This window comes from Apium graveolens, chromosome 7 (assembly GCF_009905375.1).
Source record: "Apium graveolens cultivar Ventura chromosome 7, ASM990537v1, whole genome shotgun sequence".
NCBI lineage: Eukaryota > Viridiplantae > Streptophyta > Magnoliopsida > Apiales > Apiaceae > Apium > Apium graveolens.
Window position 1 is genome coordinate 72,939,938 of NC_133653.1, and position 72,089 is coordinate 73,012,026.

General features: G+C 37.3%; 4 protein-coding genes and 1 long non-coding RNA gene across 9 annotated transcripts; 2 read left to right on the forward strand and 3 right to left on the reverse strand.

Moving 5' to 3' along the window:
- Positions 1 to 8,686: 8,686 nt before the first annotated feature.
- LOC141671228 (glycolate oxidase-like) lies at positions 8,687 to 27,755 on the forward strand. Of its 3 annotated transcripts, none has more exons than XM_074477385.1 (12): positions 8,687 to 9,049; positions 9,535 to 9,695; positions 9,924 to 10,048; positions 10,526 to 10,572; positions 10,750 to 10,827; positions 11,239 to 11,363; positions 11,505 to 11,571; positions 11,664 to 11,726; positions 11,803 to 11,872; positions 11,965 to 12,065; positions 12,345 to 12,449; positions 27,355 to 27,755. In XM_074477385.1, the coding sequence occupies exons 2-12, from the start codon at positions 9,550 to 9,552 to the stop codon at positions 27,538 to 27,540; spliced, it is 1,113 nt and encodes a 370-aa protein (XP_074333486.1). In that variant the 5' UTR covers positions 8,687 to 9,049; positions 9,535 to 9,549; the 3' UTR covers positions 27,541 to 27,755. The 3 variants fall into 3 exon arrangements, with proteins under 3 accessions (XP_074333486.1, XP_074333485.1, XP_074333484.1); XM_074477384.1 differs by lacking the exon at positions 27,355 to 27,755 and adding an exon at positions 12,830 to 13,194 and having other exon boundaries at positions 8,714 to 9,049; positions 9,538 to 9,695; XM_074477383.1 differs by lacking the exon at positions 27,355 to 27,755 and adding an exon at positions 12,830 to 13,194 and having other exon boundaries at positions 8,715 to 9,049.
- On the reverse strand, positions 14,991 to 17,707 carry LOC141673011 (uncharacterized). Of its 2 annotated transcripts, none has more exons than XR_012555781.1 (3): positions 17,564 to 17,707; positions 15,928 to 16,460; positions 14,991 to 15,815 (listed from the first exon to the last, which is right to left on the reverse strand). It is a non-coding gene; the product is annotated as an uncharacterized LOC141673011 (long non-coding RNA). The 2 variants fall into 2 exon arrangements; XR_012555782.1 differs by lacking the exon at positions 17,564 to 17,707 and adding an exon at positions 16,572 to 17,524.
- LOC141671229 (uncharacterized) lies at positions 22,100 to 26,561 on the forward strand. Of its 2 annotated transcripts, XM_074477388.1 has the most exons (5): positions 22,100 to 22,358; positions 22,443 to 22,524; positions 23,094 to 23,786; positions 24,706 to 24,867; positions 26,461 to 26,561. In XM_074477388.1, coding segments are annotated over exons 1-4 (819 nt in total). In that variant the 5' UTR covers positions 22,100 to 22,316; the 3' UTR covers positions 24,708 to 24,867; positions 26,461 to 26,561. The 2 variants fall into 2 exon arrangements, with proteins under 2 accessions (XP_074333489.1, XP_074333487.1); XM_074477386.1 differs by having other exon boundaries at positions 23,094 to 24,867.
- Positions 27,756 to 42,983: 15,228 nt separating the features above from the next.
- Positions 42,984 to 43,412, reverse strand: LOC141673746 (uncharacterized). Its single transcript, XM_074480488.1, has one exon. The coding sequence runs from the start codon at positions 43,410 to 43,412 to the stop codon at positions 42,984 to 42,986; it is 429 nt and encodes a 142-aa protein (XP_074336589.1).
- A 33-nt stretch (positions 43,413 to 43,445) lies between these two features.
- Positions 43,446 to 44,264, reverse strand: LOC141673747 (uncharacterized). Its single transcript, XM_074480489.1, has one exon. The coding sequence runs from the start codon at positions 44,262 to 44,264 to the stop codon at positions 43,446 to 43,448; it is 819 nt and encodes a 272-aa protein (XP_074336590.1).
- Positions 44,265 to 72,089: the final 27,825 nt, after the last annotated feature.

The window sequence follows — 72,089 nt, forward strand, 5'->3', positions numbered from 1 at the left end:
CAATCTAGCGGATCAAAATCCCTAGAACTTAATCTCAAATTGCTTTTAGCATTTGAATCTTTTTATTACAAAAATAGAAAAAGTTCATGTCGAATTTATTCTAAATTTGTGATAATTAATTTGAGATTAATTCCTTGTAATCGATACAGTTGTTGTAACACCTTTCAAGTTTAATAATATTCTTATTTAACTTGAATTTTGTTTCACTTTTTTTATTCCGCATTTATCGATTATTTGGTGCTGTTTGTATTCAACCCCCCTTCTACAAATACATTGGGACCTAACAATTGGTATCAGAGCCTTCTGATTAACGAACAAATCAAGATCCTAGACTTTTGTGATTTTTCAACTCTTTGAATTTTTATTCATTCAAAAATTCATAATGACTTCACAAAAAGTTGGAACCGTTAAAATTCCACAATTTGATAAAGAGAATTATATTATGTGGAAGAAGAAGATGCTCTTGTTTTTATAAGTGGCAAATCCCAAATATTCAAACTTGTTAAAGAAGGGTATAAAAACTCCGATGGTTATTGAACCGGAGGTGATAGTAGATGATGTGGTGATTACCAAAGCTAGAACCTATCCAAAAGAGCCCGAAGATTTTACTCTTGATGAGAAGGAAGAAGCCTCCTTGGATGCCAGCCATCAATTAATATTAATTGATTCCCTTGATCCTTTGATGAACAGACATGTGATGAACTGTAAAAATTCTAAACACATATGGGAAACTATTGAGGTAATTAATGAAGGCACAGAGGAAGTTAGGGAGAACAAGTTGGAGATCCTAACCTCTGAATATGAACATTTCAAATCCAATCCAGGAGAAGGAATTACTGAAGTGTTTGAGAGGTACAATGCGTTGATCAACAACCTGAACATAAATGGTAAGTATTATTCAATCAGGGAGGTCAACAAAAAGTTCCTTTTAACACTACCAACTCATCTTGAACATAGAATCACTGCCATTAGAGAAGCTAGAGATCTGAGTGAGATTTATTTGGACAGGCTCTATGGAGTGTTAAAAACCTATGAGTTGGAGCAGATTCAACAGAAGAAAGTCTACGGGAAGGATAGAATGGTCAGCACATCTACTGCACTTGTAGCTGAAGGTCAACAACAACAGCAATCTCAACAATTGGAGAGAATGGTACAGTGTTCCAAGGCTGAGGAAAATATGTTAGTAGCAGAATATGATCCTCCTACTACAAATCAATCAAGTGATGATTTTTATTCCTTGGAAGAGCTGGAGCAATTGGAAGACGAGTCAATGGCCCAAATTGTCAAGAGATTCTCCCATGTCAGATTCAAGAGGAATCCCAAGCTTAAGTACAAGTCCAACTACAATAAATTCCAGAAAGGTGGATCTTCATCCTCTAACACCAGCAGTGGTGGATACAAAACAGGGATGGTTGATCGGAGCACCATTAGATGCTATAACTGCAATGAGTTGGGACACTTTGCCACAGAATGTAGGAAGCCAAAGCAAGTAAGAAAGAACTCTGAAAGGGCTTATCTGGCAAAGGGAAGAAGCTGGGATGATACTGACAGTGAAGATGAAGAAGAAGGAAATCTTGCTCTTATGGCTATTGATGGAAAAGCTTCATCGTCAAGAATAGAGGTAAAACTTTCTGATGCTGAAATGGTTTATCATCTAAGAGGTAACTTAGATTGTGCACGTCGTGATAATGAACTGTTAAGTTACAGATCACAGACCTTGAGAAAGAGGTCAATGAATTAAGACTTGTGCATATTAATCAAGACAAATTAAAAGAACAAGTATCTTTTCTAGAGAATAGAGTTGACTGTTATAGAAAACTCGAAACTATTCTCAAAGACAAGATCACCGGTCTTGAGACTAAGGTTAGAGCCTACTTCAACTCTTGTTCGAAGGCTAAAGAGTTCTACAGTAAGCAAGCTGTTAATCAAACATCTGGAATAGGTTATGATTACAATGCTGCTATTGGAGAATTAGGCATAAACTCCCCTCCTCATATTTGTGCTAAAGGGAGGGAAGTACCACATGTGCTTAAGGGTGTTGATGAACCCCTCTATAAACCATCAATTGCTGAACCATTTGATGCGACCTCTTCTGTTATTCAGGAAGAAATATGTGCTGAAGATCATGCTAATGAGAAGGTTGTTTCCAAGTCAAGTGTGTCGAAAGTTCCAGTCAAAGTTGTGAAAGCAACTGAGACTAACTCAGAAACACATGAGTTGGATAACAAAAATGCCATGTCTGCCATGTCTGCCATGCATAAATTGCCTGCTATTAATCACTCTCATAAAGCATGTGGTGTTTCTAATTATATGTCTTGTGCTTTTAATATGATGTATGCTTATTTTAATGGTAAGCATGTTTCTAATGATAAGACTACTCCTCGTCAGCATGTGAATAACAAGAAGCATGATAGGTCTAAGACTGCTAGTCCTTCTAAGACATTTATGCCTAAGCTTAAACAGAATTTTGTTAAGGCTGTTTACAAGGTCAAATGTTCAGTCATTGAGAAAGTTGAGACAATTAAAATTAAAAATGTTGTTTTGCCTGACAAAGGACAGTTCTACAAGTATGCCGGGCCCAACCAAGTTTGGGTTCCGAAGAAGGTCTAATCCATTTGTAGTGCAGGGCATTAAAACAGGTGAAATCGGGAGTGTGGATTCTTGACAGTGGATCATCAAGACATATGACCGGAGATAGAGCCCTGCTATCAAATGTGGTTGAGAAAGCTGGCCCCCTGGTTACCTTTGGAGATAACAGCAAAGGCTTATCCGAGGGATATGGCTGTTTGCAAGCTGGTAATGTTATCTTGAACTTGTAAATAGTTTCTATATTTTTGCTATATTTATATAAGTTTTTATTTGTATTTTCTGTAATTGTAAATATTGTATGATATATGAAATTGAATGCTGATATCTTGTTGGTAGATATTTGGTATTTAATTCATTGATATTTGTTTTTATTATTATTATTTGTATTGTATTATTATTTGTATTTTATTTTATTTTAAATTTTATGCAACATAACAATTAGTATCTAAAGTACTTGACAAGTATCGGTCAATGATATGTTGTTAACATTATGTTGCAGATATTTGGAAGCTTTTGACATGAATGAGAATTACTTAGACTTTACCCTAAGTGATCAATGTTTTATCAAAAACTCATTCATATTGAAATACAAAATCAAACTTCTTTCTACATTAGTGATTTCTTATTTCATGTAAAATCTTTTGAAATCACTAGTGTAAATCATTTTCTCTCTATTACCATATGTTCTGTGTTACAGGTTCAGTCTCCAATGACTTTCTTTCATTGACAGTCATGAGGTTGAAAACCCACAACATCTATCCCAGACTATAAAGACAAACACAAAAACAGAACCAACCAACACTCTCTTACCACTAAATGTAGTATGAATGAGCGTGAGGGAGATAGTGCCTTAGTGCACCACATAAGGAAGGTTCTGTAGTCAACCCAGTAGCTCTGTCTCCTACATAGATGAGTAGTATTTAAACCGAGACAACTGCTAGCCCCCATACATCTTCTCAAAAAGATGTAATGGCTGAAAAGGCACAAAAACAGTTGCTAGATTCATTCTCTCAACAGGGTGAGTCTATTGAATTTTGCCTGTCGGCCAAGGCATCCGATGTAGTGTCACCACTTCAAATATAAACAATTCTTGATGCACAAGGAAAGGTTACACACATAAAGGATGAGTTGACGGAAACAAGAGTTTCGACCATTTTAAGGTCAGATTCGATTGTTCAAGGTTCGTTAATGGACCAATTGCCTTTACAGGTGTTAGGAGAGGATACTGATCCAAAAGCCATATGTCAGTGGTCAGTGTCTACCTCCCCAGGCTTAAATCCCCTGGATGCATCTGCGGATAGTGGATCTGACATAGGCGCAGATCGGCAACTTGTTGACAATGATTCAGATATTACCTGATGAGTCACAAGGAAATGTCTTCACAGGCATTAGAAGGGAACTTTGATCTTTATGCTAAATTCTTTGGATCATTGTTTACCTTCCCAGAATTCAAATCTGGAACACTAAAAGGGAAACTAGCAACTAGTAGATTATGACTCAGATTCATCTGACGAGTTTAACAAGGATGGGGATTTGCGAACTCCCATTGCACCACCTGTGACCTCCTTAAGGATGGCTAAGGTGATTTTCCTTGCAGGTACAGCTGGATTATGGAGCTATGAGAGAAGAGTGATACACTTGTGAGAATGAGTGTAAACACGAGTGGAGAGAAGAGTGAAACACATGTGAGGAACACTAAACAGAATCACACACTCACAGTGAGGAAGAAAGAAAAACTTCTTGTTATTTCTTTTCCAACCAAGTGAAATATGAAAACTCCTTCAGACGACGGCATACATTCCTTCTTTAAGGGGGAGATAAAAGCTTAAGTAATAGTTTGGAGGATTCCTCAACTAAGGGGGAGAAATAGCAGGGAGTAAGAAAAAGATCCTACTTGTACACTACACCACACCATTGTTGTTTGTAACTACGGATCCTATTGTACGGGAGAGGTGGTAAACACAAGGTGATTTTCTAGTAAGGGAAGAAGCTGTTTTCAAAAGGGGAGTACCATTGGTTTTTATCTGCGGATCCTATTGTACGGGAGAGGTGGTAAACGAAGGTGATCTTCTTTAATCAGTTAATTCTCATAGGGGGAGAAGCAAGAGAGATATGGGCTTCTCAACAGGAAATGTGGTTGTACAAATGAAGATGGAACTACTTGAAGATATGTTCAGTCTAGAGGAATAAGAAAAAGATCCTACTTGTACACTACACCACACCATTGTTGTTTGTAACTACGGATCCTATTGTACGGGAGAGGTGGTAAACACAAGGTGATTTTCTAGTAAGGGAAGAAGCTGTTTTCAAAAGGGGAGTACCATTGATTTTTATCTGCGGATCCTATTGTACGGGAGAGGTGGTAAATGAAGGTGATCTTCTTTAATCAGTTGATTCTCATAGGGGGAGAAGCAAGAGAGATATGGGCTTCTCAACAGGAAATGTGGTTGTACAAATAAAGATGGAACTACTTGAAGATATGTTCAGTCTAGAGGAACATCTACTTGGAATCTGGAAAATGTTAAATCTAGTCCAGAACTTTTCTGCTATTTACTTTGCATTTCTTTTTATATCTTTTTCTTATTTGTTAGTTGAGTTATCCTCTAGGTATTTGTGTGTTATTGTCTAACAAACAAATAGGGGGAGATTGTAAGTCATATGTCATAGCCTATTTGTATATTCGAGGATTCAACTCAACTCAACTCAAATAAGAATGTAATAAGTAAATAGTGGATCTACCGTCAAAAGAGATCTCACAGAGTAATATCTGTCAAAGGATTCAGAAACAAGGTTCATCCACAGACTTGAGGAATTAATTCACTAGAAGAAGTTCAAGAAATTGATCATGCCTCAGTGATATAAATCAAGAGTGTGGATTTAATCAAGTGACAGAGATCTCGTCAGAGTATCATTAATTACAAGGATTTAATCTGAAGAAAATCAAAGTATCAAAGTCAAGACATGAAGAAACGTCACGGAAGTTAGTCACTCATGAACCAGACAGTACATCGAGTGTCAACATTGAAGTGGTGGAATTGATTCATAATTTTCAGTGATTTTCAGAAGATTGGTTGATGCTCAGGATTAGTATTAATTCTCTATTAATTAATTATGTCATATAATTTAATTAAGAAAATAAATTATATCTGTAAAGATTAATTTATTCATTAATTGAATTAATTGATTAATTAATTCAGAATTAATATTAAGGATTTTTCAGAATTTAAATTGGATTAAAAACAGTCTTAAATCAGCAAGATAATTGAAAATGAACTAGCATGACAATCAGGATTGTCATACCGATTGTCATGCCAAGTCATTTCAATTGTCCTACCGAAAGTTCTACTGGGAAGGAGATAGTCTTGCTAGTTCAACTGATTGTCATACCGAAAGTCATTGTAGTTCAATCAGATTGTCTTGCTAGTTCAATCCATTGTCCTACCGAAAGTCTTGCCAGCTATAGGATTGTCATTCCAGTTCAATTCAATTCTGTTGAATGAATTAAAAAGACAAAGAAGCAGCAGAAAGAAATAATCAAAAAATACACAAGTCAACAAACAAGAACAGAGCAGCCGCAGCAAACATTTTATTCTTCTCTGCAAAACTTCAAGATCAATTTCTAGATTGTAAAGTTAAATCCAATCAACTAGAAATCTTTATCTTGTTCTTGTGTAACAATCTAGCGGATCAAAATCCCTAGAACTTAATCTCAAATTGCGTTTAGCATTTGAATCTTTTTATTACAAAAATAGAAAAAGTTCATGTCGGATTTATTCTAAATTTATGATAATTAATTTGAGATTAATTCCTTGTAATCGATACAGTTGTTGTAACACCTTTCAAGTTTAATAATATTCTTATTTAACTTGAATTTTGTTTCACTTTTTTTATTCCGCATTTATCGATTATTTGGTGCTGTTTGTATTCAACCCCCCTTCTACAAACACATTGGGACCTAACACTGAGAAAATCTATATATGGTCTGAGACAATCTTCAAGAATGTGGTTTAATAGATTGACAAATGAATTGGTATCTCAGGGATTTGTTCAGTCCAAGAATGATTGCAGTCTCTTTATTCATAAAGAAGGTACTAATATAACTATTCTTGCAGTTTATGTTGATGATATTATAATCACAGGAATTAATGAGGTACATATAACTTCTGTTAAACAATTTATGGATGACACCTTTAGTATTAAATATTTAGGGTTGCTTCACTATTTTCTAGGAATAAAGATTACTTATTTGGAAGATGGTATTAAAAGACCTGCTACAGGTACCTGGTTTGGATTTAAACAAGAAAGCAATAACCCCTTTAACTGTTAACTTGAAGCTATATGATGATACTGGAGATTTATACTCAGATCCAGAACTTTACAGATCCTTGGTTGGAGAACTTAATTTCTTGACTCACACTAGACCTGATCTATGTTACACAGTACAACTTCTAAGTCAGTATATGCAACAACCAAGAATACCACATTATGAAGCATGGGTTCATACACTTAGATATGTGTCACAAACTTCTAGGCAAGGCATTCTGTTAAAAGCTACAGACAAGCTAACATTGTAAGCTTTTTCAGATTCTGACTGGGCATCTTGTCCTGATTCAAGGAGATCAGTCACATGTTACATTTTGTTACTAGGGAAGTCACCAATTTCTTGGAAATCTAAGAAGCAGCCAACAGTTTCAAGGTCGAGTTCTGAAGCTGAATATAGAGACATGGCCTCTGCAGCCTCAGAAGTTACTTGGACAGTTAGGTTATTGGAAGAATTGGGAGTAGTTAACTTGGCACTAGTTACACTATACTGTGATAAACAGTCAGCTATTCATATAGCCAAGAATCCTATATTTTATGAACGAACAAAGCATATCGAGGTTGATTGTCATTTTACTCGAGATAAAATACTAGAAGGGTTGATACAACTTTCATTTCTTCCTACTTATAATCAGTTGGCTGATGTATTGACCAAGAGCATTCCTTCTTCTCAGTTCAAGTTGCTTACTGGCAAGTTGGGTCTCCATGATTTGTCACCTCATGTAGCTCCCAACTTGAGGGGGACTATTGAAGATATAGATAAAGACACAATGCCAACCCAATATAGAAGCCCACATAAAGTTAGCTGATGGTCCAATATAGTATAGGTCCAATAGTTAGTCCATTAGTTAGAATATTAAATTTCCCCCCTCTTTGCTATTTTTGTATATAGTTCACTTCTTTCATTCCCTGGTTGTAACTTTCACTTAACAGATTCAATACAATTTTGTTCTTCTTCTTCAAGAAATCAACAAGTTCAAGTTCAAAAAGTTTGTTCGGAAACCTTTTCTTTTTTATTATTAGAAGAAAGTAAAGGATTTGTTCAAAAATTTATCAAGCTACATCTTCTGTTCGATAACTTATCAAACCAACCAAATTTTAAGGTGAGCATGGTCGAGTTTGGTTATTTATTAAAATAGAGTTCGGTCCCAAGAAAACAGTATACTCATGTATATATAATATATGCTATACATAATTTATATTTTAGTCACATTTTTGTAATCATTTAAATTAAATATTAAATTGGGAACAGATATTTATTAATAGTCGGTATAATTTTTCACATTAGATAGAGTTTATTTTCCTAACAATTTTTTTCGGTGAAGGTGTATAATGCTAATAAATTGTTTTTGTTCGTTTAATTCTTGATGTGCACGCGAATAGTTAACGTTCAATCCAAATATTACCGAATTCGAGTTCAAACAAGAAAATTTGTCCGAAATAATTAGCAAACATTGTTTATTTGTTAAGATCTTACTCGAGTTTGCTAAAATTTTATCCAAGTTTGCATGAGTTCGTTTCTTTTACAACTCAACTAGTTTATAATTTGTCACTCTTTTAATATACGTAATTTAGGACTCTTTTTCTAAAAAAATATTTAATTTAACACAACAGGACATCACACAAATCATTTACCTTAAAAAGTAGAATTAAAAAGAATAACTCAATTCGTTGTAAAAATGCATAAAAATTTGGAACTAAAACTGGGGGTTGAAGATACACAATTGGTTCCGAACCAATTGCATATGTGGCCTCGTACCTGCAGTTATATCAACAGTGCCACTCTAATTTACTGCAAAAATTCATTGATTTCTAGGGTCTGCTCTAGTCAAATACTGGGGAGATTGAAAACCCAGTTAGGTGAAACGTACCAAAATTGTTACCTAATCGATCATAACTTGTTAATTATTAACCAAATCCCAGCCCCCACCAGTAAACCATTCCTCTTTACAACTTGTTAATTATTTTTGGCTATTTGTAATTTATTTTTGTGTCACTATTTTTGTTTTATTAGCTCTGAAATTTCCTAGTTGAAATGATGGAGTCTATATAAGAATAGCCTCCCCTGTTATCAGTTCTTGCAAGCAACTTATCAAGTTTGGTGCATTTCTTTCACTCCTCATATATAGCTATAGGCCAGGTAACTTTTCAGCTCAAATTTACTGTTTTGCATTTTGTTTCTTTATGATATCAGTCATGCATGTTTATGAAAGATCATGTATTGAAATATGTTTATGAGAAGATCACTGATTAACACGTGTTTTGCGTTTTGTTATAATGCTTCTGGTTTGATCTGATTTGGTTACTTTAAGGTTTTGTACTATGTACAAGTGTTTGTGTTTAATATTTTGACAATCAGTAATATGAATTCAGTTTGTTAATGAAAAGACTGTTATAGAAACCATCAAGAATATATATTTTGTGTTTGCAATGCAATGATTTATTGTAAATACGTACATCTTCGAGTGACATACTTAGACTGTGATATGAAGGGTTATTCTGAGATTACAAATTCATTGTTGTTGCAGCTATCAGGGATTGATTGTAGTCTGTGTATTAATATTGACGAAACTATAATGTCGGTATAATATGTAACTCTGATTTTATTTTACTTTTATATTGAAGAAGTAGTGCAGCAGGATGGAAGTGGATCAAGTAACCAATGTCATGGAGTTTGAGGCAATTGCAAAGAAGAAATTGCCCAAGATGATTTACGAGTATTATGCATCAGGTGCTGAGGATGAATGGACTCTCAAGGAGAACCGCAGTGCATTCTCCCGGATATTGTATGCATTTTTATAGCTTGTTCTTTTCCTCTTTGTCTATTTATTTAAATTCAAATGATTGATTTGAAGCTACTACTACTGGCCATATCTGAAGTACCATTGGTGGAGGGTTAGAATTTTGTTTTCCATCAGGGATTGAACTTCTGCTTTGAAATTAACTCTGCATATATTTTCTACTTAACATAACCTTTTAATGATTATCGTGCAATTTTTTATTTATTTAATCAGGTTCCGACCTCGTATCCTGATTGATGTAACCAATATAGACATGAGCACAACTATCTTGGGCTTAAAGGTTTCAATGCCTATTATGATTGCTCCTACTGCTATGCAAAAAATGGCTCATCCTGAAGGTATATACACCTGTTCTATTGGCATTGACCTTTTTCTCCAAGGGGATGCTCAGTAAAGTACATTGGCATTGTGCAAACATAAAACAATATGATGCCTATGCATATTCTTGCACGTTTATCTAAAACTTAAATGCGAAGTATATGTACATACTTAGAATGTGAAATACCTGCTGTAATTGAGCTGAAACTCTTCTTATCTCTAGCGGCTAAGTCCTGTATAATATGCAGCTTCATTGGAGATTGTAAATTTTAATATTTACTCGATTATGTCATATTTCCGTCATCACACTTACCTCCCTCCTACTGGATGCAGTTTTAGCTGACAATATATTCTCAGGCTTATGTTCAAGCGAACAACTTATAACCTAATATATTTTTTTTGTTTGGTTCTAATAAGATAGTTGCATATTAATGCAGGAATATAATCTAATATATTCTTTTTGTTTGATCTAATAAGAAAGTTGCATATTCATGCAGGAGAGTTTGCAATTGCAAGAGCAGCATCTTCTGCTAGCACAATCATGGTTAGTTGTCACTTTTGTTTATCTAATATATCATGCTAACAATTTAGTCTTTACATCAACATAACATCATATTCGAGGTGCACCTCTGTGCTCATATGACATAGTCCAGTATCCTGCTTGCGAATGCTCTTCCATTTCAAATTGGTTTATACTTAAATTTATGATTCTTGATTGCAGACTCTATCCTCATGGGGTAATTCCAGCATTGAAGAGGTAGCATCAACTGGACCTGGCCTACGGTTTTTCCAGCTCTATGTAAGATAAATAATTCATTCTTGGTTTCTGAACCTATTCGAACAATTTCATAGATTAACTTGGGTGAAGTCTAGTTAAAGAAATTAGATTGCAAGAACTTACAACACACACAGTTGCCAAATAAGTGATGAAATTAAGTTATTCTTGATAATTATGTTGTCACTGTGCATTGCCCCCAGAAGGGCTTTACCCTTTCCTTTTAACTGTACCAATAACTTATAGGTGTCTTTCATTTTACCCTCAATCTTCAAGTTTTAAAGTTCTTATTATATTTTTAAATACATTCCCCCTTGTTTGACAATATATACTTCATCCTCATATAGAACATACTTGCAATTTAATTATTGCACAAAATGAGCATATCTCCTTATCACATGAGCTCTATCCGATCATACATCTATTCTTATATAGGTCTACAAAGACAGAAACGTGGTAATAAACCTAGTGAAGAGAGCTGAAAAGGCTGGGTACAAGGCAATTGCCCTTACGGTAGATACTCCAAGGCTTGGGAGGAGGGAAGCAGATTTCAAAAACAGGTGCACTATGACAAACAAAGACAATTGAATGGCTTTGCTGAACTGCTGCACCATTTATTTTGTATAATTGGATTCGATAACTAGCTAAAGTTTATTGCTTTTTCTGCTTTGCTATAACCATTTATGCACTGTCTTTATCAGATTCAATATGCCTCCACACCTCACACTAAAAAACTTTGAGGGTATGGACATTGGCAAATTTGACAAGGTAATTGTAATGAATTGTTGGTAATGCCAACACAAAGGTAATTCTCGTAATTAGTTCATTGATGGAAAAAAATTATTTGTTTATTTACACAGAATGCAGATTCTGGACTTACCAAATATGTTGCTGGTCTAGTTGACCGATCACTTAGCTGGAAGGTAAACTTGTTTTTTGAGTCATGTATTGTATGCATTTTGTCCCTCAAATTACCAACGTCTGGAAGTTTTTGAACAGGATATAGCATGGCTTAAAACGATTACTCACTTGCCAATTCTAGTAAAGGGTGTAGTAACTGCTGAGGATGGTGAGAGTTATTTAATTTGTTACTCATTTGCTCTCCCTACATTATATACTCCTCCGATCCTGTTATGACCCCTTTAATTAAATTCTATGCAGCTAAGATAGCAGTACAAACCGGAGCATCAGGAATAATTGTATCAAATCATGGGGCACGACAACTTGATTATGTACCTGCAACTATTATGGCTTTAGAAGAGGTCATTCTGCTTGCTTCAATTTGGTCAAGTTATTATCAGTTTTTTACTCTTAAGAAAGAGGGTTTAAAACAAAGCTTTTAAAGATTAAAACAAAAACATTTCCGTTTAAGTTTTTCCTTATGAGGGAAGATATCACATGAGCATCTTGATGTCTTCATGCATTATTATGTATACAGAGCTACCTACTTGCACAATCAATTATAAAGCTTACGTATTTTTTATCCAACTCTTTAATAATCTCTTGAAGTTCTATGGTCCTTTAATTTATGATGTTTATAGGTAGTCCAAGCTGTACAAGGAAAAATTCCAGTATTTCTTGATGGCGGGGTTCGTCGTGGCACAGATGTTTTCAAGGCATTGGCTCTAGGGGCATCCGGCATATTTGTAAGTATAAAAATGTCCCAACTCAGCATCTCACATCTACTGACCAATTCAGTTCAGTTTCTTTAGCACATGTGCTGCAATTTACAATGTTTTACTGATCCGTACAATGTACAATGTTTTAGGACACCAAAGTACAGAACACTCGATATTTTTAAAGATATTGATGCCATAAATTATCCTCAAGCAAAGATTTACTATAGAAGTATAGATGATCTGAAATCTTTAACTAATATATTAAAATTCCGACTGCAGAATAAGTTTGCCGTCTGGCCATACAACTTACCAATTGAAGTTTCTATTTATTCTTGAGGCTGTCTAAAATAGACATAGGCTTGATACTGATTCTTGTTTGCAAACTAATAAATTTGCTATAATTTTAGGTTGGAAGACCAATAATATGGTCATTAGCAGCTGATGGCGAGGCTGGCGTGAGCAAAGCACTTCAGATGCTACGTGAGGAGTTCGAGCTAACTATGGCATTAAGTGGATGTCGTTCCCTCAAAGAGATCACGCGCAGACACGTCGCAGCACCATGGGATCGTGCTCAGATCACACCAAGGTTATAAGTTTTGTCATATAAAAAAGAATGGCAGAAACATTGCGGTTCAGGAGCTGCCCTATTCTTTAGTATTTGAACATTTACATCTTAAGTGTGATGTGTATGATTTTTGCAACTTGTATTATTATTCCAAACAATTAACAATAATACATCAATACATAACACCTCAATGGTGTCCCAAACTAATAGTTGAGTCAACAAATGCTCAAACATCTCCCGCACGATACCTGCACGATACCTAAGACGACTACATCTCTTAAGCATACATCAAAATAATAACATGACTATGTATATATAGTCATCACAAACTTAGTCAACAATACATACATAATCTAATTACAATAATAATTGTCTGCCCATATAATTATTACTCGTTCCCATTATGATAATAATTGTTAACAAATACAATTATTACTCGATCTCATTATGATAATAATTGTCAACAAATATAATTATTACCCAATACAATTATGTCTTGTATCACCAAGCTTATATCACATATTGGGGTTTAATCCTTATCTTGCAAGACTTGAAGTGAATTTCGATTACTATGTTTCTTTTTTTTTTGGGTAAAGGAAATGAAATTTGCTGCCTTGCTTTAATTTAACTAGTCTTCAGGCCTTCTCTGAGCGAAAAAATGACAAAAATACCACTTTTTTTAGAGTCTGACAAGAATACCAATTTTTCAAGTATATGGCCAAAAATACCACTCTAATACACATTTCTAAGTTGGGTATCACTAATACGCATTTAACAAATGAGTGATTTGTGTAAAAAAATGTTTAAAAAAAATAAAAAAATATATATAAAGGAGATAGCATTTTGGAAATGCGTATCCCCCTTTGACTTTTGGTGATACGCATTTCAGAAATGCGTGTCTTTTGTTTTGTTTTTGTTTTGTTTTTGTTTTTTTATTTTTTTTACCTAATACCCATTTCTCAAATACTTATTAAAGTTACCCATTTTACAAATGCGTATTAGATGGGTATTTTTGGCCATATACTTGAAAAAGTGATATTCTTGTTACAATTTTTTTTAAAAAAATATTTTTGGCCATTGCACTATCTGAGCTTGAGTTTTTCTTTTAGTGCACCTGAATACCATTCCCAGATTTATCTTTCTTCCGCTTGATCAAACCAAAACGTGCCCCGGTGGAGAACCTCAATTTCAAATTTGATTTGAATTTAATTTGAAAACCAAAATATTTAAATATGAATATACACATAAGAAAATAAAATGACAATTCAAATTATATTATTTGAAATCTATCATGTAAAATATAATATATGTTTCTAAAATTTTGAATTTCGTGGATCTACTTTCTAGTTGAATTTCGTGAATCTGTCTTGTGACTTTCAAAATCCACCAAATCAAGAGTTTATTTAATGTGAAGTTACATAAACCTGCCATGGTTGAGAACCTGAATTTCATTCGAAATTCTCAATTTTAATCAAATAATATGTTTGTCAATATGGATTCAAATTTTATTTGAAATCCAACACATTCAAATATTAGTATAAATATGAGAATTTAAAATTATAACTCAAATTTTATCATTTAAAATAGGTTTATTAACCTTTTGGCCAAGTATATATATGTTTGTATGCATAAATTTTTGAATTTTGCGAGCGTACCCTTTTACCCCCAAGTTATATATTTTCATACCTTTAGACCTTTTTACCGCGACCGTAAAATATTGGAGGGACAAAAAAGATATTTGAACTCTGAGTTGTACCGTTATAAGGGCTAAACGGACATTACTCATAATTTGAGTGTTAAAATGTACATTTCTCAAAAAATGTGTTGAGAGTTTCAAACTTACAAGAAACGATTTGTCTTACCGCGACGTATTGGCCCAAGTACAAAAAAAGCGTACATACTAGCAAGCTAGCCTAAGTACAACAGAAAAAAGAGAGGAGAAAGTGTACAATACTAGCAAGCAGCTAGATTAGCAACGAAAAAGCACACCTTCAAAGGAAAAATCCTGTAAATCCCAATGGGGAGTACCGCCTAATAAAATTAAAAGAAAAACATATCACAAATTCACAAACGAAGTAAGCTAGAATAGAAGGATTATCTCCACAGCACAACACGTCAAATATTCAAAGGAAAACCAAAATCTCTAAAACAAAATATAAAAAGCCGACTCCAAAGTCACAACCCATAGAAAAAGACAATCCACGTTATCACTAAGCATTTCACAATCTTGAAAGAACAAGTAATTAAGAAGGTATCAGAAACATCATTACATAAATAGGGCATACCCCGCCTTCAAGAGCCACCGGCTTGGTCACCAGCCTGCGAGGCCGCGAATACGGATGTAATCTTCGAAGGAGTGCCCCTCGAATTAATCCCCGCCCCCGCCATACGACGAACGCATCGACCATAACCATCGGCCAGTGCTACTACGATATCATCCAACCCTTCTGCACTTCCATCTTTAACTGCTCATTCTCTTCAACAATCAATTTATAAGCCCTGTTCATGCCATCGACCTGACGCTCCAAACCCTCGTGCTTGGCTTTCTCATCGTCACGATCTTTCTCCGCCTCATGCAGTTTACCTTCGAGCTCCTGCACTTTAGTCGCAAGCGAGCTCTCAACAGCTTCTTTCTCTTGAACCTGCTTCAACAAAGCAGAATTTTTGTTAGCCAAGCCCCTGACATGCCTCTCTGCCTTAGTGTGACTCACAATAAGCTTTTTCCTCTCCTCTTTGAGACTATTGATCTCAGCCTCCAACTTTGATCAAGCCTTGTCGTCAGCATCCACTTTAAAATCTTCCAGGACATGTACAAAATCTGCGAGAAACTAAAAAAAAGAAAAAAAAAAAGAAGAAACGTAAGTGATAAATATGACAACATGCACAATAAAAAAATAAACAAAGCATAATAGAGAACTTATCATATAAAAGCTATCTTACCCGGCCAACACGACCCTTGCACATGTCGACAATCTCATCCCGCCTCCTGCCCTCATAAGTCACAAAATCTTGAGGAAGGTTAAAAATATTAAATGCGCGCAAAGGAACTGTCGAACCACCAGTTCAACGCTCCGACGGTTGAATCTCCACACGAACTGCTTCCCGACGAACTTGGGGGTCAACGATTTTAGTCATCAAAACGCGATTCCTAACTAACATCAAAGTCTTGTTAACACCACCAGCAACTTCATTAACACCATCTACACCACCTTGATCCACCTCGCGACGATGTCGCATACTAGGGTTAACACCCGCGTGATTAACAACAACAACCACCCTATCTGATTCCTCAACAACCTTCTCACCCTACTCATCCAAGAGTTCAATGGACACCGAATGATTAACCCTTGAAGGCTCAGCCCTCGCAACATCAACTGCATCGGCCGAGGCCCTCTAAACCAGAAGCAACATAACCTTATCCATTTCACCGCGAACTCCGCTGTTCAAAACCTCTTTCAAAGTTTAATCTGCCACTGAAAAAGAAAGACAAAGGCATCAAGAGAGAGAGAGAGGAGAAGAGCAACGACAGTGCAAGAAAAATCATAAACACATATAAAAATAGTCAATTATAGCACAAGTCTTACAATTATGCTCCTCCAAGAATTTTGGATTTATTAATTGCAAGTGAGTATTAATCGACCTTGAACCGTGAAACCTATCCAAATAATCAGAATCATATTTGTCCAGACTATTAAGGCGGTCGATAGTTGCAATACTAATCTTTCGACACGGCCTCACAAACTCCAAATCGGGCCCGTCAATGTACAACCACTTAGGGTGATAACCTGAGTTGAAAGATCTGACACTAACTATTTTCATTCTCCTATGTCGAGTATCGAAATAAAACTGCCCCTCGTGGTATCGAATTACTTAGATAAAAAAGAACAACTTAACCGACGGTATTCTATTTTTATCATAACACAAAACTACAAAATCACTCAATTGCGTAATAGAGTTCGGTGCCAGCTGTCCAACACCACACCCTATGGCTTCATACATCGCCAAATGGAATGGATGCATGGGCAATCGAAGGCCGTAATGAAACAGAATCAATGGGATGGCATGCATCCCGTACTCCGGCATCATCCACACCCGATCACTGGCTGACGGAATTCGATGACGATACCCATTATTAAAGCAACATAACTATTCAGTTTATCCCACGGTGGCTCCTGGTTAACATAATGACTTACATTATTAAGACAAGACTTATCTGAAAATTCTTCACGACCCAAACATAAACTTTCTTTGACAACTTGTGTCCTAAATTCCAGTGTACGGGGACTCAAAGAGGGAGGACGAGACACACCCTCAGGAACTCCAGACAAAAGTTCATCTCCGTTCATAAAATCAAAAAATTTACAGTGTTCTAGGTCGGGAATCTCTAAATCATGCAAATTCAGTGGTCACCCTCTTCAAGAGGTCTTTTTCGGGGTTACGATCGGAAGGTTTGCACAGAAGAAGAAGAACTAGCAGCGGCCATAATAATTCACACAAGACTACAAGAAAGATAAATATTACTCTACTGAACCCTAAAAGTTGCTAACTTTGAAGGCAGAGAAGAGAGAAAACTTACAGTAATAGGAGAGGAAGAGTGACGGAGAAAGGAATGAAATCCAGAGCAGCCGGCAAACCCCTTTTGATAAGCGAAAAAGAAACCCAACAGACACCAATCAACAGGCACAAAAAAACAAGAAATGCAATATATATATATATATATATTTGTAAAAAAAAGAAACAAGAAACAAAACAACAATAAACTACAAATCATATCTCATGATTGCCTTTACTTTCAACCTTACGTTTTATTTTATTTTATTTTACGCATTAACTTTAACTATATTTGCTTGTTATTTCTCTTGTCCGATTTTCAGAAATCAAAACACTCGAAACAAATTTAAAGATATAGTTCAAAATAAGGACGGGGACAAATGTTGGATCATGGACTCAAAGATAAGGCTCAAAAAAATTTAATTGTAATAATTAGATATACTTTAGATAAAAGCCCAATAGACCCATTTGTAAAGGAAAAGTCTCATTGACACTTGATATAAATATAGAGTCACTACCTCATTTGTAAGGGTTTGCACAATTGAATAAAGATAGAACTTTCTTAAATATTATTCTCGTATATTCGTTAAATATTCGAGTACTTCCTAAATCAATTAGAATTACAATATTGGAGTCATTTATAAAAACAAAATTAGAATTAATATTTATAAAAATTATTAGCTCTTTTGTACTGAGATGTGGTGGGTTGTTGGATTCAATGTACATTAGATTGTGAGATTAAATGTTATATTATCAAATTAAAAAATTTGGCTCGAAAATTATATATAAAAAATAAGATAAATTTAGAATAGTATTCTTTACCATAATTTTAGTTACAAAATTATTTAGTTATATATGTACAAGTTCGTGTAAGACATTACAAAAGTATATAAACAGTTCACTTGGCCTTTTACACTAGTTTCACATTAAATTGCATCAAAATATTTGACGAATGATTTGAAGATTGATTTGGTGACTTCTGAAAATGGAAGGTAGATTCACGAAATTCAATGAAATTCAATTAAAGAGTTTTAAGAAACATGTAATATGATGGGTGCTTAAAATCTTTAAAAGAATAATTTTGTATCCAATTACTAAAATAATCTCAGACTGAGTCGGATCAGATTTTTACTATATTGACGTACCTATTCATTTTAGCCAAGAGCAGTTGAAGAAAACAATATTAGCCCTTTTTATGGAGGGTTTGTCTAATATGTTTAACATTAAATTTTTCAAGTTAATGGTGATTTTTCATTGATAGAGATTTTTTTATAAAAAAGAAATCTTCATTATTATCCCATCTATTTTGAATTATATGTCCATTTATAAAAAATTAAATATATTAAGAAATGTGAATGTTAATAAATTTGTTGTATTAAATAAGTTTAATATATGAAGTAAGATTGATATTGAAAATATAAATAAGAGCTTTGGATGCAGTTTTAGCTGACAATATATTCTTAGGCTTATGTTAAGCGAACAACTTATAATCTAATATAACTTTATTTATTTTTATCGTAGGGAACCCGATTCATGCGGAAAAATAATTTAATATATTCTTTTTGTTGGGATCTAATAAGAAAGTTGCATATTCATGCAGGAGAGTTTGCAATTGCAAGAGCAGCATCTTCTGCTAGCACAATCATGGTTAGTTGTCACTTTTGTTTATCTTATATATCACGCTAAAAATTTAGGGTTGTATTCAATTGAGATTTTGAAGGATTTTTATGGATTTTAGAAATCATGGGGTATTCAATTTGGATTTTAAATAATCCTTTAAAATTTGAAAGTATTTAACAAATATCGGAAAAAGTTTTTTAAAATCTGAGTGTATTCAATTTAGATTTTAAAAAGTCAATCAAAATTTGGTGGTATTCAATTTGGATTTTAAAAAATTCATCAAAATCTGATGGTATTCAAAAGTCCATGGATTTTCTTTTATTTAAAAAAGTTGTGGATTTTGATGGATTTGCTAGTACATTTTTAATATCTTGAAATCTCTTCAAAATTCAAAATACATGAGATTTTGATGGACTTTTAAAAAACTCCACAAAATCTGCAAGACTCTAAAAGATTTTGGATCAACTCCATCAAAATCCACGAAGAATTAAAATCAACAAAAATCTTTTAAAATCCGTAGATTATTAACAATTCTTTAAAATCTGATATGAATGCACCCCTTAGTCTTTAGAGCAAGTGCAGTGGACAGTCCCAAGTCCACTGCCATTTTCTCCTTTTTGAAGCCATGTAAGCAAAACACAAGCTCGACAGCTTGACAAATTAAGTGGCCAACTAGCTCCAATGCAAAGCCCAAGTCCAACTTTTAGTAGGTCCCATTTAATTATTATTTAATTAGTTTTATATAATTTTGTAATTTGTAATATAATCAAGATTAAATATAATTAATATATATATATAATCTTGATTTAATTAATAATTTAATAAGAAATGAAAAGATTAAAAAAATGAAAATAAGATTGAAAATAAAAATTACTTTTTATTAAAATACATATCGCTGAGCCCCATTTTTATTCTCCATATTCGTACCGCTCCCCATTTTTCGGACAGCTTCCTCATAACACGCTCCATATCGCTGAGCCCCTTCATTTATTCGTTGCCACCTTTTTTTGATAGCTATTCCCCTCTTTTAATAAGACCGGGATTACTTTTTTCACAATAATTATGAATTCGATCCCAAAATGCTTCACCTTTTTGATCTGCCCCAATCAAGTGATCAATTGGCACATTCAACCATGCGTTAATTAAGAGTTTATCTTCAGTCCAAGTCCACTGGGTTGCACCTCCTCGTGGGTCATCCAATTCATTGACATCATCATTTAGATCAATAACATTCGTAGTATCAAAAAAAGAATTTTGTGAGTACGGAGAATTTTGATTATTGGTAGGGGTTCGTGGATTTCCTAAATTTGGATGTGAAAAATTTGAACTGTATGAAAATTGTGAATTTTGAGCATAGGGGTAAAAAGGATTAGGAAACGGAAATTGAGAATTTGGCATTTGAGGATTATAACACGGATTTTGTGGGTTGAAAAATTGAGAATTATCGATATTTGTATTTGGGGGAAACGAAAAATTAGGATTTGGAAATGGATACGGAAATTGGGTTTTCGAAGATTGAGAATTCGGGTTTGTGTTTTGAGGATTTGAAGATGGATATTGATGAGGATTCATTTTTCTCTAAAACTAAATTATTAGGAAAATAAAATGAGAAGTGTGAAAATTTTATATTTATAGGGAGAAAATATGAACGTTTATGTCTCATCTGAATCACAACGTTCACCATTTCAGTCTGATTTTACAACGTTAATATTAACGTTACATAAGCAGTAGAGCAAACAAAGTAAAACATATAAAACTGAAAAGTAATAAAATGCGGCAGAGTTGGCCAGCCCACCTTCCCGGGCCTGGCCAACTTATTCACAATATCACAGTGGTGCAAATGAAAGGAGGACAGACCACTTTTGTACACCTCAGCCGAGTTAGGCCCGCGCTGCACTTCCTCTTACATCAGCATAACATCATTTTCGAGGTGCACCTCTGTGCTCATACGAATACGATAGAGTCCATTATCCTACTTGCGAATGCTGTTCCATTTCAAATTGGTTTATACTTGGGGATGATCTTAATTATAGGTGAACAAAATTTGCGCATAGAACCCCCAATATATAGGGCCCAAAAAAATTTCTAACTTTTTTTAAATAAATATTTATAAATTTTCATGATATATGTATATTAGGACCCCATAAACTGATTTCGACTAGGAACCCTCAAATCTCAGGGCCGACTTTATTTATACTTAAATTTATGGTTCTTGATTGTTGACACTACACTTCAAATTACTAAATTTTGTACATTGTGTAATAAAGTATTGATATTTATATATTTAAAAATTAGTATCTATTTAATATAATAAATTATGTACTTAGTTTTAATTTTTTTTTCATACGAAGTAACATAACTTTTTTATGAATATAAATTTGAAAGAGAAATAAAAAATAAATTGTATAAATTAAAATTTTAAATAAATATTAATTAAACAGGTTTATACCGGCCCGATCCAAATTTTCATAGTTCGATCCGGTCCCAAGACCAGATTTAGGGAGTCCCAGTACTCGATCCGTAATTTTGAAATAAAATACTCCCTCACTCCTGCCGGGTAATATACGTTTACTATTTGCATGTATTTCGAAACTTCTATAAAATATTATTTTTTATAATATTTTTTATAATTTGTTTTTGAATAAAAGTTTAAACATGAAATTTTTATTCGGAAAAAAAAATAAAAAAAATATTATGTAGTTATACTTTAAAAGTATATTGAAAAATATATCAAAAAATAATATATAAAATTTAATGGGACATAGGAGTATTGGGTCCGGTCCTAATATAAATATGACTATTTATCGGGGGATCATTATACGGCCCAGATGCTGTAATGGGCCTAAGAATTATGCATAACTGCCGGGTCTATATGGACTTACTGACCGATACTTTGGTAAGTGCATTTTAAAAGAAAGGTAATTTGGGCATTCGCCCAAAAATATATTTCCAAGATTACTAGCATTGCTTGCAGTGCATACCTTTCCTTTATTAAGCTAATATAATTATTGCAAATTTACGTCCCCTGTAATCCAATATAGTTAAATTACATTGGGAAACTGCATAATTATTGATTCATATACAAAACATATTTCCCTAACCTAGGAATTGCAATATTTTAACCCTGTTCTGTCTACGTCTCTGACACAGCTGGTTGAATGGCCAATATTCATCAAAAAATTTATTCTCATGGTTCTCAGGTTCTCTCTTGCATAGATAGATGTTACACATGTGTTTCTTGGTTGTGTAGATGCCGTACTCATATTATTTGTTTGTTTTGACAGGTTTTTAAGTTTAAAGTACACAACATCAACTGTTGCGTGGAGTGCCCCAAGAAACTGGACAAGGGTCTGAAAAATCTTAAAGGTACTTTTTTTCTGAATCTTCTCTTTCGAGTACAAAGAAAATACAAATTATGCTCCTCTTTAATGGTGTCCATGATTCAGTTTTGGTTTATGAATTGTCTGCTTGAATGGATAACCTAGATATTCTGGTGGACATGTAATGCTGCTTGGCTTGCTTATAGTTTTAAAATCATGCTAACATCATGTGGATTGGCTATTTACATTACATGTAGGAGTTTAATGCATTTTAGATTTCAGATGCCTAATGAATTGTTTGACTGGATTATAAAAAAAGGACGAGATTAGTTGTTTAGCTATATGTTTTTGCTGTTTATAGAGTTGCGATGTAGCTTAGAGGACTAACTCTGAAAATAAATATTCAATTGCATTTTAAGGGTATTTTAGTTCTTTAACAACTTAGGGTGTGAACCGTAATTTTTAGAGTGCACATATCAGCTCCTAGCTAAAAAAAAATTGTTCATATGTCATTTTAATCTAATCAAATCACTGCATAGTAATTAAGTTTGTTGTACATGACATGATTGAAACAGCGATATATTATGTTTTATATTTGTAATTGGTTTTGTTTAGGTATTGAATCAGTTGAGATTGATGTAAGCCGAAACTTAGTAACAGTGGAAGGTTTAATAGATCCTAAGGAAGTCATCGACAAAATCAAGAAATGGGGAAAAAAAGCGGAGCTAGTGCCTGAGAGAGAAGATACCAACCCTCAGAGTTATACAGTTGAAACAAATGATGAAGATGGAGAAAAAGAAGATTTAGTTGATGCTTCATTTCACCACGAAGATTCTTCAGCTCCTCAAAAAGATTCTTCAGCTCATCACAAGAATTTGTTTTCCCGCTTGTGGGGGAAAAATAAAGGCAGCAGCAATGCAAAGGAGAAGAATGATAATTCTGAAAGCAATGCATCTTCTAAGAAAGAAATTCCGGATCATATTTGCACGAACATCTATTGTACATTGCATAGGAGAGATAATTATACAACGTCTGAGCATGTGCCAAACATGAACTATGGCGCTGGTTATTCACAATTATATCCTGGCAGTGGTAGTTATAATTATCCTATGATGAACCCACATTTTCAACCTCCACCAACGTATGCTCGAAGACCACTGTGTCACCCAGGACAATATTATGATCCAAAAATAGTTCCACCTATGACAGGGTACCGTACTATGGAACGCAAAGGCAGATTCCTAGGCGTATGCTCAATGGTTTTACTGGCTATCCTAGTGATGAGTACAGTAATGGTTGCAATAATATGTAATCATGCCATATATGATCTGCTTCACTTTACTTTTGAATTATGTTTGAAGGATTGAAATGCCTTGATACATAATTTTTTATTTTTGTTTGTGAACAGATATTTTTAGACTTTTTACTGAATACTTATTGGTTTTCTGGCTTTTGGTGGGAACGTATTTACAAGTTGTTAATTATTTTTGGCTATTTGTCATTTATTTTTTATGTCACTATGTTTTTTAATAGCTCTGAAATTTCCTAGTTGAAAAGATGGAGTCTATATAAGAATAGCCTCCCCTGTTATTAGTTTTTGCAAGTAACTTATCAAATTTGGTGCATTTCTTTTACTCCTCATATATAGGCCAGGTACCTTTTCAGCTCGAATTTACTGTCCTGATCTTGAATTTACTGTTTTGCTTTTTGTTTATCTATGATATTATTCATGCAGGTTTATGAAAGATCATGTGTTAAAACATGTTTATGAGAAGATCATTGATTAACACGTGTTTTGCGTTTTGTTATAATGCTTCTGGTTTAATCTGATTTGGTTACTTAAAGGTTTAGTACTATGTACAAGTGTTTGTGTTTAATATTTTGACAAACAGTAGTATGAATTCAGCTTGTTGATGAAAAGACTGTTATTGCAACTACAAGGAATAAATAATTTGTGTTTGCAATGCATGAATTTATTGTAAATATGTGCATCTTTTATTGACATACTTAGACTGTGATATGAAGGGGAGTTGTTGATGCCTCTGATATGCAATTTACATATTATGATCATGAGGAGGTTAAGACTTAAAAAGGTTATTACGAGATTACAATGCATTTTCGTTGCAGCTATCAGGGATTGATTTTAGTTTGTGTGTTTATATGATGAAACTATAGTGTCGGTATAATATATAATTCTAATTTTATTTCACTTTTATATTTGCTGAAGAGTTAGTGCAGCAAGATGGAAGTCGATCAAGTAACCAATGTCATGGAGTTTTGAGGCAATTGCAAAGAAGAAACTGTCCAAGTTGATTTACGAGTATTATGCATCAGGTGCTGAGGATGAATGGACTCTCAAGGAGAACCGCAGTGCATTCTCGCGGATATTGTATGCATTTTTATAGCTTGTTCTTTTCCTCTTTGTCTATCAATTTAAATTCAAATGATTGATTTGAAGCTACTACTACTAGCCATATCTGAAGTACCATTGGTGGAGGGTTAGAATTTGGTTTTCTCTCAGGGATTGAACTTCTGCTTTGAAATTAATTCTGCAGATATTTTCTACTTAACATAACCTTTGAATGTTTATCGTGCAATTATTTATTTATTTAATCAGGTTCCGACCTCGTATCCTGATTGATGTAACCAATATAGTGTTGGGAACCACGGACTTAGGGTGTTACTACGTTTTACGATAAAAATTACGAAAAGAGGATTACCTTGTTAATGGTTGATTCCACGCTCTTCTATTGTATTCCCAAATTCCCTTGAGCGAAGTGTGACCTCCGTCTTCTCAAGTTATCCTCTCTTCTTGCTCCTTGGTGGCTACAGTATGTTTTCACACAATTCCAAGCAAGAAGAGAATAAGAATATATATAGGCTACAATAGGGACCATGGATAATTAGGTTGGGCCTTCTAATTACATCTTGAGCCTAGCCCAATGTAATTAAATATTAATTCAATCCACTAAAGAATTAATATTTGCACTACCTTTCCTAATACCGTAATTTAATTAATTCGGTTTCAATATTATTTGCTTATTAAATTCCCCATGTTTAAAATATCATATGTCCATTAATTAAATAAATTACTGATAATTTATTTAATTAATATTTTTTATCCTTGATCATCCACTCAACCTTTATTTAATTATGCCAGAATAAATTCCACCTGTAGGGTTTCACATAATTAAATCTTTTTGAGCTTTCAAGGGGACATCATTAACCCGAATATTATCAGGACATGGATTCCTTCAATAAATAATATCCACCATGTATATAATTCCATCACCCAAAATATAATGATATAATTCAAAAAAATTATTTCATATATAAATCAAAGCATGTAAATAATATACACGTGTCAATTACTATTTATGGATTAAGAACCTAAGCATTAATAATAACATAGAATCTTAGTTCTCCTTCTTAATCAGTATTAAGGGAACAATTCTAAATTTGATCCTGTTCAATATACACAAAGTATACTAGTATTATTTATTAGTCAATATAAACTAATCTAAATAATACTACAGCCATACCAGTGGATTGTCCAACACCACCTGTGCTGTGAACCTTATTATATTATATAACCGTATTTAACAATCTAATATTTTGTATCTCATTTGATACTAGATTGTTCACAATATATAATATTAGACAACATGTAAACATTCAAATGATTCTCAAATAAACTGGCCAGAAATAAATGTACATGCTTCAAATAAATATTTTCAGTATACACTAACAATCTCCCACTTATACTCAAAATATTTTATGTGTATATCAGTATTTTTGAACATGATATAGCATGGTTTAAAACGATTACTCACTTGCCAATTCTAGTAAAGGGTGTAGTAATTGCCGAGGATGGTGAGAGTTATTTAATTTGTTACTCATTTGCTCTCCCTACATTAAATGTTCCTTCAACCCTGTTATGACCCCTTTAATTAAATTCTCCGTCTATTTGCAAATAATGCAGCTAAGATAGCAGTACAAACCGGAGCATCAGGAATAACTGTATCAAATCATGGGGCACGACAACTTGATTATGTACCTGCAACTATTATGGCTTTAGAAGAGGTCATTCTGCTTGCTTCAATTTGGTCAAGTTATTATGAGTTTTTTACTCTTTAAAAAAGAGGGTTTAAAACAAAGCTTTCAAAGATTAAAACAAAAACATTTCCGTTTAATTTTTTCCTTATGAGGGAGATATCACATCAGCATCTTGATATCTTCATGCATTATTATGTATACAGAGCTATCTACTTGCATAATCAAATATAAAGCTTACGTATTTTTTATCCAATTCTTTAATAATATCTTGAATTTTTATGGTCCTTTAATTATGATGTTTATAGGTAGTCCAAGCTGTACAAGGAAAAATTCCAGTATTTCTTGATGGCGGGGTTCGTCGTGGCACAGATGTCTTCAAGGCATTGGCTCTAGGGGCATCCGACATATTTGTAAGTATAAAATTGTCCCAACTCAGCATCTCACATCTACTGACCAATTCAGTTCAGTTTCTTTAGCACATGTTCTGCAATTTATCTTTCCTGTAAACAGAGTTCTTGAGCACTCAATCACTGGATCTTACTAATCCGTACAATGTACAATGTTTTAGGCCACCAAAGTACAAAACGCTCGATGTCTCTAAAGATATTGATGCCATAAATTATCCTGAAGCAAGGATTTACTATATATATGATCTGAAATCTTTAACTAATATATTAAAATGCCGACTGCAGAATAAGTTTGTCGTCTGGGCATACAACTCACCACTTGAAGTTTCTATTCATTCTTGAGGCTGTCTAAAATGGACATAGGCTTGATACTGATTCTTGTTTGCAAACTAATTAATTTGCTATAATTTTAGGTTGGAAGACCAATAATTTGGTCATTAGCAGCTGATGGCGAGGCTGGCGTGAGCAAAGCACTTCAGTCGCTCCGTGAGGAGTTCGAGCTAACTATGGCATTAAGCGGATGCCGTTCCCTCAAAGAGATCATGCGCAGACACGTGGCAGCACCATGGGATCGTGCTCAGATCACACCAAGGTTATAAGTGGGTGATGGACAAATTTAGCCTATTTTTATATAAAATTAACAAAAATGACCAATTTTTGAAAAGTTGACCGGCTTTATGTGGAAAACCCAACTACAGTATTCACTTTATATGAGATAATGTCGGTGGAATATCCCATATATGAAATATCCATCAAAGCCAACAAAGTGTTGTGCGGTGGTTGAACTCTTGTACCCCTTGCGGGAGGTTAGGAGTTCAACTCCGGGTTACATTTTAGATGTGATGTGTATGATTTTTTCAGCCCCAATAAAGTTCTCAGTAAAGATTACACATCCTGAAGTAGTTGTTCATTGTACTGCCCCCTTTATCTTGCAAGACTTGAAGTGAATTTCGATTTCTATGTTTCTTTTTTTTTTTTTCGGTAAAGGAAATGAAATTTGCTGCCTTGCTTTAATTTAACTAGTCTTCAGGCCTTCTCTGAGCTTGAGTTTTTCTTTTAGTGCACCTGAATACCATTCCCAAATTTATCTTTCTTCCTGGTGATCAAACCAAAACCTGCCCCCGACTGAGAACATGATTTCATTTGAAATTGTAAAGTAAATTTGGATTTGAATTTTATTTAAAAACCAAAATATTTAAATATGAGTATAAATATAAAAAATAAAATGATAATTCAAATTATATCATTTGAAATCTATCATTTAAAATGAAATAGATGTTTCTAAAACTCTCTAGTTGAATTTGGTGGATCCGCCTTGTAATTGAATTTAGTAAATCTGACTTCACTTTCAAAATTCACCAAATCAAGAGTTTTCTTTAAATAAGTGGTCAAACATTTTGATGCAATTTAATGTAAAGTTAAGTAAAATTGTCCTAGTGGAGAACCTGAATTTCATTCGAAATTTTCAATTTTAATCAAATAATATGTTTGTCGATCTGGATTAGATTTTTTTTTTAAAAATCCAATAGATTCAAATATTAGTATAAAAATGAGAATTTAAAATTCCAACTCAAATTATAACATTTAAAATAAAATACATATTTCTAAAAACTCTCTAACTGAATTTCGTAAATTCCCAACTTTTAAAATTCACCAAATCAAGAGTTTTCACCAAATATTTTGATGCAATTTAAATCGAAGTTATATAAATTAGTGAGTCTATAATTTTTAGTCTCTAAATTTTTTTATATTACGTTCAAGTGTAATAACCATCTTAGTGATGATTTTAGGTATTAGGTATCAGGTATAATCATTACTCCCTGCATAAAAAATTTGAGAGAATATTTCTCCTAAAGTCATTATCCAATTATACCATTATACTTAATATAAAATGTTTCGAGATTAAAATTATAAACCCATTAATTTAATTTATGTAATCTCTTACTATATATTAAAGCAGTGCACACAGGCTTTTAATACCCGTGAAGTCAGGGTTTTAACTCTACAAATTATAAAATTACAAAAATACCACTTAGTTTAAAGTAATGCTAAAATGGAATTTTTTTTTGTTATTTGGAATCGAACCCTTGATTATACTATATTGAGTCTTGAGCTCATTTTATAAATCTTTTTTGATAAATCACGGGTCTTATTCATTTTTTTATTTTTAATTTATGAATAAAATAGTATTGAAATATTATTATATCTGCTATTTTTTTCCTTTGTACATAAGTTTTACTTAAAAAATGTTTTTACATAAAAATGTCAATTATTCTATTTTCTTTTTTAGTTTTGAATTTTTAGTATAATACAATATTGATTTATATTATTTATATAACTCCGTTTTTCGTTTCATATATAGCTATATTTCTATTATTTCTATTACTTTTACGACTCTATTATTACATATAAGAAGTCAACTAAGGAAGAAAGTACGAAAAAATAGTTATGACGTTTCATTTTTATTCTAACTGAGTTTAAAGTTTTGAATTTATTTTAAAAATCTTATTAGATAAATCATATATTCCACTCTTATTCAAAATTTTTATTATGACTTTGAGTAAATAAAATATTAGTTGATATTATTTTAATAATATAACTTCATTTTATTTAATTTTATGTTTTTACGGGTAACCAAACCGCATTTCAATAATTCAAACATATATCTATATTATATTGTTATGGATTAAAAACTAGGTCGTATTTATTGCTACGGTGCGTGAGCTTCAAGACTCAATTTGACCGCTCTTGTGTTTCGTAACTTAATCTTACTTAACAAGATGCCTACGTACATTGTTGTATGCCAAGGATCAATCAAAAAACGTAGTTCTGATTTGTGGGGTGAGTCCCCTTATATAGGCAATAGATGCGCTTGAATTATGTTAGGGTTAGGAGACTTGGTGGACAAGTCTCAAAATTAGAGTGGACTTTGGAGTCCTATAATGTTGGAAATTGATTCCTTATCCAATGAGATTTCTTGGAGGCCAATCTTCAAGAAATTGTGTCCTTATTTTGACTTTACTTATCAGCTAATTTATCCCGTATTAATTAATTACGAAATTAATTAATATTCAGGGTTTTAGGCCCTTTATAATGAGATTTATTGTCAGCCCAATTCGGGTATAATTAATGCGATATTAATTACGCAATCAAAGGTTTATTTACTCCATATCATTTGCCCCCCAACTTATGGGAAAACGTAAAAGATTTCGCATAAGTTAAGTTCATTTGTTCTATTACAGGGTATTATTTTTTGCATAAAGTGTGGAGCGACCTACACATTTACAACGATTTACCTTGTAAGTGGCTTCAGGGTAGTTATTGGGGCTTCCCTAATAATTTTCTTACCTTATTCCTAATTTTTAGGAGTTTTCTGGTACTTTTAAGATTTTCCCTTATTTTTTGGGATTTTTCCTTAATTTTCAGTAATTTTCCTTAATTTTCAGGAATTTTCCTTAATTTCCAGAAAATATTCATAATTTCCAGGAATTTTCCTTGATTTCCAGAAAATATTCATAATTTTAAGGAATTTTCTAGGAATTTTTCAATTTTTCTGAAGTTTTCTTGAATTTTTCAGGAAATTATTTCAGAATTTATTATTTTTCTGTATTTCCCTGATATTTCTTCTTTTTTCTTCTTTTTCTTTTTTTTCTTTTTTTAAATAATTTCGACCAAGAATCCATTCGACCAGGATCCTGGTCGAATTATGGTTCCAAAACTTCTGGTCGAAGCTCCTTTCGATTAGGATGATTCGATCAGAATCCTGACCGAATTAAGCTCCCATGTTTTCTGATCGTGCATAGTTTCGACCAGGATGATTCAAGCAGAATCCTGATCGAATTTCGGTCAGGATTTATTGTAAAATCAGATTTTGACCGAATTAAGGCCCCTTATTTTCTGCTCGTGGAATTTTCGATCAGGAACGTTCGATCAGAAATCCTGAACGAACTCGGTCAGGATTTATCGTTGAGTTTGGGTTTTCTGACCGAATTAGGGGTCCATAATTCATGACCGAAGGTTTATTCGACCATAACCTTTCGATTAGGATCCTGGCTTTAGTTTAGGCCAGAATTTCTTATTTTTGACCGAATTATTGACCAATAATTCCTGATCGAAAGTTATTTCGACTAGGATCCTTCGATTAGAACTCCTATCGAATTTAGGTCAGGTTTTTTGATTAAATTTTGACATTCTTTTAGCCCACTCTTTGCCTGGGCTTTTCTTTTTTGGCCCATATTTTATCTGGGTTTTTCTTTTTGGCCCATATTTTGTCCGGGCTTTTCTTTTTGGCCCATATTTTTTCCTAGGCTCCTTATATACCCAATTCTGGAATGTTTCGGAATTCTCTTTATATCATTTTTATTTTATTTTTGTTTTATCCATGAAACTTCTGGAACTTTCCTGATTTTGGGCCCAAGCCTTTGGGCTGGGCTTTTAATCTGTTATAAACGGTTAAAATTCATTTTTTACCGGCCCATTAATCGGCTAGGGGGGTTATATAAGAGTGGAGGGTGAAGTGAAATTTCACAACTCACTTTCTCTCATCCTCTCTCTCAACCTCTAAGAGTTTTCTGGTAGAAAACAGCCTTTTCCGGCCACCTTCTTTCTCCTTCCTCCGTCTCAAGCTTTACTCCGACCTCAATTAATGGCTGACAAAGGTTCAGAAAGGGCAGCGAAGATTGATTCAACATCTAAGAGATGTAACAATATCAAAATTCACTCTTCTTATATGTCGTTGATAGGTATGATTAATACTAGGGGAGACGAATACCCGTCTAACGCTCACTTAGATTCTTTCGATTATTGTAACAAATAGTATAAGGCAGATGCTATTAAAAAACTTAACACAACTTATAACGTTCTCCCTCCCCTTAGGATAGTTCCTGCTGAAGGTGGTGATCGTACATGCCACTGGAAGCCTGGCACTTTATTTGTTTATGCTGATGCCCTTACTGCGGGGCTACGATTTCCTTTTCATCAGTTCATTCCTAGATTATTAGCTGATTGCAAGTCAATCCTTGCCAACTTCCCCCAAATGCGTGGAGAAATATCCTTTGTTTCATAGTTTTATGACTTATGAGTGGTTTTCCTCTTTCTGTAGCTGTGTTTAGGAAAAAATTTCAATGCTATAATAGTGCTCAACCCGATTGGGTTTATATTAGACAAAGACCCAAGTCTCCACAAATCTTCAGCAGTGCTTCAATCCCTGATAACAACCAGCACTGGAGGGATAGTTTTGTAGGGCTCAGATGGGCGAATGGTGACTGGGGCACACTCTTTAGATCCTCCTCCGGAAAGGTCACTGATGGCAGCCCTAAAACCATTCACCTATCTTCCGAGGAAACTATCATATATAATGAGCTTATAAAGGATAATGGCCAGACTCCCAGCTGGACTTTGTTAGAGAAATTTTCTTTGATTCAAGAGGGACTTTCCTCAGTCTCTCCGCAGGGTACTTTTTTTCTCCTTCTAATGTTTTCCTTTTTTTTTTTCACGCGCTATTGACACTACTTATCTTGGTTTTTCCTTTGTTTTTGCAGCAGCTATAGAAATCAACAGTGAGAACTTGCATGTTATTGAGGAAACAACAAGAATGAAAAAGGCCCGGCTTGCGGGGTTGGATCCCCGTGGCAAGGTACTGGAGCTTAGTTTTCTGAAAAAGCATAAGAAGCCTATGGTGGAGGCTTCTTCTGGGGGGACTGAAACCCCGGCTGCTTCTGCTTCTGTTGCTACTGGTGCTTTCCAGCCTCTCTGGGGGTTCCGTCATGGGGACACCATGGTTGGTTCCACGAAGCACGCATGGGATTGGTCCTACTACTCTATGACCCCTAAGGACTTCACTAATATTGTGGCTGGTCCAGACTTGAAGATGATAAAGCTTATGGGTGCCCAATCTCTAGCCTCGTTAAGGGTCTTCCCCTTTTTTTATATATACTTGTAACATTCTTTTGTCTTACACCCTTTATTTATCATTTTGTTTCAGTCCAATTCTAATTTCCAACCGGCTGTGAGACAAGCCGAGTCCTGGAAGAAAGCCTCGGATAACGGGGATAATGCCCTCAGGAGGCAACAGAGGAAGTATGTTGCGCTGGAGAAGAAGATGAAGTGCAAGGAGGAGGAGCTAGGAGAAGCTAACGCTGAGTTAGTTACTATGAAGGCGGAGAAAGACAGAGTTATTGATGCTTACTTGGACACGGAGGAGTTTTCCAGTCCATGAGGGTTAGGGACGACTCAGTTTTTCCCGGATTTTTCAGGACTAGTTGGGACACATCATCGTAGTCTTTAAAACGTAGTCTTTATAACGAATATATAAAACCAAGTACAAACAAGAGTATAGGGTTAACAAAACAAGAAACAAGCATCCAAGATTACAACTCAAAACAAAGATTCACAAGAATAAAACTAGATCATCTTCGCCTTTGTTGAATTGTGCTATAGGTCTCTTGCCGTCTTCTCCTTGTGCTCTGTTAAGTCTCCTTATTGAAAAATGACTTTAAGTTATCAATATATAGCAGTCCAATCATCCCAGGAGTCCATAAAATAGAATTACAATAGAATCAGGATTTCTGCATCCCGACACGGCGCGGCCGCGCGCTTGACCAGCGCTGGCGCGCTGACTTCCTGTACTTCGGCACGGCCGCGCGCTTCATCAGCGCGGGCGCGCTGGATTTCTGCCAAAACTTATTTTCTCCATTTTTCTTGCAGCTTCGAGCCGGTCTTCGTGAGCTTTTATTCCAACACCACCTTAACACCATATTAGCACCAAAATAATGCTAATTCACCTGATTCACAAATTAATGCCTGAAATGCAAAAACACTAGAAAATACGTTAAAACACGAATAACTTGAGTACAAATACATCAATTCAAAGCTTATTAGAGCATAATAAAATGTCATAAATGCCACTCAACAGTGCACCCCCTGACAAGGGGTTGAAATATATCTATGATAATCTAAAGGGTGACCGGCCGGTTCCTCCCGTGCTTACAGAGGGTCCCTCGCGTGCACAACAGACGGTTGATAGGTTTGGTCTTGGTGATGCGCAGTATAGAAGGTTGATTCGGTGTATCGAGGCCATGCATGACATCCACCGACATTTTGCTGAAGATTTGACACACGCTCTCGGTACTATTTTTCGAGACATTAGTGTCGAGGTTGATTGGCCACCTGATCCGCCATCCGAAGAGGGTGATCCTCCCGCTAACAAGGTATGCCTGAAATCCTTATTATTACCTTCAATGAGGACATTGAAAATTTTAAGTTTGGGGATGATAATGTAAGGAATAGTAGTGTGTGTGTCCATATAGATTCATATTGCATGTTTAGTTGTAGTTCATTCATATTTTTGCATGATTGTTCATTTAGGACATATTTGGTTGCATTTTTTTTGTGTTATTATGTGAGTCCATGTAGTTGCATTTGCATGCATATAACATGATCCCTAAGGTTGAGCTATTTCTGATTGGTTGGTTGATGTTGATGTGAGTGTAGTGATGACGAATAGAGGGATTTGCATGCCAAAAATAAAAAAAATTCACAAAGTCTTATAGGATTGCTTTAGAGCTAGATCATGATCATACTTGTTTGTTGTTGAGATTTAATCACTTGGTTATATTTAGAATTTGTGATATTCTCGTAATGATGTAAAAACACTGATTTTTTTATCTGGAGAAAAACTTAGATTTCATTGCTAGTTATGGCTAGGCGTCAAATGGCTAGTAGCCGGCTCATATTTTTATGAGTAGTCTAGGGTTGAATGAGATGGAGTGAAACACACTCATTCAGAAATTGTTGGAAAAAAAGAAAAAAAAGAGAAAAAAATATATGTGTTATGCATAATTGATCAAGAGTGAGCTCTCGAGTTATTAAGTTCTAGGGGACTTTATTCCTAGTGACCTAAGGCTTTTATAGTCTGGGATCCGCTAACCTAACGCTCGCTACATGGGTATTATTGTACAAGTCTTTTGGGACCTCATTCATTGCACGATCAAATAAGCATTTTTTATGTGTTCAATAATAGCGTGAATCCTTGTAAAACTATAGTAGGAAGGAGGTGTTGAGAGTCATTATGTGTTTAACATTTATTATGTTGATAAACTTGTGATTGTCTTGATGAGAGATAAGTATGGTTATTGATCTAGTATCGAGAGTATATCTGTTAAGCGTTGTACACACGCACGTTTCTAGTTTTTGAGTTGGTTTGTGGGGTTTATTCGAACTCTATTTTAAGTCATTGCATTTTTAGCAGCATTCGCTTATCGGTTGGTTATGGTTATTCTGAGGGGATCGATTGCATTATCATTCAGTTGCATTCACGTAGTTACATTCATGCATTAGGTTTGTTTTATAGTTTTGAGTCTGTTTATGCTTGAGGACAAGCATCGATTTAAGTTTGGGGGTGTGATGAGTAGATTTTGTATCTACTTGGAACACTTCATTACAGGCTTAAGTTGGTGTTTTGGACCCAAGTTATTGGTATTTTTGATGTGTTTTTGTGTTATTGCATTTCAGGCATCAGTTAAAGGAAGAAAGGATCTTTTCAAAGAATTATACTGAAAAAGATCAGAATTGGAAGCCTAAGCCATTCTCAAGTTGTAGAGAATGTCGTTAGCTTCGCGTGGGTAATTGAATCGCCTAATTCTGACGAGCAGAACTCAAGATACGGCCAAAAGAAGAAATGTCAAAAAGTTTCCAGAAGGCCAGCGCGGGCGCGCGGCGCGGTTGCGCTCGCGCCGCGCCAAAACCCGCGCACCCACGCCGCTGAAATCACTATTCCAGCGCGGCCGCGCCCGAAAATAGCGCGCCCGCGCCCTGTTTCTGCACCAGAATCCTGATTTTAGTCGAAATTGAAGATTTTGAGAGTCCTGGTCATCCTGGAGCCTATATATATCAATAAAAAGACGTTTTTAACGAGAGGGAGACCTGAGAGAGCAATAAGAAAACCTAGAGAGCACGAGACGACTACAGAGAAGAAGACTTTTATATTCTTTAGTATAGTTGATACTTGGATGCTTGTTTTCGATTTGTCTTTGAACCCTAGTACTCTTATATCATTTATTATCATGTTTTCATTAGAACCCATGGTGACGATGAGTTCAATTATGAACTAATCATTATCGTGGGATTCTAATGGATTTACTTATGGATTTCTATGTGTGGTGATTGATTGATATCCTAGTGTTAACGGAGGATTTGGGAACAACAAAACTTGATGTTAGTAGCCGGAAACAAGATCTGTAGTGGCAGTTCTTCGTCGGAAACGTGAACAGTAACCGGTGGATCCGATGAACAGTATTCATCGAAAAAGATGAACAGTGTTTGGTGGTGATAATTATTGGGGGCTGAGATTGCTTAGGGTTAGTGGTGGCTCCTTTGCGCTCTCGCTTCTAACCCCTTACAATTTGCCTACGTACCCCTATTTATAGGGGATCAAGTCCACGTAGTTCTTGGGGAACAAGAAACCTAATGGGCTTAGATTTCTTATCCCGAGGCCCAGTACAAAACCCACTGGAAACCGTCTTCTACTAGCTTTAGGAATGTCCGCCGATGAGGCCCAACCACAAAGGCCCAAGGCTCGTCCGCGGTTTCGAGACTTCACGGATGAGGCATCTCCCTGGCCAAGGATAACCCTCCGCTACCAGCTGTTTTTCTAGTCCGTGGACGCAGGTATAGCCGTGGTTCACCCCAAATGTTGGACGCATCCTTGTCCCCCGATAAGGAGCCCCTACCAGATTGCAGGACAAGTGATCCCAAGCTTTCGGGTGCAAAGTGCAGGATACTCCGAAGTCTCCCAACGAGGACACCCGTTGACTACAGAGACAGAGCTCCCAAAGCACACACCAAATTTCACACCACATCCCCAATGAGGACATCCATTGACTACAGGAGGAGGTCTTCAGTCCAGGCATACCCCTGGAGGTCTCTGACCATGGACACCGCCTTTCCTGTAGATGTTCTACAGGAAGGAGTTCTTTAATAGAGTACCTGTATCAAATATATTAGTAATAATAATCTCCATCTTCCTTGATCCTTCCAAAGAACTCGGCCTAGGAGTCATGTTTGAAGTATCGTCACAAGGTCTTCTGTTCATTTAGGGCGCGCCCTAAGGCTTTCCATAGGAAGAGACTTAATCAGGAAATTTCCCCACCTTCCCTTAGTGACTGGGGACGCCTTCCCATTATGCTGAGGGCGTGCCCCCTTTATACATGGGGTCAAGTGATGGCAACTTCTTCATCAACCATCAAAATATAGGGCGCGCCTTTCATACAAAGGGCGCGCCACCTTTCCTTCTATAAGGCATATAACCTTATCTGTTCCTTAATTTTAGGCATTTCTTTCATAATTTTGACTATTTTATCAATCTCAATCTGAATATTGTTTATACCAATTTTTGGGCATAACAACTACCCCCCAAATTCCATATGTCTTTGAAAATGGCATTGGAATTTTTCCTCATCCTTATCAAAATCTGTATAAACAAAATCTCCGATATTATCTTACTGGGCGCGCCTTCAATAGGGCGTGCCTTCTTAAAGTTCCAAATTTTGCATCCAGGATTTCTAGTCACCGAGATAATTTATACGTGGCGCGCCTTCAAGAGGGCGCGTCCTAAAATTTGAATTATTTTGAAACGGTTCCCCTATATATTCAGAAATCGTGCCTGACATGATTGACGTGATTTATTTTAACAGCTGTCATTTTTTCAACTATAAATACCAATCATATCCTTTTTTTACTTTTCACTCTTACCCTCTCTCTTACTTTACCCTCCTTTCCTTTTCAGAGCACCACCACCGACGACACTACTCTTCTGCTCGGGATCTCTCTCTCGGCCACCATTTCCCCAGCTTTTTTCGATCATTCTCTTCTCCATTCGAAAAGGTATGTAAAACTTCTTTCTTTTCTGAATTTCATCACATAAATCACATTGCATGCTACTTTGTCTCTTCAACTCCCTTAACTGTTCTTGAAGATATACATAAAATGGTGTATGTATCTGTGTATGTATATGTGTAATTTCGAATTTTTACTGATTTAGATCCAAAATCATTGGGTTTAACTTTTAAACTGCTGTTTTTGAGAATTTCAATCGTTAGTGCCCTTATGCCTTAAAAACCATTACTTACGATCTGCACATAACCATCTGTGCCTTTAAAATCCGCCAGCAACTTAGGACGCGCCTTATCTTTAGCCTCTTATAATCTGTACATGACCATAATCGGGCGCGCCTGTTTTTAATAAAACACATCCTTATGAATAGACTAGGATTTTCTTTATGGCGCGCCTTCTCATGAGAAGGCTTGTCTTAGAAGGGAGTTGACATAGATCATAGGAAATATTCTTCTCTTACACATCCCCCTATCTTTCCTGTTTCCCTTATACTTTCGTATCTCGTTCTTTCATATCGGGCGCACCCTCAAAATTTCTTTTGGTTTTCTTGACAGCTGGAAGACGAGGGCGCGTCCTCTCCTTTTCACCCTTTCAAGAATTTCCTTACAAATTTGGGGATCTATTCGCCTCCAAACACTTACTTCGATCCTCAGCCCCCAATCGCTCACCATACTCCTGAATTTCTGAACCGGGTGGCGCCTTCTTCAAGATTCCAAAAAGGGTATCTTGATGGCAGACTCCTCAGACAGTTCTTCTACGGACAACATTCCTTTATCTCATAGGCACGGGAAGCAGAAGATGGTCCAAAAGGACAGATCCCCTGCCCCAGATAGGACATAACTGGATGACGATGACTGGTTCGAGAGTTTGAATGCCGATAGGTATAGGGGTATTGAGAGGGGTGTCAATGTAGGTGCAGGACCTTCTAAAGTATCCTACAGGGTTGTTTCCCCGAGCCCCTCTCCTCAATAAACACAGGGCGCGCCTACTTCTCCTATTTCTGAGGGCGCGCCTACTTCTCCTATTTCTGAGGGCGCGCCTGAAGTAAATGCGTCACCTCTCCGTGATGAAGAAAATTTCTTTGATGAGGAATCCTTCCAGTTTTCCACCTCCCCTGAACCTTCTCCAATCCCCTTCCAATACTGGGAAGTTTCTGACAGTGAATTAGACTTTGATTGGGATGAATTCGAACCATGCAATGAAGCCGTGAAGAAACGTTTCAGGAAGGAGCATGGGAAGCTTTTCTGTGTGGGCCTGTCCTCAGCTTGTTCAGATGAGCAACTAGGATGGCTCATGGAGTTTTATGACATGGAAGGCATATGGGCGCGCCCTCTGAGCATGATGCGTCCCCATATCTTCAACTATGGAAGGAACTTTAAAATCCCTAGAATGGTAACCAGCCCAAAACTGGTATCTTTGGGCATAGGCGCGCCCTTACACCCCTATCTTAGGGAAGTGATAGAACTTTACGACGTGGCTCCACTCCAACTTTCTCCCAACAGCTACAAGTTTGTTCTGGCCCTGTTCATTCTCTATACAGACCTTGGCTTCCCTCAACCTTCCATGGCTGAAGTCGCCTATTTCTTTAACCTGAGAAAATCTGACCATGGGTACTACTACTTGGTTGTAGACAAACAACATAACAAGAAGGGTTTCTCCTCTGGCAAGCTTAGCCATGAAAAAGGCTAGAAGGAAAACTTCTTTTATTTGTATGACGTTCCCAGAATAAGGATAAGATTTAACAAGTCACCAAGTAAGGGCGCGCCCTTTCTTTCTTTCCTTGCATTATTTCTATGTTATTTGCTCCTTTTCACATCTTTATACTTTTTTTAGACAGACCGGTGGCCAAACCACTTAAGGGCGAGCCCAAAAAATGAGCTGAAGCCCTTCTCAGAGTGGCTGCTGATAGGTGGAACCTAAAGACCTTAGTCACCCGGACTAATCTGATGCGAGTCAGAATCCTTTCTGACCAAGTAGGGACAAAGTGTAAATATGTAAAGTTTAGGAAAGGCGCCCCTGTTTCCCGTATAATCGATCTAGATAATGAGGAAGACGCTGAAGAAGAAGAAGAAGCAGATGACAACTCTTTTCAAGGCCAAGATCCTTCAGGTTCAACAATTGTAGAGTCTAAAGGCACGCCCTCCTACAATTGGCGCGTCCTAACTTCTTTTCTGTTAGCTTTTATATTAACATACTGGATATAAATTCCTGTTCATGTGGTTAATCTTTCCGCCTCTCAGGGCGCGCCCTTTCACTCTAGGCGTAGCACTTTATACATGTTTATCAATGTTATCTTTATCAATTGCTTTTATTTATTGCTATGTTCAACACACTTAACTGTCACGTTCAATTAACATGTTCTATGTTTTATGCAGAAATGGCTCCTCCAAGAATTCCCAAGTCTTTTGGGGCGCGCCCTGGTGACAAATCCAAGCCTAAGCCGAAGAAAGATGCTCCTGCAGCACAGGCATCCGTCCCCAACCTAACTCCTATTCCTCAGACAACTCCTGTCTTGAAAAGGCCCGTGATCGATCTTACAGATAAACAAGGCGCGCCTAAGAGACATAGAGCAGAGGGCGCGCCTTCTGGCTCTTCTGCTGCCTTGAACGTTCTTGGCCCCATGGGTTCCCTTCACGTTTCAGATGAAGAAGTGGAACAGTGGCAAGCCATGGATTTGGGAGATGCTGCTCGTGCTTCTATAAAGGCATCTTGCCAATTGTTCATCCACTCCACCCGAGTGGTGGACAAGCTACTTGAAGAGGGGGCGCGCCTAGAGAGGCTATAGGGTGACAACAACATTCTAAGAAACACCCTCAAGGACAAGGACTTTTTGCATGCTAAGGATATCAAGGCTAAGGACTCTGAAATCTCCTTTCTCAAGGATGATGTGGCCAATCTTACTTCTCAGCTAGAAATTGCCAACAAAAAGGCTACCTCTCTCCACACTGAGCTTGGTGCAACCAACTTGAGGATTGAGTATCTGGAGGAGCAGTAGAAACTGGGCTGGCCTGATGAGAAGAGGGAAATGACTGATGAAGCATTTGCCAATGGTTTCCACTTCTACATGGTTGATTTTGTGGCCAATGACCCTGATTATACTTTTGAGAAGTTTGAGGAAGAGACCATTGCTGAGATGGTGGAATTTAAGAAGGAGCATGCTGCTGAAATCAAGGCAAGGAGGATAGAACTTGGGTTGGAGGAGGAAGAAGGTGAGGGCGCGCCACAAGAGGAAATCCCCAAGGACGCGCCTAAAGCTAATCCCACTGTTCCTCTTCAAACCATTCCTCCAACAGACCACTCTCAAGGCGCGCCTTGATTTATGTCTTTCCTTCATTTGTACTTAAGTTTCAAATACTTCTGAGGAGCCAGCCCTCTTTTGATGCTGTGCAAAGTTGTACGACTTATTTTTCTGCTACTCTTTTACTTTGCATCATGACATTTCGTATGACTTAATATGATTTTATCTTTCTCAGTATGCATAAAAATTTGTTAAGGCACTCTGACCTTTTCTTGGTTACTTATAAAAACACGAGACTCATATTTTCATGGTGGCGCGCCCTCATGTCACCATAAATCTTGTCAGTTCATTATGACTTATGTTGCTACAGGGCGCGCCCTTTAATATCAGAATTTATTTAGCACATTTGTGGGTGTTTTTCTTTTTACGTGATCTCAAAGTTGTTATCGTATCATTAAGATCTAACGTCCCTTTTATCGTAGCGTTTAGATATGATGGCGCGCCTTATTTTCTCGAAGTTGCAAATAACACATACTTTTTCTTATCAGTAATGCCTTTGCGATATTTTACTTAAGTATCAGTCCAAGGGCGCGCCCTAATCTGGGGAGCTTTTGCCTTAGCTTATTTTGCTGGCCATGTACTTTTATTCCTTTCATCCTTGTATACTATGTTTATCTTGATTATGAAGCAGAAGTTATTAGATAGGGCGCGCCTCAATATAGGGCGCGCCTCTGATGTTTTTCAAATGAAAAATTTCATGTCAAGCAAATAAAGCAATTTGAAGTAACTTTTTCCTTTTATTGATAATACGCTCTAGTGTATAAATTACACCAGTCCCATGGCTACTATGCTCTATGGGGAAATTATTTGAATTTTTTTTTCCTTCTGCTAGTTCCAAGGTTCGCAGTCACATGTACTACCCCCCCTAGGATAGGAGGAATTTATTTGCTACTAGCCTATTACATAAGAAAATAAGGGGGACACAGCCACACCCTACTGATAATACTTCCGTAAATATTCCGTATTCCACGCTCGAGGAATAAGTCTACCATCCAGATCTTCTAAGCGATAGGTTCCCTTCCAGAGTATAGCTTTAACCTTGTACGGTCCTTCCCAATTAGCTCCAAGCACCCCGTGCTGAGCTATCTTAGTGTTAGGCATAACCTTTCGCAACACAAGATCTCCAACCTTGAACGACACAAATTTTACCTTTTTATTGAAATACCTTGCGATTCTCTGCTGATATGCAGCAAGCTTTAATTGAGAGTTCGTTCGGGCTTCGTCTAACAGATCCAAGTGAAGCCTCTGGTTGACTTCTGCATCTTCCTCAACAAACACGTCTCTCTAGAGGGATCCAGCTCCTACCTCCACGGGAACCATGGCCTCATACCCATAAGTCAGCAGAAAGGGGGTTTCTCCTGTGGTCGATCTAGGGGTCGTATTGTAAGACCAAAGGACCATGGGCATCTCCTCTGGCCAATCTCCTTTTTTCTCTTCTAACTTTGCCTTCAAAGTATGTTTTATGATTTTATTTATGGCTTTCGTCTGACCATTACTCTGCGGATGATAAACCGCGGTGAAGTCCTTTTTAGTTTTCAAGTCCTCACAAAGCTTCCTTAACTCTTTACTATCAAACTGCTTCCCATTGTCTGAGATGAGTTTGTAGGGGATACCGAACCTGCATATTATGGAATTGAACACAAAATCCCTTATCTTCTTTGCCGTGATCGTGGCTAGTGGCATAGCCTCTGCCCATTTGGTAAAGTAGTCCACAGCCACCACGGCGTATTTCACACCCCCCTTTGCTTTGGGCAACTCTCCAATGAGATCAATTCCCCACATGGCAAAAGGCCAAGGACTCGCCAATGAGGTAATGGTGGATGCCGGGGCGTTGGAATAGTTGGTGAATCACTGTCAACGGTCACAAGCCCGGACAAAATTGAAGGCATCTTCTCTCATAGTCGGCCAGTAGTATCCTTGTCTGAGTGCTTTTAATGCCAACGAACCACCCCCCGAGTGATTGCCACAAATTCCTTCGTGCACCTCTCTGAGAATACAGTTTCCTTCTTCCATATCCACACAACGTAACAGTGGTTGATTAAATCCTCTCTTAGATAATATCCCGTCATATTCCACATACTTTGCAGCCTGGTACCGAAGGCATCGAGCCTGTAATTTGTCTTCTGGTACAACTCCTATCTGAATATAGTTATGAATGGGGGTCATCCAGCTTTCTCGCGGGACTTCTAGCGTCTGAAGCACCTCTACCTCTGGAATACTTGGAATTTCCTGGATTCCCAAAGGGATTCGTCCAAGTTGAACGTTGTCCATCTGTGAACCCATCTTGGCCAAAGCATCCGCAATACTATTTTCTTCTCACGGAATGCTTTCTAGCCTGGCATTTGAAATTTTTTTCAGTAGGCGTTGCGCACATCTCATATATAACTCCGTTCGCGGTCCCCGGGCTTGGAAACCTGCGTTGACCTGGTTCATAACTAATTCGGAATCGCTCCGAACTATTAGATTCATGGCCCATACCTCCAGAGCTAATTTTAGACCGTTGATCAAGGCTTCATACTCAGCATCATTATTAGTAGCATAAAACTTGAAATGGATAGCACTCATCAAACGGTGCCCCTCCGGAGTGATCAAGAAAATCCCGGCACCTGATCCATTGTTGTTCATGGCCCTATCAATATGTAATATCCACCAAGGGTGTGGGAGTTCCTGCCTCTTTTCATCCTGAGAACTTCCTTGCGAGGTCAGTTCCGCCAACACTATGGCCTTGTCATCAACTTCTGCATCGAACTCAAGTAAGAAATCAGCCAGCGCTTGTCCCTTGATTGCCGTGCGAGGACAATATTCCAAATCGAATTGTCCTAGCTCCACTGCCCATTTTAACATTCTCCCTGACGATTTGGGTTTATGTAGAATATGCCGAATCGGATAAGCGGTGCGAACTTCTATTCGGTGAGCCTGAAAGTATGGTCTTAGCTTTCGTGCCGCAAGAATAATAGCGTACACTAGTTTTTCCATGTTGGTATACCTGGTTTCCGCATCCAGCAACCTTTTGCTCACATAGTATACGGGCCACTGGTGGCTTACTTCTTCCTTCACCAACACCGTGCTAACGGAGTATTCAGATACCGCCAAGTAAAGAATCAACATTTCTTCGTCTTCTGGCTTGGCTAACATCGGAGGATTTTCCAATTGCTCTTTGATTTTTAGAAAAGCTTCTTCACACTCGGGGGTCCACAGAAAATCCTTTCCCCTTCTTTTGATTGCCTTAAAGAATTCTTTGCACCTATCTGATGACTTTGAGGCAAATCAATTTAGGGCCGCAATCCTTCCTGTCAGGCTCTGTACTTGTTTGATGCTGGTGGGAGATTTCATGTCTAGCAGAGCTTTGTTTTTTGCCGGGTTAGCCTCAATCCCCCGATGGTTGACCATGAATCCCAAGAATTTCCCTGACTCCATACCGAACACACACTTCTGCGGGTTTAGCTTCATCTTATATTTTCTCAGGATATGGAACATTTTCTAAGTCGGCAATGTGATCTTCCACCCTTTTAGACTTTACGAGCATATCATCCACATATACTTCCATCGTCTTCCCAATCTGCTTCTTGAACATTTTGTTTACCAATCTTTGATAAGTGGCACCGATGTTGATCAGACCAAATGGCATTCCGATATAGCAATAGAGCCCTCTATCAGTAATAAAAGAGGTGTGCTCCTGGACAGGCTCATACATAAGGATTTGGTTATACCCGGAGTATGCGTCTATGAAGCTGAGCAAGGCATGTCCTGCCGTGGCGTCGACCAACTGATCAATTCTTGGTAGGGGAAAACTATTTTTCGGGCATGCCTTATTCAGATCGGTGAAATCCATGCATGTTCTCCATTTGCCGTTGGGCTTTTTTACCAATACCGGGTTTGCTAGCCACTCTGGGTAGAAGGATTCTTGAATTAGTCTGACGTCCAGGAGTCTCTCTACTTTTTCTGCTAGGGCTATAGCTCTCACTCCGGGTTTCTTATGCTTGGGGTCGATATTCAATCGGTGGCACATTACCTCTGGATCGATTTCTACCATATCAGAATGGCACCATGCAAATACATCAAGGTTCGCCAAGAGAAATATTGAAAGACCTTCCTTCAACTTTGGTGCCAACTGAGATCCTTTTCTCAAAACTTTACTCGGATCTTTTTCATCGACAGGGATTTCAATTGTATCTTCTATTGGCCCCATCTTCTCTGTCGGCATCGGTATCCGGGGATCTAGGTCAGGTGAATCATGGATTTCATTGTCTTGTAGAGAAGGCGCATCCCCTTTAGGAGGAGCGTCGACTTCTTTAGAAGGCACGCCCTGCATAGCAGGGGCATCAACTTCCTTGGTATGTTTTTTGGGTAAGGGCGCTCCTTCAGGGGGAAGGGCATCTACCTCACACTCATCCTGTTCGAGGCTTTGCAAGACATCGAATCTTCCTTCTAACCGTTCCCCATTGAAATCTGTTTGGACTATGGTGTCCATTGCCTCCTCTTCTTCCAACATCTCAATTCTGATTGCGTCTTCCAAGTACAACGTTGTTGGGGGCAGCCCGGAGGGAGGCTCATCTTCTTGCTCAACATAGTAGTGGACTCGGATTTCCTCGATTGGTTGCTCAATGCTCTTTTCTTGATCTACGTCCGAAGTATTTTCGGCGTGGGAGTCTTTTCTAAAGCCTCTCATAGCTTGCCTACAACACTCCCGAGAGTCATACTGAGAAACCTTTATACTTCCCACCCCATTTGGCGTTGGAAATTTGATGGTTAGATGGTGGATTAAAGTGATAACTCTCATCTCCCGCAGAAAAGGTCGTCCCAATAGCACGTTATGGGACGATTCCTGATTCAGGACCTTAAATTCAAGCATCTTTGTTACCGACAACGGGCTTTTCCCCAAAGTACATGGTAGCCGGATCGATCCCATGTCTAACTCCTGCGCCTGAAAAACCATAGACCCACGAGTCTTCCCCCGACATATCCAGATCGGGTAGTCCCATCTTCTTGAAGGTGCTGTAGTAGAGGATATTTGCTGAGCTTCCATTATCCACGAAGGCTCTATGGACATTTCTGGTTCCGATCTGGATAGAAATAACCAGCGCATCATTGTGGGGATGATGTACCCATCGGGCATCTGCTTCTCTGAAGGTAATATCCATGGACTCACCCTTAAATACTTTGGGCGGTCGAGTTTCCACCCTATGAATGTCTGTGAGAGGCCTGAACCGGGCTTCCCTAGCGTATCTTGCCAAGGCTTGGAAATGCATTCCATCCAGGGATCTCCCCCGTAGATTGTTCGGATACTGCCATCCCTGACAAATTTATTTTCCTCCAGGGTATCATTGTTTGACTCGCGTGGGGCTCACCTTTCTTCTTCTTTTGCTCTGTCATCCTTGTGCTTCCTTACTTCCTTGACTACCCATTCACCAAGGTATCCTTCCTTGATAAGCGCTTCAATTTCATCTTTTAAATGTCGGCACTCATGCGTGTTATGTCCATATGATTCATGGTATTAACAATACTTTTTCTTGTCTTTGCTTTTCCATGATGATAAAGCTTCAGGTTTTCTAAATAGCCCTCTATTTTTGTTTACTTCGAAGATACACTCGATAGATGCGACCAAGGGCGTGTATAGGCTTGTTCTATAGTCATAGTTTGAGGGAGGACTCCATCCCCTCCTCGTGCTTGCAGTATTCACCCAGTCTGGGCTTCGACTACTTCTTCTGTACCTTGGGCTTGGAGACCTATCCCTCTTCCTTCCTTTGCTTCTCTGACTTGACTGTGAAGTCGGTTGCACCTCTGCCAGAGATTGTTCTATAGCTTTAAAAGATTCTGCCAAAGCGAAGACATCTGCTAGAGTAGCCGGGTCTTTCCCTTGAAAGTGCTTCCAAAAGTCCGAGCCAACCCTTAATCCTGCGATCAAGAAGCTTTTCAGGGCTTCGTCTGATGCTCCCCTCACGCTGGTAGATTCGGCGTTGAACCTTTTGAAGTACGATATTCAACTTTCATTTTCCCTTTGCCTAACATTGGCGAGAGTTATGACAGAGGGCGCGTATCTCACCGCGGCTTGGAACTTGGTTAAGAACAGAGTTTTCTTCTGATCCCATGAGGTAATCACTCCCGACCCGAGCTTTTGAAACCACTGCTGGGCACTTTCTCTAAAGGTTGCTGCCAAGAGACGGCATTGAGCCAAGTCCGGGACTTGGTACACATCCATCTCTATATTAAAACGACCCAGGAACTCCACCATATCTGAGTTTCCCGGGAAGCGGAGATCGCTAGTAGTGTTGCGATACCCGGCCGGTAACTGTGCCTCTCTTACCGCCACCGAGAACAGGGAAGGGATTTCAGCTGTGGCCGTCACTCTGCCTTCCAGGTGGTTAAGTAGCCTTTTTAGATCTCCCATATTGAAAGTTCCCACACCTGAAATGGTCTGCATTTGAGGCTACGGACCTTGGGGTTGTAATTGAGGTACCTCCACTTGATTCCCCCCGGGAGGGGCTTGCTGCTGGTTCGTGTTCTGGGCGTCTTCGGGTATCACAATCACTTCGGGATTCCGTCCTTGATTTCTCCCTCGATTTTCTTCTTGACCCTGGCCGCGGCCTCGAGCCGTACTGCGATCATAGTTTTCTACGTCTCTGTGATCATCATGTTCCGCATAGTCATAGCTATCTGCTCGGTTATTCCAGCGGGAGTCAAGGTGACCGTGATAATTTTCGCGACGGTATCCCTCTAAGTATCTACCTCGGCCTCCACCTCTTCCTCTCCATTGAGGCCTTCTCCAACGATCGTTTCCATACCCACGCCCATATCGATCCAGCGATCTGCGGGGAGGAGCTCTCTCATTATCGTGGTGCCGCTCCCAATTTTCTGGAAATTCAGGGGCACACGTGTTGGATCGCAGTGCCGCTTCCGATTTTCCTGGGAATTCAGGGGCACACGCGTTGTATCATGGGGCATTACATCTCCACGATCAACTTCTTTCTGCCATTCAAGTAACACCATTCTTAAATCATCATCGCCCATGCGGATCCCCAAGCGATCTTTCAAAGCTGTGAAACCCCGTTGCTGATTCTCCGGCATCGACTCCGCCTGTCGGCGTTCCTCGAGACTACGTCCAGACCGGTGCAGATGGGTGGCTCCCTGGTTATCCGCCCGCAGAATTTCCCGACCATCAGCATCTTCTTCCACTAGCTCAATGATTGGGGATGTGTCATTGAAATAGTCCAGGCGCCGTGGGGTTATCGGCACACGCCCCCCTTCGGTGCGACCATGGCCGGCTGAGGCATCCCTATCAGTCATGGGTGTTTTTCCAGGTGCGTGAGTTACACGGCCACGACGAAGACCCCTCATGGCCTTGCGTCGCTCCACGGTGGTCAACCTTGAATCGAAACCATTCAAAGCATCGCCCATGCGATATAGTTGTTCCAACAAGTCGGCGTTGCTGATTAGCACAGGTGGCTGTCCCCCAACGTCCGGTGTAGGACGGTCAGTCATTGGCGGAACGTAGGGTTCATATTCATATCCGCGATCAGAATCTTCTTCAGAACTTCCAACAAAAAAACTTCCATCACGATATTGAGACATCTTTCCTCCCAGATGCAGATCTTGATTAGCCCCTCCTTCTAGCGCCAATTTGTTGACGGAGGAATTTGGGAACAACAAAACTTGAGGTTAGTAGCCGGAAACAAGATCTGTGGTGGCAGTTCTTCGTCGGAAATATGAACAGTAACCGGTGGATCCGATGAACAGTATTCGTCGGAAAAGATGAACAGTGTTTGGTGGTGATAATTATTGGGGGCTGAGATTGCTTAGGGTTAGTGGTGGCTCCTTTGCGCTCTCGCTTATGACCCCTTACAATTTGCCTACGTACCCCTATTTATAGGGGATCAAGCCCACGTAGTTCTTGGGGAACAAGAAACCTAATGGGCTTAGATTTCTTATCCCGAGGCCCAGTAGGAAACCCACTGAAAACCGTCTTCTACTAGCTTTAGGAATGTCCGCCGATAAGGCCCAACCACAAAGGCCCAAGGCTCGTCCACGGCTTCGAGACTTCACGGATGAGGCATCTCCCTGGCCAAGGATAAACCTCCGCTACCAGCTGTTTCTCTAGTCCGTGGACGCAGGTATAGCCGTGGTTCACCCCAAATGTTGGACGCATCCTTGTCCCCCGATAAGGAGCCCCTACCAGATTGCAGGACAAGTGATCCCAAGCTTTCGGGTGTAAAGTGCAGGATACTCCAAAGTCTCCCAACAAGGAAACCCGTTGACTACAGAGACAGAGCTCCCAAAGCACACACCAAATTTCACCCCACATCCCCAATGAGGACATCCATTGACTACAGGAGGAGGTCTTCAGTCCAGGCATACCCCTGGAGGTCTCTAACCACGGACACCGCCTTTCCTGTAGATGTGCTAAAGGAAGGAGTTCTTCAATAGAGTACCTGCATCAAATATGTTAGTATTAATAATCTACATCTTCCTTGATCCTTCTAAAGAACCCGACCAAGCAGTCATGTTTGAAGTATCTTCACAAGGTCTTCTGTTCATTTAGGGCGCGCCCTAAGGCTTTCCATAAGAAGAGACTTAATCAGGAAATTTCCCTACGCGCCTTCCCATTATGCTGAGGGCGCGCCCCCTTTATACATGGGGTCAAGTGACGACAACTTCTTCATCAACCATCAAAATATAGGGCACGCCTTTCATACAAAGGGCGCGCCACCTTTCCTTCTGCAAGGCAAATAACCTTATATGTTCCTTAATTTTAGGCATTTCTTTCTCAATTTTGACTATTCTATCAATCTCAATCTGAATATTGTTTATACCAATTTTTTGGCATAACACCTAGTATTGGTTGTGCTTATTCGTCTTATGTGCGTAGCTAACATATAAGATAACGTGTTAATCTCTATTGAAGCGATAATGAATATAAAGATTTAGAACTTGCCATGCTGGCATATGTTCATGTATTTATTATGCATGATTCGTAGGTAATTTTAACCATCTTACTTGCCCTATGTAATCATGATAGATAACTTGCGCATTAAACCTTTATGTTATCAAATCTATAGACATATAGGGTCTCAACATAATTGGTGTCTATTCAGCTTCCATCTCTTTTATGGATGACTGGTAGTAGGGTATTCGTACAACGAAAATTGGCGTTTACTAGTTTCATGTTATCTAATTAGTTGTCATCACCATTGCATGCTAAGGTTAAGAACAATGACTTTGAATGAAGTAGTAATGAAGTTAGAATCCCATGTTTGTCTCATATAGTTACTTCAATCACTTTTATACTTAGTTAATTGAAAGTTAATTTAATCTTAGTTATAAACATCTCAACTTGTTATTGTCTTAGTATTGAGCGATAGTCATACCATTGTTGCATAGGTGCATAATCTTAAGTTAACCAAAAAGAGTCTCTGTGGGTACGAATCTTATTTATATCTTATACTACTTGTGAACGCGTATACTTGCGTATAATTTTAGCGCGTGTTTTCTCCCTAACACTCTCTCAGGATCCTCGGGAGCCAAAGGAATCGGAACCATGTCTTCTGCCGGCTTTCCTCTTTTCTCGTCATTCTCGTCGAGATCTTCAATAGGAAAAACCTGCCCCCCAACTCCATTAGCCCTAAGAGAGGCTACATAACAGCTCATTGCCATCTTTTGATCTCCTATCTCTTCTTCAATCCCATTTCGGGTGGGAAACTTCATCACTGAATGGTAAGAAGAGGGGACTGCCTTGAAAGCATGTATTCCCGTTCTTCCCATGATTGCATTGTAAGTTGATCCAGCCTTTACCACTACAAAGTCCAACATCTGTGTTGCTTATCTTGGTAACTGACCTGTAGTTAAAGGAAACTTAATTATTCCCTCCACAGGGCACTCGACTCCAGTGAAACCATATATTGGCATATCAGTTGGGGTTAATTGAGAATCATTGTAACCCAACCTTATAAAGGTATCATGGAGTAAGATGTCCACCGAAGCTCCAATATCTACGAGGACTCTCTTCACCGGGTTGTTCCCTATTATTGGTGTTATGACCAGAGGATCGTCATGAGGAAATTTGACACCGTTTAAATCAAAATCATCGAATATCATTGTCACTCCTGTCCTGGCCCTCTTCGGGGCTTCTACGACAATATGCATAACTTCTCTTGTATAAGCTTTCCTTGAGATTTTAGATGAACCAACAGCAGTCAGTCCTCCAAAGATCGTATTTATCACTGGCCCTCGGGGCTGAGGTCCCCCAAAGATTGCGTTTATCACTAGTCCCCTGGGTTGGGAATTTCTCCCCTTATCATCCTGATCCCTTTTGCGATCATCGAAGTTCCTTCTTCCATTATTATTCCTATCTCCTCCATCTTCAGTATACTTGCTCAGCCTTCCTTTTCGAATGAGGAACTCAATTTCATCCTTTAGTTGTCTACACTCATCAGTGTCATGACTAGCATCCTTGTAAAATTGACAATATTTGCTCTTATCTAGCTTAGTATGATCATCCTTCAGGGGCTTAGGCCAACGAACATCCTATCTCTTTCGATTTCCATTAAGATCTGACTTCTAGGAGCATTCAGTTTAGCATTTCGGTAAAATTTTGTCTGGGTCCTCCCTTCTTTGGGGTTAAATCAGTGTTTTGCTCAGTTCTAGGATACTTGTCCTTGATATTATATTCTAGATCAGTCTTTCACTTCTTGCCACCAGCGGGCTCGTTATTCACCACTGTCTTCCTCATGCTTTCCTCCACCTTGATATACTTCCCAGCCCTATCTTGGAGTTGTAACATGCTTTCAGGGGGCACTTGGCTAATGACATCTTGAAGAATTTATCCCTAGTTTTTTATTGTAGTGATATCATAGCTACCTTGTCATCAAGGTCCGAGACCTTCAAAGCTTCTTTGGTGAAACGGTTCAGATAGACTCTCAAGGACTCCTTTTCTCCCAGCATAATGCTCATGAGGGATGATGAACTCTTCTCATGCACTCTCCCACTGATGAATTGCTTGATAAAAGCTTGACTTAGATCTCTGAAGGACCCAATAGAATTCGGAGGCAAACAGCTGTACCACCTTTGAGCCATTTCCGATAGGGTTTGAGGAAATGCCCGACACTTAATAGCATCATTCACGGCCTGTAGCAACAGTGTATTGGAGAATGTTCTAACATGATTAACGAGATCTCCAGTGCCATTATAAGCTTTGATGGTGGGCATCTTAAACTTCCTTGAGATATGAGCATTTATTATCTCTTCAGTGAATGGTGGAGTTGGATAATCAGGATCTCCTAGGGGCAGAAGATCACTTGGATCAGCCCTTCGGACAACAACCCTTATTCGTATTCGACCATCCACGTCTATAATTGGAGGATGATCTCTCCGCCTCGGAGGAAATGGGGGTCTTAGGGTCAGGTGCGCCTCCAGATCGCGCTTTAGCCTTTGGATCTCAGCTTCGTGAGCCCTGATCCTCTCCTGTACTTTTTGGGGATTCGTCCCTCGGGTGCTCCTGGGATGTTGATTAGCATCGGGCATTGGTTCTTTAGCAGCACGCCTCCTTCTTTGAGGCACATCATCATCCGAAGATTTGGAGTCTTTTTCAGTATAAGGCCTAGAGAATTCTTGATCCTCCGGAATAGGAGCCAAACCATGTATGTAATGGGGCGTCTGCCCTTGTGCTTCACTCTAATTGGAGTGCCCACTCCCTCCAACTTCTGGGTATAATGGCATCCCGTAACGGGGGTTAGTGGTAACAATTGTTGAATACTCATACCTAACGGGTTGAGGATTCATATGTGCTTGTAGCTGCTGATAAGTGGCATTTATATCCACTTAGAACGCTTCGTAAAGGCTTGAATTAGTGTTTTATACTCAAGATATTTGTGTTTTTGATATGTTTTCGTAGTGTTTTGCATTTCAGGGCAGATTCGAAAGAAGGCATGGATATTGCATGTTTTATGCTTAAAAGAGTGTTAGGATGGAATCTCGGTCGATAGCGCACAAGGAACCAACACGAGAAGGTCAAGAAAGCAGAAATATTCAGATTTTCCAGAAGCTCAGGGCGGCCGCGCTAGTCTTGGGAGCGGCCACGCCCATTTGTCAGAAACTCAGGGCGGTCGCGCTGGATTTGAGGGCGTCCGTGCTATGTCGAATTTCGGGAATCCTGATTCTATTATAAGATTGATTTGTTGGACTCCTGATCTGTTGGGCTGGTATTTAAAGACTTTTAAAAGATGTTTTTCAGAGATGAGAAGAGCGAGGAGAAAGCAGCAAGAAGACCTAATAGCACAATACAAGGAAGAAGAAGAAGATCTTGTTTTTACTTGTGATTCTTTGCTTAAGTTGTAATCTTGGATGCTTGTTTTCTTTGTTGTTTGAACCTAACACTCTTGTTAACTTACTTTGTTATTATTATTCAGTTATTTCAGACCTAGTTTATCTTAGATTATTTACCATACTTTCATTGGAACCCATGGTGACGATGAGTTCGGTTATGGACTAATCGTTATCGTGGGGTTCTAACAGATTTACTTATGGATTTATATAGTTAATTTGTTTTAATATCTTGGTGTATGGTGATTGAATGATATTCTAATATTGGTTGTGCGTATTCATCTTATGTGTGTCGCGAACATATAAGATAGTTTATTAATCCCTATTGAAGCGACAGTGAATATAGAGATTTAGAACTTGCCATGCTAGCATAGGTTCATGTTTAATTGTTATGCATGATTCATAGGTAATTTTAACCATCTTACTTGCCCTATGTAATCACGATAGATAACTTGTTCATTAAACCTTTATATTGTCAAATTCTATGAACATATAGAGTCTCAACATAATTGGTGTCTATTCAGCTTCTCTCTCTTTTATGGATGTTTGTTAGTAGGGTATTCGTACAACGAAAGTTGGCGTTTACTAGTTTTGTGTTATCTGATTAGTTGTCATCACCATTGCATGCTAAGGTTAAGAACAATGACTTTGAATAAAGTATTTAATGAAGTTAGAATCCCATGTTTGTCTCATATACTTAATTTAATCACTTTTATTCTTATCTAAGTGCATGTTAGTTTAATCTTACTTATAAACATCTCAACTTGTTATTGTCGTAGCATTGAGCGATAGCCATACCATTGTTGCATAGGTGCATAATCTTAAGTTAACTAAAAATAGTCTATGTGGGTACGAATCTGATTTATATCTTATACTACTTGTGAACACGTATACTTGTGTGTAATTTTAGCGCGTGTTTTCGCCCTAACAGCTACTGAAATTGGGAATTCGTCCCTTGAAGAGTAGTAGTATTTGTCACTTGAGGTTGTGCCTCAGTTGTTACCACCAGAGTTCCTCCTTGGGTGGAGGCATAGGTTGAATGCGGGGGTATCTCTACCACTGACGAAATTGGTTGGGTTGTCCCAGCCGTTGTTCCTTCAGGGGTGTTGTTTCCGCTCCGTGTACTCACCATAGTTGTTGTTATGCTTTTCCACATACGGTGCCAAATCTTATGGATTAAAAACTAGGTCGTATTTATTACTAGGGTTCGTGAGCTTCGAGGCTCGATTTGATAGCTCCTGTGTTTTGTGACTTAATCTGCCTAAGCAAGATGTCTACGTACCTTGCTATATGTCAAGGATCAAGTCAAAAAACGTAGTTCTAATTTGTGGGGTGATTCCCCATATATAGGCATGTGATGCCCTTAAATTAGGTTAAGGTTAGGAGACTGCTTGGTGGACAAGTCTCAGAATTAGAGTGGACTTTGGATTCCTATAATGCAGGAAATTGATTCCTTATCCTATGAGATTTCTTCGAGGCCAATCTCCAAGGAATTGTGTCCTTATTTGGACTTTAATTATCAGCCGATTTATCCCGTATTAATTAATTATGAAATTAATTAATATTCAGGGTTTTGGGCACTTTATAATGGGCTTTATTATCAGCCCAATTCGGGTATAATTAATGTGATATTAATTACGCAATCAGGTTTTATTTTACTCCCTATCATCAGTGTTGAAAAAATCACCGATTTCGACGATTAATTGGCCGGTTAATCATTAAACGGCCATTCACCGATTGAATTTGTCAAAATTAGCCGGGAAATCATTTTTTAAAAACTCGGATCAAGCTCGGACCAAAATCGGGTCAACATCGTAAAATCGGGCCACATTTAGACAGATATATGAAGCTTTTTCATCATTTAATGCAATTATGAGAAGCCTGCGTGAAAGGTTGATGATGGCGGTGGAGAAGTGATGACTGGCGGTGGAAGAGATGTTTGCGGGAGAGAGAGAGGAAGGTCATGAATGAGTAACAAACTTGGTATTGTAGTTATAAAATGATTTGGGTCAGTGAATTACAAGGCCATGACCATAGTAATTGTTAGTCGCTAAACACGCGCTAATAATACACACAAGTATACATGTTCGCAAGTATTATAGAATCTTTTCTAGTTCGTTCCCACACAGACTGACTTTGGTTAACTAATGAATTTACGCACTTAAACAAAAATGTGTGGTTATTATTCAATGCTAGGACGATAACAAATTGAGGTTGTTTATAACTAATAATTAAACTAACAATTATAACTAAGAGAATAAGGTTGACTGAATTAATATATATGACAAACCTGGGATTCTAACTTCATTAAATAATTCATTCAATAGCCTTATTGTTCTTAACCTTAGCATGCAATGGTGATGACACTAATCAGATAACACGAAACTGCTAAACGCCAACTTTCGTTGCACGAATAACATACTATCAGACATCCACAAAATATATAGAAGCTGAATAAACACCAATTATATTGAGACCCTATATGTCTATAGAATTTGACAACTTAACGGTTTAAGCACAAGTTATCTATCTTGATTACATATGGCAAGTAAGATGGTTAAAGTTACCTACGAATCATGCATAACAAATACGTGAACCTATGCTAGCATGGAAAGTTCTAAATCCTTAAATTCACTTTCGCTTCATTAAGAATTAACACATTATCTTATAAGTTCGCGACGCTCATAAGACGAATACGCACAACCAATACTAGGTTATCATACAATCACCACATACTAAGGCATCGAAACAAATTAAGTAAAGAAATACATAAATAAATCCGCTAGAACCCCACGATAACGATTAGCCCATAATCGGACTCATCATCAACGTGGGTTCCGATGAAAGCATGGTATAATAAACGTAGTCTTTATAACGAATAAATAAAACCAAGTACGAAACAAGTATAAGGTTCACAAATAAGAAAACTAGCATCCAAGTTACAACTTAGAACAATATTCACAAATAAAAATAAGATCTTCTTCATCTTCGTTGAATAGTGCTAACACGGTCTTGTTACAACTCTCCTTAATAAGTCTCTGACTTGTTATATTATTACACGGTCTTCTATTCAAAACAGGATTTTTGAAACCCGACCTGGTACGGCCGCTCGCTTGATCAGCACGGGCGCGCTAGCTCTCTGAAGTTCGGGCGCGGCCGCGCGCTTGATCAGCGCGGCCGCGCTGGGCTTCTGCCAAAACTTGACATCTTTCTTTTTCTTGCAGATTTGAGCCGGTCTTCGCGAGCTTTATTCCTTAGACATTGTAATATCCCGTAATTTTTAGAATTAGATTAATAATTGAATAATAGAATAAAGAGTATTAAAATTAGAAAATGACCAGGATTTAAAATTTAATTAGACTAATGGGTCTAAAATTTGGATCAGATTCTAATATGAATAACTTGTAGGTTAAGATATAGGGTTTTGTATCGTTATAAATACACCATATTCGTATTCCTTGTTTTTATTATTAAAATTCGTAGGACTCTTCTCAGCAAAAATCAGCTGTCTTGTAAAATTCGTAGAAAATTCATCGTAAGTCAGAATTCAGTAATTCTGGATTTTTCGAAAAGATCTTTTCGTTCTCTACAACTTTCGTGCTTTGTGTTTTCCAAGAAAACGTCATTTAGAGGGTCAAAAAGGCTATATTCAGATCTGGTCAGGTTTTGAAGTAAGTTTTCGATCGATCTTGCTAGTGTTTTCAAAATTGTGTGTTGTGCGTTTATATTTGATTATTAAAATATGGGCTAAGTGATGATATATTTAAAAATATATGTGTAGTATATGTATTGTTGTATCCGTGTGGGTCTCAATATTAATTCTGAATCTTTGATTTGTGTCATGGTTTGTGAAAATATCGAATAAGAACTTATGATCGTAGTTATCGGATTGTAGTGACAGTTTTCTGAAAATTTAGGACCGTTATCACCGGGTTGTAGTGGTCGTGGCATAAATTACGGGTTTTATATTTTTGTTGTTTATGTGCTATATGTATCGTATGTATCGAAAAAGAATAAGAATATGTATCGAAAGTGTTTATTTCGTATATCGTATCGTATAGATTATTGTATTTTGTTATATGTGGACATGTTACTTGGCCAACTAGTTGGATCGATTATTTTCTTACTGGGCTGTATAGCTCATTACTTACAATTTCAGATTTCGCCTAAGAGTTAGAGTTGGATAGCATTGGAGTTCGAGGACTTAGGATTGGATTAGAATGACTTTTGGACTCCGCTTTTAGCTGCGCTTTTGTAATAATAGTACCTTTGTAATTGAATTTTTGATAAATAGACTGTATATTGTATTAGTTTGGAATTAGGTTTAGAATTAATGGTCCGGAAGTGCGGGCTGTTACAGTTGGTATCAAGAGCAGACTGTCTTTCGGAGTGTATTAAGTATGAGACTAGTACATTCCCTAGGATTCGATCTTGTGGATCATAGTTTGACCTTTGGTAGATCAAGGGGTAGACGTTTCATGAATTTTAGGATTGTTGTGAATTTGGGGACCAAATTCTTTTGAAGGAGGGTAGTGTATGTAATATCCCGTAATTTTTAGAATTAGATTAATAATTGAATAATAGAATAAAGAGTATTAAAATTAGAAAAGGACTAGGATTTAAAATTTAATTAGACTAATGGGCCTAAAATTTGGATCGTATTCTAATATGGATAACTTGTAGGTTAAGATATAGGGTTTTGTATCGTTATAAATACACCATATTCGTATTCCTTGTTTTTATCATTAAAATTCGTAGGACTCTTCTCAGCAAAAATCAGCGGTCTTGTAAAATTCGTAGAAAATTTATTGTAAGTCAGAATTCAGTTATTCTACACTTTTCGGAAAGATCTTTTCGTTCTCTACAACTTTCGTGCTTTGTATTTTCCAAGAAAACGTCATTTAGAGGGTCAAAAAGGCTATATTCAGATCTGGTCAGGTTTTGAAGTAAGTTTTCGATCGATCTTGCTAGTGTTTTCCAAATTGTGTGTTGTGCGTTTATATTTGATTATTAAAACATGGGCTAAGTGATGATATATTTGAAAATATATGTGTAGTATATGTATTGTTGTATCCATGTGGGTCTCAATAATAATTTTGAATCTTTGATTTGTACCATGGTTTGTGAAAATATCGAATAAGAACTTAGGACCATAGTCACCGGATTGTAGTGACAGTTTTCTGAAAATTTAGGACCGTTATCACCGGGTTGTAGTGGTCGTGGCATAAATTACGGGTTTTGAATTTTTGTTGTTTATGTGCTATGTGTATCGTATGTATCGAAAAAGAATAAGAATATGTATCGAAAGTGTTTGTTTCGTATATTGTATCGTATAGATTATTGTATTTTGTTATATGTCGACATGTTACTAGGCCAACTAGTTGGATCGATTATTTTCTTACTGGGCTGTATAGCTCATTACTTACAATTTCAGATTTCACCTAAGAGTTCGAGTTGGATAGCATTGGAGTTCGAGGACTTAGGATTGGATTAGAATGACTTTTGGACTCCGCTTTTAGCTGCGCATTTGTAATAGTGGCCTTTGTAATAGATTTTCGTATTAGTAAATTGTATATTATTTTAGTTTTGGTTTAGAATTAATGGTCCGGAAGTGCGGGCTTTTACATACACCAACCTAACACCATATTAACATCAAATTATTGCTAATTCACCTGATTCTCAGATTAGTGCCTGAAATGCAAAAACACTATAAAGCACATTAAAATACCAATAACTTGAGTACAATTACACCAATTCAAAGCTTTACGGAGCATAATAAAGTGTCATAAATGCCACTCAATAGTAATCCAAGCCCAATTCTTTCTAATTAGCTAATTCAGTACATGCGCTTACTAATGTACGTTATACTATTTATATAAAAAATAAAAAATTAAATTTATATCCGATTTTCAGTCCGATTAATCCCCGATTTACCGATTACTCCTTAATCTATCCCTCTATCAATTAGTACCGATTTCCGATTTTTACAACCATGCCTCTCATAAATATAACATTACACTGAGTAATATTGTTAGGTCACACACACACTGTAGAGGGGGTGAATACAGTGTATAGTACACTCAAATCGAACTTTAAGAACTTAAGTAACAGAAAACAAACTTTATTGAAACAATAAACTCTGTTACAGTATGGAACTGTTACCTCTCAGTGATGAACAATATCACGAGAGCTGCTAGGGTTACAATGAATAATCTTCTCAAATAATGATAACACTTATAGTGTAAACCCTATGTCTGTGTTTATATACTACACAGTTACAAGATAATCACTAATTGATATGGAATATAATTCTGCTTCCTAAAATATATCAATCAGATATATTTTCTTCCAAGTATTCCATTCTTTACAGAATTCCTTCTTCATGCATATCTCTTCTTATGTTTATCTTGATCTTCTTTCCTTTAATTAGCTATTGTCCTTATCTGATCTTCCTTCAGCACTTAAGTTCTGATATCTATTTTCTGATGATTATCTCCTGATAACATAAGTACTGATATCCTTAAGTCCTGACTTTCAGTATAAGTACTGATCAACAGTTAAGTACTGATTTATCCTGTTCAAGTAAGATCTGAAAGCTAAACATAAAACATATTAGCCATGACATTATCAAATATATCTAACAATCTCCCCCAACTTGTAAATTAGCATAATATACAAGTTTAATAGATATTTGATGATGTTAAAAACATTAAGTACAAATGCATAAGAATTAGACTAGATAACTACAACTTACAGTCCTTAAAGCTTTACCAATATTCAACTTCTGATAACAACTTCAGTCTGTACAAATATCAGAATTTAAGCAGTTGTAGATCTTCGACTTGGTTTCATTATTTTCCGATCTCTCTGATGTCAGGAGTTGTTCTGAGATAGTTCTTCAACAAACATTTCTCAGCATATCTGAGTTCATCAATCATTCTCTTTTTGACATCTTTAAGCTCTGCAGTATCTTCACCAGTTTGAAAGATTGCAGCTCTGAGATCATTGATCTTTGCTTTTCTCAACTCCTGATCTAGTCTTATGACATAAGCTTTGTCAGACTCCAGATTGAATTCAAGTCCCTTAATACCAAGATATGTTCTAATCTGTGCAGTATTAGGCTTCATATCAACAATATCACCATTGTGATCTCTGTACTTTGGAACATATGTGCTGTCAGACTTAACAGAATAAAGCCTTTTCTGTCTCTGAATCTGTTCTTTTAAGTAGTTTGCAGCAGTCCCTGTTATTCTGTCATCCACTTGAAGTAAGAAAAGTACATGCTCCAATTCTTCAAAATACTTCAATGGAATGATATTTTGTCTTATATGATAAACCCTACCATCTGTCATGAAATACAACATGATGTATTCTTTCAAGTAGGTATGGTAAACCATCTGTACAGATTCCAGTTGATTCAATCTCTCAGGAGTTGCTCCAATACCTGGTTCACTCAAGGAAGTTGGATCATTGGTAGTGTTGTGTACTCTTCTTTCATCAGCACTTCCCAATCCAGTTTTATCTCTTGCTTCCTTTCCAGTAACTACTCTTGCTTCAAAACCACTTGCAGTAGTCTTCAAAGATTGAGTCTGTTTTGCTTTAGTGAATCCTGGTAGGAGTGTCTTTGGTCTATCTTCTGATATCAAGTTAACTTGAGCTGTGTCAGAGGTTACTTGCTTCTTTTGAATATCAGAACTTACAATTTCTTGACTCTGAACAACTTGAGCCACGTCAGAGGTTGTTTTGAGAACTTTTCTTGAAGTCAGAGCAAGATCATCCTTTTCATCAGTATTTTCTTCTTCCTCAGGAGGTACATAAACCTTGATAGGTTCACCAACCTTTTATTTACACTTGGATCTTGGATCTATCTGTGGTTGTGATCTAGCCAATGTTACTTCAGTATGTGTCCTTTCTTTGATCACAATGCCTTTGAGTTTTGGAAGTGGCTTTTTACCAGAAGCTTCAGATTTAGATGTGACTTTCTCTGATTTAAGTCTGGCTTCTTCTTCCTTTAAATTTTCCAAGTCTATTCCTGGATTTTCTTGAAGAAATAACCGTCTTGACATTTCCTCATCAAGATCTAAAAGTTCATCAGAACTTAACTTTTTACCAACAGCAGAACTTATTCTTTTCCCAGTATCAGAACTTGTCCTGTGACTAGCTTGTCTTGATGTTAACCTTCTACCTTGACTATGACCGCTACCCATTCCAGAGTATCCTTGGTCATCATTTCCATCATCCTTTCCTTGCAGTGTCTTGTTAGTTTTGCATTTGGACTTAATTACCTTCTCCCCCTTTTTGGCATCAGCAGGTAGTAAAAGAGAGATAAGTAATTCCATTGAGGATTGGATTTCAGTTAGTTGTGATTGCTGAGAAGCTTGATTTTTCAGAATTTCATCAATCTGAGCTTGTTGATGATCTTGAGTCTTCTCAATATAAGCAATTCTGTCAATGGTAGGTTGGAAGAACTTTTTCTTATCAATTTTCCAAACTTGTTCCTGTTTGATAAAGTTCTCCTGAATCTTGTGTAGCTCTGCATGAGTAGTTGAATGAAGACCTTGTAAATGTTTAGTACTCAATGCAGTGACTCTAAGCTGGGTTTTAAAATCATCAGAATTTAACATTTCATCAGCTTTAGTCAAGTGCTCAGCAAGATGCTTGTCAGTTGGAGCACATGAAACTGAGTTCCATTCCTTAGTCCACTCCTGACCTGCACGAGTTTCACTCCAAGGTACTGGTGCTTCCCCGATAACAAACTTCTTAACCAGTTCAGACTTAGGAAGAGTCTGTTGAGGAGTATGTCCTGAAGGACCTGCTTCATCAGCATCTACAGTTGGAGCAGCATCACCAGTATCTCCAGCATTTGCAGCATCAGAACTTAAAGAATCAGTATTTTCTGATAAGACAACAGTGTGAGTAGCAATGGAGGCTTCAGCATCCTCTAATTGCTGATCTTGTGCGAAGTTCTGATCAACAGCCATATCCTGATGCTCACCTAAATTCTGATCATCAGCATCTTGATGCAGAGAAGGTGTTGTTGATAACTCTGGAGTTTGAACAGCATTAGTAACAGGTGTTGTGGAAGGATTTGGTGCTGTTGGAGCTTCTAAGAGAAATACTTCAGACACAACCAAGTGTTGAACATCAATATTAGCACTTGTGCCTGGATCAACAAGAGACACAGATGGTGAGTTAACCTTGTCAGATACAGCTTCCTGAGATGGAGTTGATGGAGAAGAAGTGACTGGAGCAAATTTCTTATCTTGTGAGATCAGAGATTCCTGATCCCCTTCCTTAGCTGCTTCCTCTTTATCATCTGAAACTGGCCTTTTTGCCCTCTGTTTCTTGTACTTCTTTGTTGATTTGGATTCCTTGGGAGTTTCAGGAACTGTCATTCGTCTAAGCCTCTTGAGAAGCCTAGAACCCCCAATTTCAGAATCCTTCTGAGAAATCTCTTTCTCAGCTTCAGAAACAACAGGTTCTCTAGAAGAAACCTGTTCCTCAGAATCAGATTCATCTCTCAATGCAATCCTCCTTCTCTTTTGAGATGTTTGAGGAACATTCTTTGTCCTCTGTGGCATGGAAGATGAAGGCTTCACAGTAGGTGCTGAAGATGAAGGTTGAGCAGTCTGTGAAGTGGAGAGATAGGATTTGAGATATGTTCTGAGGGTAGGTTGAGTAGAATGAGTGGTAGGTGCTGAGGATGATGGTTGTTGGGTGTTTGTGGTTGGTTGGACATCAGAGTAAACAGATCTATAAGTATCAGGATCAGCATTTACTAGGATCTGTTTTACAGACTGAGGAATCTGTAATGGGCTAACCACTGTTTTCTTAGTATCAGCATTTACCAGATCATTAAAGTATCGTTTTGTAACTCTAAAAGGTGGGGTTGAGGAACTGACTAATTGAGGTTCATCAGTACAATAAGTGTAAATAAGTTGACAGAATCTAGCAAAATAAATAACATCTCTATCCTTTGTCATCCTATCCCCAATAAAACCAATTATTCCAGTTGCAAAATCAAAATGAGTTTGATGAATAATAGCATACCCTATGTGCTGACTCAGAATTGGGATATCATCAAAATTCGAACATTTGTTCCCAAAAGCTTTGGTGATGCAATCAAAGAAGAAACTCCATTCTCTTCTGATATTAGCCCGTTTCAACTGTCCAAGTTTCGTTAGACTCTTTTCATATCCCAATTCAGCCATTAACTCCCGCAGTGCTGAGTCCTCTGGAATTGAGAAAGTACAATCTTCTGGAAGATGTAAAGCCCTGCGTACTGTACCAGGAGTGACTACAAAGGATGAATCACCCACTTGGAAGATAATACTGGGAGTTCCACATTTACCACCATCATCAAAAAGTCCAGTCCTCCAAAACCTCAGAACTTGTTGGCTTGAAAAGAATTCAGGCTGTGTTAATGCATACCCAACCTCACTATGTGCAAGAAGATCTTGCACAAAGTGCAATTCAGATGGAGCTTCAGTGTGATCAAGAACTGCAACATAGTTGTTGGGGACAAACTTAGCTCCATCAATGATTAAATCCTTTGGTGCCATGTGAAAAAATTGAGATTCAAGTATGCCTGTTAGGTGTTTGATATAATGTCTGTATGAAAAACTAACATGAAAAATAAAGAGAAAGAGAGTAAAAGTAAGAAGAGAGATAAAATATGAAGAAAATAAAAGATTAAAGAAATTTTCTCTCTGTTGGACTTATACTCTGAACAAAAATATTACCGTTGGACACCTGTCAGACATGCAGTAATAACAGACAGTTACTGGGCTCAAGAAAACAGGAATCATTACTTACCCATTTGCCTAGTTTCAAGGAAAAACCGTTCCATTTATCAAGAGAAACAGTTTTAATTCAAAATTTAAACCGTTATCACTGATTGAATTATTTTTCACTGTATCATTAATATTCTGAAAATAAATCACATGAAAATGACCAAGATAAATTAGATAAGTAAGTGCTGAAAACGAATCAGAACTTAATATAAAACAAAATTTATATGGTCATCAGAATATCAATCAGGATTTATCAACACAAGATAAAATAACTCAGAGACAAAATCTTGAAGTAAAAACAACTTTTATTAATATATCAAGACAATACATTCATGAAATGGAAATTACATCAATACTTATACAAGATTTTCTCTAAGCTTCTAAACCTAACATCAACAGCCTTAGTCCTAGCTAAGAAGCCTGACAAAGCTGATGATGAAGAAAAACAGGAAGAAGATGAGATTAAGTCATCTTCTTCTTCCTACTCTCGACAAACAGAATGGCGAGTCGGATGATTCGCTCTTGCTGGCGAAGACGATGAAGATGAAGTTCTCTTCGAACGGCCACCAGATCACGTTTGATAACCTCTGGAAATTGAATCCAGAGATTGTGAGGAATGTTGGTGATAGGGTATGGAGTTGGAATTCCATTCAAAAAGACATGCACAGTCTCATCACCATAATTGTAGAACCAGCCAAATGCAGCCATTTGTGATGATAAATGAAAAACGAGAGTGAGTTTGTGATAAAAGTGTGATGGGAAGGCTGATGTGAAGTGGTTGCTTATATAGGTAAGAGAATGCCAGGAGACGCAAAGAAATTGAATGCTGACAGGTAGAATTAATTCTACCTCGTCTCCCTAGACTTTGAAAAAGAATAACATTCATTGGAAAGAGGAATCATGGTTTAAAACGCACAAGAAACAAGAAACAGTGGACTGTTCAAGTACGAATACCATTAATCCTAATCATAGTGACTATTAATCTTCCACTTCAACATATTCTAGTTCGAACTGAGACTGTTACCAAATTTTATTCACAGATAAGCCAAGTAAAGGATTAGACTGAGAAATCAGAACTTAGACCTATACCAGAACTTAACAGTCATCAGAACATAATTTCTTAACTCGAAAAAGGAATGCCCATCTTAGTAAATCCTCATACAAGTTCTGAGTTATAGACTTCAGAACTTAATCATCAGAACGTGTAACTAGAACTTGTCCTCAGAATTTGTGCAAAGTGACACAGTGACTGTTTATCTAAAATAACATAGACCACCACAGTAATTTTCATCATTCATATGGAGTGATTAGTGTGTGTATTAAGCTAAATAACAGACAAAGAGTAAAGTCTGATTCACTTCAGGACATCTTAGAAATAAGGCATAATTAAAATTTTGCTAAAGAGCTGTCATTGTCCTGAAACCTACTGATGAATGAGTTCATGCTCGAGTCCACCTCAACTGTTTTATGCTAATTTTATGCATCTTTTGAAATTCTATTTTACAGTGGCTTCTCAGTGTAAGTGAGTCACGACTGCTTATTAGAATTTATGCTATTATCAGAGTATTTCTCCAGTAATCATAGAGTGTGAAAAGTCACCAAGAAAATATTTTGCTTTTCTAATTCATATTTACTTAATACCAGCAATGCACTTGGGTCGTTCCTTCCACATTTTTACTCTAGATCTCAAAGGAGTACCTGATTTTATTCTTTGATCTTTTTGCTTTTTCTTTTGATAAGTGAGGTTTATCAACACTTAGTACATTCAGCAGTTTTACTAGTATCAGAACTTAACAGATGAGTAGCATTATTCTAATTTGTGACTTAGTAATAAGATATACAAAGTAAACTCAACTAAGCTCAATTATCAGAATTTGCTAGTGTCATAAGATTTCCACTGAAATAATTACTTCTTACATGGAATCATTTGTTTATTGAAGACTACTAGGTCAGTATCTAGCACAGTTATCCTCATAGGATTGAATAATTACTTAAACAGACATATCACTTATCAGATTTTAGAAACATATATCAGACAACAGTCAGTACTTAAAAACATTTATCAATTAAGCACAGAATACACAATGAGATTAATTCTGTAAATACCGAGCATAAAGTCTGATAACACAGAACAAGACTAAGCAGATTTAGAGAAAGAACCTGAAACCATTCCAAGTTCATTTACCAATCTTGTAAAAGTAGCTTCACATAGTGGTTTTGTGAAGATATCTGCTAGTTGTTGATCTGTGTGAACAAAATGCAATTCCACTGTACCTTCATCCACATGTTCCCTGATGAAGTGGTACCTGATGCTGATGTGCTTTGTCATAGAGTGTTGAACTGGATTACCTGTCATAGCAATAGCACTTTGATTATCACAGTAAATAGGGTTTTGAAATATGTTAACCCATAATCCAGTAACTGATTCTTCATCCAAAGAATCTGTGCACAACAGCTTCCTGCAGCAATATACTCTGCTTCTGCAGTTGATGTGGAAATTGACTTTTGTTTCTTGCTGAACCAAGAAACCAATCTGCCTCCAAGAAATTGGCAGCTTCCACTTGTGCTTTTCCTGTCAATTTTGCAGCCTGGAAAATCTGCATCTGAGTAACCTATTAGTTTAAAGTCTGATTCTCTAGGATACCACAATCCCAGATCAGCTGTTCCTTTAAGATACTTAAAGATTCTTTTCACAGCTGTTAAGTGAGGTTCTCTTGGATCTGCTTGAAATCTTGCACAAAGACAGGTAGCATACATGATATCAGGTCTACTAGCAGTTAGATAGAGTAGAGAGCCAATCATACCTCTGTAATCAGTAATATCTACTGATTTACCAGTATCCTTATCCAGTTTTGTTATAGTGGCCATGGGAGTGGATGCACTTGAACAATCTTGCATTCCAAATTTCTTCATCAAGTTTCTGGTGTACTTAGATTGACAAATGAAAGTGCCTTCTTCATTCTGCTTGACTTGAAGGCCCAGAAAGTAGCTAAGTTCCCCCATCATACTCATCTGATATCTTGACTGCATCAGTTTGGCAAACTTCTTGCAAAGTCTGTCATTTGTAGATCCAAAGATGATATCATCAACATAAATCTGGACCAGAAGTAAGTCCTTTCCATGGTTGAGGTAGAATAGTGTTTTGTCTATTGTTCCTCTGTTGAATCCACTTTCTAGAAGAAACTGAGCTAAAGTCTCATACCATGCTCTAGGAGCTTGCTTAAGTCCATAAAGTGCTTTATCAAGCCTGTAGACATAATCTGGATGTTTGGAATCTACAAAGCCTGGAAGTTGTTCAACATATACTTCCTCCTCCAATTCTCCATTGAGAAAAGCACTTTTCACATCCATTTGAAAGACAGTAAACTTTTTGTGAGCAGCATAAGCCAAAAATATCCTTATGGCTTCTAACCTAGCAACTGGTGCAAATGTTTCATCATAATCAATTCCTTCCTGTTGAGAATATCCTTTTGCAACCAGCCTTGCCTTATTCCTTGTAATTATGCCATCACTGTCAGTTTTGTTTCTGAATACCCATTTTGTACCAACAACAGATCTATTCTTTGGTCTTGGCACTAGGGTCCAGACTTTATTTCTTTCAAATTCATTTAACTCTTCCTGCATTGCTTGCACCCAATCAGCATCTTGAAGAGCTTCTTCAACTTTCTTTGGCTCAGTCTGAGAGAGAAAAGAATTGTAGAGACATTCATTTGAAGTACCTATTATAGTTCTGACACCTGCATCAGGATTTCCAATTATCAAATCAGGTGTATGTGATTTTGTCCACTTCCTTGCAGATGGAAGGTTGTCTCTAGAACTGGATGCTCCCCCATTATCCATGCTATCTTCATTTTCATATTTTGATGCTCCCCCTGAAACTATGCTCTCTGAGTTGGAGTCTTCAGTATTTAGATTTTCAGCATTATCAGAACTTGGCTTATCAGAACTTGACGAATCAGAACTTGAAGAGCCAGATGTATGTTCTGATGTTTCTTGAGCTGTGGTAGGATCTTGAGTATGCTCCCCCTGCATAGGTGCATCTGCCTTTGACGTAGTTACCACAGTTTCAATAACATCAGAGTTTAATCCATCAGAGTTTACAGTATCAGGACTTACACTGTCAGGAGTTTCAGTATCAGAATTTGAGTCTTTATTTTCAAATCTCAGCTGATCATGGTCAATGAAATCTTCAAGACCAGTAATCTTCTTGTCATCAAAAGAGACATTGATAGATTCCATGACCACTTTTGTTCTCAAATTATAGACTCTGAAGGCTTTTGTGGAAAGTGGATATCCAACAAAGATTCCTTCATCAGCTTTTAGATCAAACTTTGATAGCTGTTCAGGATGAGTCTTGAGAACAAAACACTTGCATCCAAATACATGAAAGTATTTCAGATTTGGCTTCTTTTTCTTCACCATCTCATATGGTGTTTTTCCATGCTTGTTAATGAGTGTTGCATTTTGAGTAAAACAAGCAGTCTGCACAGCTTCAGCCCAGAAATAGGTTGGAAGCTTCGCTTCTTCAAGCATTGTACGTGCAGCTTCAATGAGAGTTCTATTCTTCCTTTCAACAACTCCATTTTGCTGTGGAGTTCCAGGAGCAGAAAATTCCTGCTTTATTCCATGGTTTTTGCAGAACTCTTCCATTATCAAATTCTTGAACTCAGTGCCATTATCACTCCTTAAAATTTTCACAGAATCTTTGACCATTTTATCCAGCTGTTTGACATGATCAATCAAGATAGATGCAGTTTCACTTTTCATGTGCAAGAAATACACCCAGGTGTATCTGGTGAACTCATCCACTATGACCAACGCATACTTCTTCTTTGCAATAGACATGACATTTACCGGACCAAATAGATCAACATGTAGTAGATGATAAGGCTCAAGAATTGATGATTCAGTCTTGCTCTTGAATGAAGATTTTTTTTTGTTTGGCCTTCTGACAGGAATCACAAAGACCATCAGGAGCAAATACTGACTTTGGCAGTCCTCTCACAAGATTTTTCTTGACCAGTTCATTTATATTGTTGAAATTTAAATGAGAGAGTTTCTTATGCCAATTCCAGCTTTCTTCAATTGATGCTCTACTCATCAGACAGATTGCAGAACCATCAGTACTTGTTGAAAGCTTAGCTTCATAAATGTTACCACGCCTGTATCCTTTCAGAACAACTTTGCCTTTAAATTTACTCACAATTTCACAGTGTTCTTCAAAGAAATCAACATGATAACCTCTGTCACAGATTTGACTTATACTCAGTAGGTTGTGTTTAAGTCCTGAGACCAGAGCTACTTCTTTAATTATGACATTTCCAAGATTGATATTGCCATATCCCAATATTTTTCCAATGTTGCCATCTCCATAAGAAACACTTGGGCCAGCTTTCTCCACAAAGTCTGATAGCAGGGCCTTATTTCCAGTCATATGTCCTGAACATCCACTGTCCAGAACTAGAATATTTTTCTTATTGCCCTGCAATCACAAAGACCACTAATTATTAGTTTTAAGGACCCAGACTTGCTTGGATCCTTTGACCTTATTAAGTTTGTTAACATTTGCAGCGGATTTAGCATCAGAGTTTATGTTAACATTTTTCTTATCAGAACTTACACTATCAGACTTTGAATCAGAATTTATACTAGAAGGAACAATGGAAACTTTCTTCAAAGAAGGTTTTATTTGATAATAATCATAGTACAAACTATGATATTCCTTACAAGTATAAATGGAATGCCATAAACTACCACAATGAAAACAAGGATTTTGTGGTTTGTATCTAACAGACTGACTCTTAACTCCTGATTTTGAAGGTAAGGAGTTAATATTCTTATTCTTCCTGCAAAAAGAAGCCAGATGGTTAGAACTTCCACAGTTATGACATGTTTTCCTAGGAGCATCAGGAACAGGTTTATAATTATTGCTTTTATTCACACCTTCCTTTCCATTCCTATTTTTCCTAGGTGATTTTACCTTGTTTGCATTCTTAACATCTTTCAGCTTATGCTTAAGCTGCTTCTTTGTCATTAAGCCTATGTTCTTTTCCTGTTTTAGTTTGTCAGAAGTTAATTCTTTTGTAACTTCTGATTTCTCATTTTCAGACTTTACAGTTACAAACTTAACAGGTTTTAACTTTGGCTTTTGCTTATCAACAGGCTTAATTTCTTCAGTTCCTTTATCATTCTTATCTTCTCCATAACCTAAGCCCTCTTTCCAGTTTCCACTACTTAGCAAATTTTGAGTTGTTTTGCCAGAGTTAGTCCAAGTCCTGAAAATCTCTCTTTCCTTTTCTAACTCAGTTTTTAGAGATTCATTCATTTTTAGCACTTCATCCCTAACATAAAAAGCATCATCTCTATCCTTCTGAGTTTGATGGAACATGACTAACTCTTTTTCTAAGAAATCATTTCTTTTCTTAAATGCAAGATTTTCAGAAGTTAATCTTTCACATGTTACAGTTTGATCTCTATAACTAACAAACATGGTTTTAAGATATCTTCTCAACTCATTAATATCATCAGTATGAAAAGCATAAGTAGTATGAGGTACCTTTGTTTCAGCAGCTTCAGAACTGCTCTCAGCACTTTCTTTATCAGCATTTACCATCAATGCATAGTTTTCCTCACTTTCAGAGTCTGAGGTGTCTGTCCAGCTTTTCTGATTTGTGACAAGAGCCTTGCCTTTGTCACCCTTTACCTTCTTGCAATCAGGAGATATGTGGCCTTTCTCACCACAGTTATAGCATTTAACATTGGTGTAATCTCCTCTGTCAGACTTTCCTCCTCTGCCTTCAGATCTTCTGAAATTCTTCTTATCAGAACTTATGCCTTTCCTGGAAAACTTCTTTCCCTTCCTGAACTTCCTGTATGCAATCTTTGTGATTCTTTTCACCATAAGAGCACACAGCTTCATCATCTCCTCATCAGCATCAGTCTCAGGCAAGCTTTCAGAATCTGAGTCATCATCACTCTCAGAACTTGATGACTCAGTATCAGACTTTATGAAAAGAGCTTTACCCTTGTCTTTCTTTGAGGAAGCTGCTTTGGAGGATTCTTCTTCAGCCTTAAGAGCAACTGTCCTTGACTTTCTTCCTTTCCTCTTGCTTCTTTGTTCCATCTCAAGCTCATGAGTCTTGAGCATACCATAGATTTCGTCAAGAGTTGTTTCATCAAGATTATAGTTGTCTCTTATTGTCGTTGCCTTCAAATCCCAGCATTCAGGAAGAGCTAACAGGAACTTAAGGTTTGAATCTTCAAGAGCATACTCTTTATTAATCAATGACAAATCATTCAAAAGTTTGACAAATCTATCATATAAATCATTCAATGACTCATTAGTCTTTGAGTCAAAGTGTTCATACTCTTGAGTGAGTATTGTCTTCCTGTTCTTCTTAATTGTCTCCGTTCCCTGACACCTTGTTTCCAGAGCATCCCATATCTCCTTAGCAGTCTTGCAGTTGATTACCCTGTTTGACATTACATTATCAATGGCACTATGCAGTAAGTGTCGTACCTTGGCATCCTTAGCAATTGATGCTATATTTTCAGCAGTATAATCACTCTTCTCCTTTGGTACGGTCTTTGCTGCTTCACCTGCAACTGCAACAGCGAGCTTGGTTGGTTTGTGATGGCCTTCCTTGATTCTATCAAGGTATTCTGGATCTGTTGCTTCCAGGAACATGGTCATCCTTACCTTCCATATGGGATATTCAGATGGTCTCAGTATGGGAACTCTGATGGTCTCATACCGACTCTGAATTTGTGTCTTTGGTGGTTCCTCAGTTTTGGTAGGCTTAGTTGGAGTTTCTGTGTCCGACATGATTGTGTTTGGATCTTTAACTGTATGTGT

Bases quoted from the DNA above. Each gene is read 5' to 3' on its own strand.
- LOC141671228 (XM_074477385.1), top strand. From the start codon at position 9,550: ATGGAAGTGGATCAAGTAACCAATGTCATGGAGTTTGAGGCAATTGCA. The intron at 11,572-11,663 runs GTAATTGTAATG...TTATTTACACAG, and splicing joins ACATTGGCAAATTTGACAAG to AATGCAGATTCTGGACTTAC. The intron at 11,727-11,802 runs GTAAACTTGTTT...GTTTTTGAACAG, and splicing joins ACCGATCACTTAGCTGGAAG to GATATAGCATGGCTTAAAAC.
- LOC141671229 (XM_074477386.1), top strand. From the start codon at position 22,317: ATGGCCAATATTCATCAAAAAATTTATTCTCATGGTTCTCAG. The intron at 22,359-22,442 runs GTTCTCTCTTGC...TTGTTTTGACAG, and splicing joins TTTATTCTCATGGTTCTCAG to GTTTTTAAGTTTAAAGTACA. The intron at 22,525-23,093 runs GTACTTTTTTTC...GGTTTTGTTTAG, and splicing joins GGGTCTGAAAAATCTTAAAG to GTATTGAATCAGTTGAGATT.
- LOC141673746 (XM_074480488.1), bottom strand. From the start codon at position 43,412: ATGGGTTCACAGATGGACAACGTTCAACTTGGACGAATCCCTTTGGGA.
- LOC141673747 (XM_074480489.1), bottom strand. From the start codon at position 44,264: ATGTTAGCCAAGCCAGAAGACGAAGAAATGTTGATTCTTTACTTGGCG.